Source organism: Phalangium opilio, unplaced genomic scaffold, assembly GCF_054372755.1.
Source record: "Phalangium opilio isolate 3A_F unplaced genomic scaffold, DU_Popi_V2 ptg001865l_1, whole genome shotgun sequence".
In the NCBI taxonomy this organism is placed as follows: Eukaryota; Metazoa; Arthropoda; class Arachnida; order Opiliones; family Phalangiidae; genus Phalangium; species Phalangium opilio.
In genome coordinates, this window is record NW_028324263.1 from 218089 (window position 1) to 290177 (window position 72089).

General features: G+C 46.5%; 13 non-coding genes across 13 annotated transcripts; all 13 read right to left on the reverse strand.

Annotated features, from left to right (window-relative positions):
* Positions 1-4405: 4405 nt before the first annotated feature.
* On the reverse strand, positions 4406-4478 carry TRNAK-CUU (transfer RNA lysine (anticodon CUU)). The gene has a single exon. It is a non-coding gene; the product is annotated as a tRNA-Lys (tRNA).
* Positions 4479-6312: 1834 nt separating this feature from the next.
* On the reverse strand, positions 6313-6385 carry TRNAK-CUU (transfer RNA lysine (anticodon CUU)). Its single transcript has one exon. It is a non-coding gene; the product is annotated as a tRNA-Lys (tRNA).
* A 1834-nt stretch (positions 6386-8219) lies between these two features.
* TRNAK-CUU (transfer RNA lysine (anticodon CUU)) lies at positions 8220-8292 on the reverse strand. The gene has a single exon. It is a non-coding gene; the product is annotated as a tRNA-Lys (tRNA).
* A 2275-nt stretch (positions 8293-10567) lies between these two features.
* Positions 10568-10640, reverse strand: TRNAK-CUU (transfer RNA lysine (anticodon CUU)). Its single transcript has one exon. It is a non-coding gene; the product is annotated as a tRNA-Lys (tRNA).
* A 2716-nt stretch (positions 10641-13356) lies between these two features.
* Positions 13357-13429, reverse strand: TRNAK-CUU (transfer RNA lysine (anticodon CUU)). The gene has a single exon. It is a non-coding gene; the product is annotated as a tRNA-Lys (tRNA).
* A 955-nt stretch (positions 13430-14384) lies between these two features.
* Positions 14385-14457, reverse strand: TRNAK-CUU (transfer RNA lysine (anticodon CUU)). The gene has a single exon. It is a non-coding gene; the product is annotated as a tRNA-Lys (tRNA).
* A 1834-nt stretch (positions 14458-16291) lies between these two features.
* On the reverse strand, positions 16292-16364 carry TRNAK-CUU (transfer RNA lysine (anticodon CUU)). Its single transcript has one exon. It is a non-coding gene; the product is annotated as a tRNA-Lys (tRNA).
* A 2275-nt stretch (positions 16365-18639) lies between these two features.
* On the reverse strand, positions 18640-18712 carry TRNAK-CUU (transfer RNA lysine (anticodon CUU)). The gene has a single exon. It is a non-coding gene; the product is annotated as a tRNA-Lys (tRNA).
* A 34773-nt stretch (positions 18713-53485) lies between these two features.
* Positions 53486-53558, reverse strand: TRNAK-CUU (transfer RNA lysine (anticodon CUU)). Its single transcript has one exon. It is a non-coding gene; the product is annotated as a tRNA-Lys (tRNA).
* A 1834-nt stretch (positions 53559-55392) lies between these two features.
* On the reverse strand, positions 55393-55465 carry TRNAK-CUU (transfer RNA lysine (anticodon CUU)). The gene has a single exon. It is a non-coding gene; the product is annotated as a tRNA-Lys (tRNA).
* Positions 55466-56420: 955 nt separating this feature from the next.
* Positions 56421-56493, reverse strand: TRNAK-CUU (transfer RNA lysine (anticodon CUU)). Its single transcript has one exon. It is a non-coding gene; the product is annotated as a tRNA-Lys (tRNA).
* A 1834-nt stretch (positions 56494-58327) lies between these two features.
* TRNAK-CUU (transfer RNA lysine (anticodon CUU)) lies at positions 58328-58400 on the reverse strand. The gene has a single exon. It is a non-coding gene; the product is annotated as a tRNA-Lys (tRNA).
* Positions 58401-60675: 2275 nt separating this feature from the next.
* TRNAK-CUU (transfer RNA lysine (anticodon CUU)) lies at positions 60676-60748 on the reverse strand. Its single transcript has one exon. It is a non-coding gene; the product is annotated as a tRNA-Lys (tRNA).
* Between the last annotated feature and the right edge of the window lie 11341 nt (positions 60749-72089).

Genomic DNA, 72089 nt, shown 5'->3' on the forward strand with positions numbered 1-72089 from the left:
ACACCGCTCCCGGGAGGGCTCAAACCACCAGTCTTTTTAATAGCAGCTGAACGCGCTAACCATTGCGCCACGGAAGCCCTAAAATTAAATGGTCGTCAGGTACTGTGGAAAAACCTTGACTTTTTACGTCACATCTGAGACGTCACAACACCGCTCCCGGATGGGCTCGAACCACCAACCTATTGGTTAACAACCGTACGCGCTAACCATTGAGCCACGGAAGCTCAGAAATTAAATGGTTGTCAGGTATTGTGGAAAAGTTATGACTTTTTACGTTACATCTGAGACCCTACAAAACCTCTCCAGGGTGTTCTCGAACCACCAACCTTTCGGTTAACAGCCGAACGCGCTAACAATTGCGCCACGGAAGCCCAAAAATTAAATTGTCGTCAGATATTGTGGAAAACCTTTGGCTTTCTACGTTACATTTGAGATCCCACAACACCGCTCCCGGGTAGGCTCGAACCACCAACCTATTGGTTAACAGCCGAACGCGCTAACCATTGAGCACGGAAGCTCAGAAATTAAATGATTGTCACGTATTGTGGAAAATGTTTGACTTTTTACGCTACATCTGAGACCCCACAACACCTCTCCCGCGTGGGCTCGAACCACCAACCTTTCGATTAACAGCTGAACGTGCTAACCATTGCGCCACGGAAGCCCAAAAATTAAACGTTCGTCAGGTATTGTGGAAAAACTCTGGCATTTTACGTTACATCTGAGACGTCACAACACCGCTTCCGGGAGGGCTCAAACCACCAGTCTTTGAATAGCAGCTGAACGCGCTAACCATTGCGCCACGGAATCCCAAAAATTAAATGTTCGTCAGGTATTGAGGAAAAACCTTGACTTTTTACGTAACATCTGAGACCTCACAACACCGCTCCCGGATGGGCTCGAGCCACCAACCTTTCGGTTAACAGCCGAACGCACTAACCTTTGCGCCACGGAAGCCCAAAAATTAAATGGTCGTCAGGTATTGTGGAAAAACTTTGACTTTTTACCTCACATCTGAGACCTCACAACACCGCTCCCGGATGGGCTCGAACCACCAAACTTTCGGTTAAAAGCCGAACGCGCTAACCATTGAGCCACGGAAGCTCTGAAATTAAATGGTCGTCAGGTATTGTGGAAAAACTTTGACTTTTTACGTAACATCTGAGACCTCATAGCACCGCTCTCGGGTGTGCTTGAACCACCAACCTTTCCGTTAACAGCCGAAGGCGCTAACCATTGCGCCACGGAAGCCCAAAAATTAAATGTTCACAGGTATTGTGGAAAAACTCGGACTTTTTACGTTACATTTCAGACCTCACAACACCGCTCCCGGATAGGCTCGAACCACCAACCTTTCGGTTAACACCCGAACGCGCTAACCATTGCGCCACGGAAGCCCAAAAATTAAATGTTCACAGGTATTGCGGAAAAACTCTGACTTTTTACGTTACATCTGAGACCTCACAAAACGCTCCCGGATGGGCTCGAACCACCAAACTTTCGGTTAAAAGCCGAACGCGCTAACCATTGCGCCACGGTAGCCCAGAAATTAAATGATCGTCAGGTATTGTGGAAAAACCTTGACTTATTACGTCACATCTGAGACCTCACAACACCGCTCCCGGGTGGGCTCGAACCACCAACTTTTTGAATGACAGCTGAGCGCGCTAACCCTTGAGCCACCGAAGCCCAAAATTTAAATGGTCGTCAGGTATTTCGGAAAAACTTTGACTTTTTACGTCACATCTGAGACCTCACAACAACGCTCCTGAGTGGGCTAGAACCACCAACCTTTTGAATAACAGCTAAGAGCGCTAACCATTTCGCCACGGAAGCCCAAAAAATACATTGTCGTCAGGTATTGTGGAAAAAACTTGACTTTTTACGTTACTTCTGAGAGATCACATAACGCTCCCGGATGGGCTCGAACCACCAACCTTTCTGTTAACAGCCGAACGCGCTAACCATTGAGCCACGGAAGCTCAGAAATTAAATGGTTGTCAGGTATTGTGGAAAAGTTATGACTTTATACGCTACATCTGAGACCCCACAACACCTCTCCCGGGTGGGCTCGAACCACCAACCTTTCGGTTAACAGCTGAAAGCGCTAACCATTGTGCCACGGAAGCCCAAAAATTAAATGTTCGTCAGGTATTGCGGAAAAACTCTGACATTTTACGTTACATCTGAGACGTCACGACACCGCTCCCGGGAGGGCTCAAACCAACAGTCCTTTGAATAGCAGCTGAACGCGCTAACCTTTGCGCCACGGAAGCCCAAAAATTAAATGGTCGTCAGGTATTGTGGAAAAACCTTGACTTTTTACTTCACATCTGAGACGTCACAACACCGCTCCCGGATGGGCTCGAACCACCAACCTATTCGTTAACAGCCGAACGTGCTAACCATTGAGCCACGGAAGCTCAGAAATTAAATGGTTGTCAGGTATTGTGGAAAGGTTATGACTTTTTACGCTACATCTGAGACCCCACAACACCTCTCCCGGGTGGGCTCGAACCACCAACCTTTCGATTAATAGCTGAACGTGCTAACCATTGCGCCACGGAAGCCCAAAAATTAAATGTTCGTCAGGTATTGTGGAAAAATCTGACATTTTACGTTACATCTGAGACGTCACAACACCGCTCCCGGGAGGGCTCAAAACACCAGTCTTTTGAATAGCAGCAGAACGCGCTAACCATTGCGCCACGGAAGCCAAAAAAATTAAATGGTCGTCAGGTATTGAGGAAAAACCTTGACTTTTTACGTAACATCTGAGACCTCACAACACCGCTCCCGGATGGGCTCGAGCCACCAACCTTTCGGTTAACAGCCGAACGCGCTAACCATTGCGCCACGGAAGCCCAAAAATTAAATGTTCACAGGTATTGCGGAAAAACTCTGACTTTTTACGTTACATCTGAGACCTCACAAAACGCTCCCGGATGGGCTCGAACCACCAAACTTTCGGTTAAAAGCCGAACGCGCTAACCATTGCGCCACGGTAGCCCAGAAATTAAATGATCGTCAGGTATTGTGGAAAAACCTTGACTTATTACGTCACATCTGAGACCTCACAACACCGCTCCCGGGTGGGCTCGAACCACCAACTTTTTGAATGACAGCTGAGCGCGCTAACCCTTGCGCCACCGAAGCCCAAAATTTAAATGGTCGTCAGGTATTTCGGAAAAACTTTGACTTTTTACGTCACATCTGAGACCTCACAACAACGCTCCTGAGTGGGCTAGAACCACCAACCTTTTGAATAACAGCTAAGAGCGCTAACCATTTCGCCACGGAAGCCCAAAAAATACATTGTTGTCAGGTATTGTGGAAAAAACTTGACTTTTTACGTTACTTCTGAGAGATCACATAACGCTCCCGGATGGGCTCGAACCACCAACCTTTCTGTTAACAGCCGAACGCGCTAACCATTGAGCCACGGAAGCTCAGAAATTAAATGGTTGTCAGGTATTGTGGAAAAGTTATGACTTTATACGCTACATCTGAGACCCCACAACACCTCTCCCGGGTGGGCTCGAACCACCAACCTTTCGGTTAACAGCTGAAAGCGCTAACCATTGCGCCACGGAAGCCCAAAAATTAAATGTTCGTCAGGTATTGCGGAAAAACTCTGACATTTTACGTTACATCTGAGACGTCACGACACCGCTCCCGGGAGGGTTCAAACCTCCAGTCCTTTGAATAGCAGCTGAACGCGCTAACCTTTGCGCCACGGAAGCCCAAAAATTAAATGGTCGTCAGGTATTGTGGAAAAACCTTGACTTTTTACTTCACATCTGAGACGTCACAACACCGCTCCCGGATGGGCTCGAACCACCAACCTATTCGTTAACAGCCGAACGTGCTAACCATTGAGCCACGGAAGCTCAGAAATTAAATGGTTGTCAGGTATTGTGGAAAAGTTATGACTTTTTACGCTACATCTGAGACCCCACAACACCTCTCCCGGGTGGGCTCGAACCACCAACCTTTCGATTAATAGCTGAACGTGCTAACCATTGCGCCACGGAAGCCCAAAAATTAAATGTTCGTCAGGTATTGTGGAAAAATCTGACATTTTACGTTACATCTGAGACGTCACAACACCGCTCCCGGGAGGGCTCAAAACACCAGTCTTTTGAATAGCAGCAGAACGCGCTAACCATTGCGCCACGGAAGCCAAAAAAATTAAATGGTCGTCAGGTATTGAGGAAAAACCTTGACTTTTTACGTAACATCTGAGACCTCACAACACCGCTCCCGGATGGGCTCGAGCCACCAACCTTTCGGTTAACAGCCGAACGCACTAACCTTTGCGCCACGGAAGCCCAAAAATTAAATGGTCGTCAGGTATTGTGGAAAAACTTTGACTTTTTACCTCACATCTGAGACCTCACAACACCGCTCCCGGATGGGCTCGAACCACCAAACTTTCGGTTAAGAGCCGAACGCGCTAACCATTGAGCCACGGAAGCTCTGAAATTAAATGGTCGTCAGGTATTGTGGAAAAACTTTGACTTTTTACGTAACATCTGAGACCTCATAGCACCGCTCTCGGGAGTGCTTGAACCACCAACCTTTCCGTTAACAGCCGAAGGCGCTAACCATTGCGCCACGGAAGCCCAAAAATTAAATGTTCACAGGTATTGTGGAAAAACTCGGACTTTTTACGTTACATTTCAGACCTCACAACACCGCTCCCGGATAGGCTCGAACCACCAACCTTTCGGTTAACAGCCGAACGCGCTAACCATTGCGCCACGGAAGCCCAAAAATTAAATGTTCACAGGTATTGCGGAAAAACTCTGACTTTTTACGTTACATCTGAGACCTCACAAAACGCTCCCGGATGGGCTCGAACCACCAAACTTTCGGTTAAAAGCCGAACGCGCTAACCATTGCGCCACGGTAGCCCAGAAATTAAATGATCGTCAGGTATTGTGGAAAAACCTTGACTTATTACGTCACATCTGAGACCTCACAACACCGCTCCCGGGTGGGCTCGAACCACCAACTTTTTGAATGACAGCTGAGCGCGCTAACCCTTGCGCCACCGAAGCCCAAAATTTAAATGGTCGTCAGGTATTTCGGAAAAACTTTGACTTTTTACGTCACATCTGAGACCTCACAACAACGCTCCTGAGTGGGCTAGAACCACCAACCTTTTGAATAACAGCTAAGAGCGCTAACCATTTCGCCACGGAAGCCCAAAAAATACATTGTCGTCAGGTATTGTGGAAAAAACTTGACTTTTTACGTTACTTCTGAGAGATCACATAACGCTCCCGGATGGGCTCGAACCACCAACCTTTCTGTTAACAGCCGAACGCGCTAACCATTGAGCCACGGAAGCTCAGAAATTAAATGGTTGTCAGGTATTGTGGAAAAGTTATGACTTTATACGCTACATCTGAGACCCCACAACACCTCTCCCGGGTGGGCTCGAACCACCAACCTTTCGGTTAACAGCTGAAAGCGCTAACCATTGCGCCACGGAAGCCCAAAAATTAAATGTTCGTCAGGTATTGCGGAAAAACTCTGACATTTTACGTTACATCTGAGACGTCACGACACCGCTCCCGGGAGGGCTCAAACCACCAGTCCTTTGAATAGCAGCTGAACGCGCTAACCTTTGCGCCACGGAAGCCCAAAAATTAAATGGTCGTCAGGTATTGTGGAAAAACCTTGACTTTTTACTTCACATCTGAGACGTCACAACACCGCTCCCGGATGGGCTCGAACCACCAACCTATTCGTTAACAGCCGAACGTGCTAACCATTGAGCCACGGAAGCTCAGAAATTAAATGGTTGTCAGGTATTGTGGAAAAGTTATGACTTTTTACGCTACATCTGAGACCCCACAACACCTCTCCCGGGTGGGCTCGAACCACCAACCTTTCGATTAATAGCTGAACGTGCTAACCATTGCGCCACGGAAGCCCAAATATTAAATGTTCGTCAGGTATTGTGGAAAAATCTGACATTTTACGTTACATCTGAGACGTCACAACACCGCTCCCGGGAGGGCTCAAAACACCAGTCTTTTGAATAGCAGCAGAACGCGCTAACCATTGCGCCACGGAAGCCAAAAAAATTAAATGGTCGTCAGGTATTGAGGAAAAACCTTGACTTTTTACGTAACATCTGAGACCTCACAACACCGCTCCCGGATGGGCTCGAGCCACCAACCTTTCGGTTAACAGCCGAACGCACTAACCTTTGCGCCACAGAAGCCCAAAAATTAAATGGTCGTCAGGTATTGTGGAAAAACTTTGACTTTTTACCTCACATCTGAGACCTCACAACACCGCTCCCGGATGGGCTCGAACCACCAAACTTTCGGTTAAGAGCCGAACGCGCTAACCATTGAGCCACGGAAGCTCTGAAATTAAATGGTCGTCAGGTATTGTGGAAAAACTTTGACTTTTTACGTAATATCTGAGACCTCATAGCACCGCTCTCGGGTGTGCTTGAACCACCAACCTTTCCGTTAACAGCCGAAGGCGCTAACCATTGCGCCACGGAAGCCCAAAAATTAAATGTTCACAGGTATTGTGGAAAAACTCGGACTTTTTACGTTACATTTCAGACCTCACAACACCGCTCCCGGATAGGCTCGAACCACCAACCTTTCGGTTAACAGCCGAACGCGCTAACCATTGCGCCACGGAAGCCCAAAAATTAAATGTTCACAGGTATTGCGGAAAAACTCTGACTTTTTACGTTACATCTGAGACCTCACAAAACGCTCCCGGATGGGCTCGAACCACCAAACTTTCGGTTAAAAGCCGAACGCGCTAACCATTGCGCTACGGTAGCCCAGAAATTAAATGATCGTCAGGTATTGTGGAAAAACCTTGACTTATTACGTCACATCTGAGACCTCACAACACCGCTCCCGGGTGGGCTCGAACCACCAACTTTTTGAATGACAGCTGAGCGCGCTAACCCTTGCGCCACCGAAGCCCAAAATTTAAATGGTCGTCAGGTATTTCGGAAAAACTTTGACTTTTTACGTCACATCTGAGACCTCACAACAACGCTCCTGAGTGGGCTAGAACCACCAACCTTTTGAATAACAGCTAAGAGCGCTAACCATTTCGCCACGGAAGCCCAAAAAATACATTGTCGTCAGGTATTGTGGAAAAAACTTGACTTTTTACGTTACTTCTGAGATATCACATAACGCTCCCGGATGGGCTCGAACCACCAACCTTTCTGTTAACAGCCGAACGCGCTAACCATTGAGCCACGGAAGCTCAGAAATTAAATGGTTGTCAGGTATTGTGGAAAAGTTATGACTTTATACGCTACATCTGAGACCCCACAACACCTCTCCCGGGTGGGCTCGAACCACCAACCTTTCGGTTAACAGCTGAAAGCGCTAACCATTGCGCCACGGAAGCCCAAAAATTAAATGTTCGTCAGGTATTGCGGAAAAACTCTGACATTTTACGTTACATCTGAGACGTCACGACACCGCTCCCGGGAGGGCTCAAACCACCAGTCCTTTGAATAGCAGCTGAACGCGCTAACCTTTGCGCCACGGAAGCCCAAAAATTAAATGGTCGTCAGGTATTGTGGAAAAACCTTGACTTTTTACTTCACATCTGAGACGTCACAACACCGCTCCCGGATGGGCTCGAACCACCAACCTATTCGTTAACAGCCGAACGTGCTAACCATTGAGCCACGGAAGCTCAGAAATTAAATGGTTGTCAGGTATTGTGGAAAAGTTATGACTTTTTACGCTACATCTGAGACCCCACAACACCTCTCCCGGGTGGGCTCGAACCACCAACCTTTCGATTAATAGCTGAACGTGCTAACCATTGCGCCACGGAAGCCCAAATATTAAATGTTCGTCAGGTATTGTGGAAAAATCTGACATTTTACGTTACATCTGAGACGTCACAACACCGCTCCCGGGAGGGCTCAAAACACCAGTCTTTTGAATAGCAGCAGAACGCGCTAACCATTGCGCCACGGAAGCCAAAAAAATTAAATGGTCGTCAGGTATTGAGGAAAAACCTTGACTTTTTACGTAACATCTGAGACCTCACAACACCGCTCCCGGATGGGCTCGAGCCACCAACCTTTCGGTTAACAGCCGAACGCACTAACCTTTGCGCCACGGAAGCCCAAAAATTAAATGGTCGTCAGGTATTGTGGAAAAACTTTGACTTTTTACCTCACATCTGAGACCTCACAACACCGCTCCCGGATGGGCTCGAACCACCAAACTTTCGGTTAAGAGCCGAACGCGCTAACCATTGAGCCACGGAAGCTCTGAAATTAAATGGTCGTCAGGTATTGTGGAAAAACTTTGATTTTTTACGTAATATCTGAGACCTCATAGCACCGCTCTCGGGTGTGCTTGAACCACCAACCTTTCCGTTAACAGCCGAAGGCGCTAACCATTGCGCCACGGAAGCCCAAAAATTAAATGTTCACAGGTATTGTGGAAAAACTCGGACTTTTTACGTTACATTTCAGACCTCACAACACCGCTCCCGGATAGGCTCGAACCACCAACCTTTCGGTTAACAGCCGAACGCGCTAACCATTGCGCCACGGAAGCCCAAAAATTAAATGTTCACAGGTATTGCGGAAAAACTCTGACTTTTTACGTTACATCTGAGACCTCACAAAACGCTCCCGGATGGGCTCGAACCACCAAACTTTCGGTTAAAAGCCGAACGCGCTAACCATTGCGCTACGGTAGCCCAGAAATTAAATGATCGTCAGGTATTGTGGAAAAACCTTGACTTATTACGTCACATCTGAGACCTCACAACACCGCTCCCGGGTGGGCTCGAACCACCAACTTTTTGAATGACAGCTGAGCGCGCTAACCCTTGCGCCACCGAAGCCCAAAATTTAAATGGTCGTCAGGTATTTCGGAAAAACTTTGACTTTTTACGTCACATCTGAGACCTCACAACAACGCTCCTGAGTGGGCTAGAACCACCAACCTTTTGAATAACAGCTAAGAGCGCTAACCATTTCGCCACGGAAGCCCAAAAAATACATTGTCGTCAGGTATTGTGGAAAAAACTTGACTTTTTACGTTACTTCTGAGAGATCACATAACGCTCCCGGATGGGCTCGAACCACCAACCTTTCTGTTAACAGCCGAACGCGCTAACCATTGAGCCACGGAAGCTCAGAAATTAAATGGTTGTCAGGTATTGTGGAAATGTTATGACTTTATACGCTACATCTGAGACCCCACAACACCTCTCCCGGGTGGGCTCGAACCACCAACCTTTCGGTTAACAGCTGAAAGCGCTAACCATTGCGCCACGGAAGCCCAAAAATTAAATGTACGTCAGGTATTGCGGAAAAACTCTGACATTTTACGTTACATCTGAGACGTCACGACACCGCTCCCGGGAGGGCTCAAACCACCAGTCCTTTGAATAGCAGCTGAACGCGCTAACCTTTGCGCCACGGAAGCCCAAAAATTAAATGGTCGTCAGGTATTGTGGAAAAACCTTGACTTTTTACTTCACATCTGAGACGTCACAACACCGCTCCCGGATGGGCTCGAACCACCAACCTATTCGTTAACAGCCGAACGTGCTAACCATTGAGCCACGGAAGCTCAGAAATTAAATGGTTGTCAGGTATTGTGGAAAAGTTATGACTTTTTACGCTACATCTGAGACCCCACAACACCTCTCCCGGGTGGGCTCGAACCACCAACCTTTCGATTAATAGCTGAACGTGCTAACCATTGCGCCACGGAAGCCCAAAAATTAAATGTTCGTCAGGTATTGTGGAAAAATCTGACATTTTACGTTACATCTGAGACGTCACAACACCGCTCCCGGGAGGGCTCAAAACACCAGTCTTTTGAATAGCAGCAGAACGCGCTAACCATTGCGCCACGGAAGCCAAAAAAATTAAATGGTCGTCAGTTATTGTGGAAAAACCTTCACTTTTTACTTCACATCTGAGACGTCACAACACCGCTCCCGGACGGGCTCGAACCACCAACCTATTCGTTAACAGCCGAACGCGCTAACCATTGATCCACGGAAGCTCAGAAATTAAATGGTTGTCAGGTATTGTGGAAAAGTTATGACTTTTTACGCTACATCTGAGACCCCACAACACCTCTCCCGGGTGGGCTCGAACCACCAACCTTTCGATTAATAGCTGAACGTGCTAACCATTGCGCCACGGAAGCCCAAATATTAAATGTTCGTCAGGTATTGTGGAAAAATCTGACATTTTACGTTACATCTGAGACGTCACAACACCGCTCCCGGGAGGGCTCAAAACACCAGTCTTTTGAATAGCAGCAGAACGCGCTAACCATTGCGCCACGGAAGCCAAAAAAATTAAATGGTCGTCAGGTATTGAGGAAAAACCTTGACTTTTTACGTAACATCTGAGACCTCACAACACCGCTCCCGGATGGGCTCGAGCCACCAACCTTTCGGTTAACAGCCGAACGCACTAACCTTTGCGCCACGGAAGCCCAAAAATTAAATGGTCGTCAGGTATTGTGGAAAAACTTTGACTTTTTACCTCACATCTGAGACCTCACAACACCGCTCCCGGATGGGCTCGAACCACCAAACTTTCGGTTAAGAGCCGAACGCGCTAACCATTGAGCCACGGAAGCTCTGAAATTAAATGGTCGTCAGGTATTGTGCAAAAACTTTGACTTTTTACGTAATATCTGAGACCTCATAGCACCGCTCTCGGGTGTGCTTGAACCACCAACCTTTCCGTTAACAGCCGAAGGCGCTAACCATTGCGCCACGGAAGCCCAAAAATTAAATGTTCACAGGTATTGTGGAAAAACTCGGACTTTTTACGTTACATTTCAGACCTCACAACACCGCTCCCGGATAGGCTCGAACCACCAACCTTTCGGTTAACAGCCGAACGCGCTAACCATTGCGCCACGGAAGCCCAAAAATTAAATGTTCACAGGTATTGCGGAAAAACTCTGACTTTTTACGTTACATCTGAGACCTCGCAAAACGCTCCCGGATGGGCTCGAACCACCAAACTTTCGGTTAAAAGCCGAACGCGCTAACCATTGCGCCACGGTAGCCCAGAAATTAAATGATCGTCAGGTATTGTGGAAAAACCTTGACTTATTACGTCACATCTGAGACCTCACAACACCGCTCCCGGGTGGGCTCGAACCACCAACTTTTTGAATGACAGCTGAGCGCGCTAACCCTTGCGCCACCGAAGCCCAAAATTTAAATGGTCGTCAGGTATTTCGGAAAAACTTTGACTTTTTACGTCACATCTGAGACCTCACAACAACGCTCCTGAGTGGGCTAGAACCACCAACCTTTTGAATAACAGCTAAGAGCGCTAACCATTTCGCCACGGAAGCCCAAAAAATACATTGTCGTCAGGTATTGTGGAAAAAACTTGACTTTTTACGTTACTTCTGAGAGATCACATAACGCTCCCGGATGGGCTCGAACCACCAACCTTTCTGTTAACAGCCGAACGCGCTAACCATTGAGCCACGGAAGCTCAGAAATTAAATGGTTGTCAGGTATTGTGGAAAAGTTATGACTTTATACGCTACATCTGAGACCCCACAACACCTCTCCCGGGTGGGCTCGAACCACCAACCTTTCGGTTAACAGCTGAAAGCGCTAACCATTGCGCCACGGAAGCCCAAAAATTAAATGTTCGTCAGGTATTGCGGAAAAACTCTGACATTTTACGTTACATCTGAGACGTCACGACACCGCTCCCGGGAGGGCTCAAACCACCAGTCCTTTGAATAGCAGCTGAACGCGCTAACCTTTGCGCCACGGAAGCCCAAAAATTAAATGGTCGTCAGGTATTGTGGAAAAACCTTGACTTTTTACTTCACATCTGAGACGTCACAACACCGCTCCCGGATGGGCTCGAACCACCAACCTATTCGTTAACAGCCGAACGTGCTAACCATTGAGCCACGGAAGCTCAGAAATTAAATGGTTGTCAGGTATTGTGGAAAAGTTATGACTTTTTACGCTACATCTGAGACCCCACAACACCTCTCCCGGGTGGGCTCGAACCACCAACCTTTCGATTAATAGCTGAACGTGCTAACCATTGCGCCACGGAAGCCCAAAAATTAAATGTTCGTCAGGTATTGTGGAAAAATCTGACATTTTACGTTACATCTGAGACGTCACAACACCGCTCCCGGGAGGGCTCAAAACACCAGTCTTTTGAATAGCAGCAGAACGCGCTAACCATTGCGCCACGGAAGCCAAAAAAATTAAATGGTCGTCAGTTATTGTGGAAAAACCTTCACTTTTTACTTCACATCTGAGACGTCACAACACCGCTCCCGGACGGGCTCGAACCACCAACCTATTCGTTAACAGCCGAACGCGCTAACCATTGATCCACGGAAGCTCAGAAACTAAATGGTTGTCAGGTATTGTGGAAAAGTTACGACTTTTTACGCTACATCTGAGACCCCCCAACACCTCTCCCGGGTGGGCTCGAACCACCAACCTTTTGATTAACAGCTGAACGTGCTAACCATTGCGCCACGGAAGCCCAAAAATTAAATGTTCGTCAGGTATTGTGGAAAAACTCAGACATTTTACGCTATATCTGAGACGTCACAACACCGCTCCCGGGAGGGCTCAAACCACCAGTCTTTTGAAAAGCAGCTGAACGCGCTAACCATTGCTCCACGGAAGCCCAAAAATTAAATGGTCGTCAGGTATTGTGGAAAAACCTTGACTTTTTACTTCACATCTGAGACCCTACAACACCTCTCCAGGATTGGCTCGAACCATCAACCTATTCGTTAACAGCCAAACGCGCTAACCATTGAGCCACGGAAGCTCAGAAATTAAATGGTTGTCAGGAATTGTGGAAAAGTTATGACTTTTTACGCTACATCTGAGACCCCACAACACCTCTCCCGGGTGGGCTCGAACCACCAACCTTTCGATTAATAGCTGAACGTGCTAACCATTGCGCCACGGAAGCCCAAATATTAAATGTTCGTCAGGTATTGTGGAAAAATCTGACATTTTACGTTACATCTGAGACGTCACAACACCGCTCCCGGGAGGGCTCAAAACACCAGTCTTTTGAATAGCAGCAGAACGCGCTAACCATTGCGCCACGGAAGCCAAAAAAATTAAATGGTCGTCAGGTATTGAGGAAAAACCTTGACTTTTTACGTAACATCTGAGACCTCACAACACCGCTCCCGGATGGGCTCGAGCCACCAACCTTTCGGTTAACAGCCGAACGCACTAACCTTTGCGCCACGGAAGCCCAAAAATTAAATGGTCGTCAGGTATTGTGGAAAAACTTTGACTTTTTACCTCACATCTGAGACCTCACAACACCGCTCCCGGATGGGCTCGAACCACCAAACTTTCGGTTAAGAGCCGAACGCGCTAACCATTGAGCCACGGAAGCTCTGAAATTAAATGGTCGTCAGGTATTGTGGAAAAACTTTGATTTTTTACGTAATATCTGAGACCTCATAGCACCGCTCTCGGGTGTGCTTGAACCACCAACCTTTCCGTTAACAGCCGAAGGCGCTAACCATTGCGCCACGGAAGCCCAAAAATTAAATGTTCACAGGTATTGTGGAAAAACTCGGACTTTTTACGTTACATTTCAGACCTCACAACACCGCTCCCGGATAGGCTCGAACCACCAACCTTTCGGTTAACAGCCGAACGCGCTAACCATTGCGCCACGGAAGCCCAAAAATTAAATGGTCCTCAGGTTTTGTGGAAAAAACTTAACTATTTACTTCACATCTGAGACGTCACAACACCGCTCCCGGATGGGCTCGAATCACCAACCTATTCGTTAACAGCCGAACGCGCTAACCATTGAGCCAAGGAAGCTCAGAAATTAAATGGTTGTCAGGTATTGTGGAAAAGTTATGACTTTTTACGCTACATCTGAGACCCCACAACACCTCTCCCGGGTGGGCTCGAACCACCAACCTTTCGATTAATAGCTGAACGTGCTAACCATTGCGCCACGGAAGCCCAAATATTAAATGTTCGTCAGGTATTGTGGAAAAATCTGACATTTTACGTTACATCTGAGACGTCACAACACCGCTCCCGGGAGGGCTCAAAACACCAGTCTTTTGAATAGCAGCAGAACGCGCTAACCATTGCGCCACGGAAGCCAAAAAAATTAAATGGTCGTCAGGTATTGAGGAAAAACCTTGACTTTTTACGTAACATCTGAGACCTCACAACACCGCTCCCGGATGGGCTCGAGCCACCAACCTTTCGGTTAACAGCCGAACGCACTAACCTTTGCGCCACGGAAGCCCAAAAATTAAATGGTCGTCAGGTATTGTGGAAAAACTTTGACTTTTTACCTCACATCTGAGACCTCACAACACCGCTCCCGGATGGGCTCGAACCACCAAACTTTCGGTTAAGAGCCGAACGCGCTAACCATTGAGCCACGGAAGCTCTGAAATTAAATGGTCGTCAGGTATTGTGGAAAAACTTTGACTTTTTACGTAATATCTGAGACCTCATAGCACCGCTCTCGGGTGTGCTTGAACCACCAACCTTTCCGTTAACAGCCGAAGGCGCTAACCATTGCGCCACGGAAGCCCAAAAATTAAATGTTCACAGGTATTGTGGAAAAACTCGGACTTTTTACGTTACATTTCAGACCTCACAACACCGCTCCCGGATAGGCTCGAACCACCAACCTTTCGGTTAACAGCCGAACGCGCTAACCATTGCGCCACGGAAGCCCAAAAATTAAATGTTCACAGGTATTGCGGAAAAACTCTGACTTTTTACGTTACATCTGAGACCTCACAAAACGCTCCCGGATGGGCTCGAACCACCAAACTTTCGGTTAAAAGCCGAACGCGCTAACCATTGCGCTACGGTAGCCCAGAAATTAAATGATCGTCAGGTATTGTGGAAAAACCTTGACTTATTACGTCACATCTGAGACCTCACAACACCGCTCCCGGGTGGGCTCGAACCACCAACTTTTTGAATGACAGCTGAGCGCGCTAACCCTTGCGCCACCGAAGCCCAAAATTTAAATGGTCGTCAGGTATTTCGGAAAAACTTTGACTTTTTACGTCACATCTGAGACCTCACAACAACGCTCCTGAGTGGGCTAGAACCACCAACCTTTTGAATAACAGCTAAGAGCGCTAACCATTTCGCCACGGAAGCCCAAAAAATACATTGTCGTCAGGTATTGTGGAAAAAACTTGACTTTTTACGTTACTTCTGAGATATCACATAACGCTCCCGGATGGGCTCGAACCACCAACCTTTCTGTTAACAGCCGAACGCGCTAACCATTGAGCCACGGAAGCTCAGAAATTAAATGGTTGTCAGGTATTGTGGAAAAGTTATGACTTTATACGCTACATCTGAGACCCCACAACACCTCTCCCGGGTGGGCTCGAACCACCAACCTTTCGGTTAACAGCTGAAAGCGCTAACCATTGCGCCACGGAAGCCCAAAAATTAAATGTTCGTCAGGTATTGCGGAAAAACTCTGACATTTTACGTTACATCTGAGACGTCACGACACCGCTCCCGGGAGGGCTCAAACCACCAGTCCTTTGAATAGCAGCTGAACGCGCTAACCTTTGCGCCACGGAAGCCCAAAAATTAAATGGTCGTCAGGTATTGTGGAAAAACCTTGACTTTTTACTTCACATCTGAGACGTCACAACACCGCTCCCGGATGGGCTCGAACCACCAACCTATTCGTTAACAGCCGAACGTGCTAACCATTGAGCCACGGAAGCTCAGAAATTAAATGGTTGTCAGGTATTGTGGAAAAGTTATGACTTTTTACGCTACATCTGAGACCCCACAACACCTCTCCCGGGTGGGCTCGAACCACCAACCTTTCGATTAATAGCTGAACGTGCTAACCATTGCGCCACGGAAGCCCAAATATTAAATGTTCGTCAGGTATTGTGGAAAAATCTGACATTTTACGTTACATCTGAGACGTCACAACACCGCTCCCGGGAGGGCTCAAAACACCAGTCTTTTGAATAGCAGCAGAACGCGCTAACCATTGCGCCACGGAAGCCAAAAAAATTAAATGGTCGTCAGGTATTGAGGAAAAACCTTGACTTTTTACGTAACATCTGAGACCTCACAACACCGCTCCCGGATGGGCTCGAGCCACCAACCTTTCGGTTAACAGCCGAACGCACTAACCTTTGCGCCACGGAAGCCCAAAAATTAAATGGTCGTCAGGTATTGTGGAAAAACTTTGACTTTTTACCTCACATCTGAGACCTCACAACACCGCTCCCGGATGGGCTCGAACCACCAAACTTTCGGTTAAGAGCCGAACGCGCTAACCATTGAGCCACGGAAGCTCTGAAATTAAATGGTCGTCAGGTATTGTGGAAAAACTTTGATTTTTTACGTAATATCTGAGACCTCATAGCACCGCTCTCGGGTGTGCTTGAACCACCAACCTTTCCGTTAACAGCCGAAGGCGCTAACCATTGCGCCACGGAAGCCCAAAAATTAAATGTTCACAGGTATTGTGGAAAAACTCGGACTTTTTACGTTACATTTCAGACCTCACAACACCGCTCCCGGATAGGCTCGAACCACCAACCTTTCGGTTAACAGCCGAACGCGCTAACCATTGCGCCACGGAAGCCCAAAAATTAAATGTTCACAGGTATTGCGGAAAAACTCTGACTTTTTACGTTACATCTGAGACCTCACAAAACGCTCCCGGATGGGCTCGAACCACCAAACTTTCGGTTAAAAGCCGAACGCGCTAACCATTGCGCTACGGTAGCCCAGAAATTAAATGATCGTCAGGTATTGTGGAAAAACCTTGACTTATTACGTCACATCTGAGACCTCACAACACCGCTCCCGGGTGGGCTCGAACCACCAACTTTTTGAATGACAGCTGAGCGCGCTAACCCTTGCGCCACCGAAGCCCAAAATTTAAATGGTCGTCAGGTATTTCGGAAAAACTTTGACTTTTTACGTCACATCTGAGACCTCACAACAACGCTCCTGAGTGGGCTAGAACCACCAACCTTTTGAATAACAGCTAAGAGCGCTAACCATTTCGCCACGGAAGCCCAAAAAATACATTGTCGTCAGGTATTGTGGAAAAAACTTGACTTTTTACGTTACTTCTGAGAGATCACATAACGCTCCCGGATGGGCTCGAACCACCAACCTTTCTGTTAACAGCCGAACGCGCTAACCATTGAGCCACGGAAGCTCAGAAATTAAATGGTTGTCAGGTATTGTGGAAATGTTATGACTTTATACGCTACATCTGAGACCCCACAACACCTCTCCCGGGTGGGCTCGAACCACCAACCTTTCGGTTAACAGCTGAAAGCGCTAACCATTGCGCCACGGAAGCCCAAAAATTAAATGTTCGTCAGGTATTGCGGAAAAACTCTGACATTTTACGTTACATCTGAGACGTCACGACACCGCTCCCGGGAGGGCTCAAACCACCAGTCCTTTGAATAGCAGCTGAACGCGCTAACCTTTGCGCCACGGAAGCCCAAAAATTAAATGGTCGTCAGGTATTGTGGAAAAACCTTGACTTTTTACTTCACATCTGAGACGTCACAACACCGCTCCCGGATGGGCTCGAACCACCAACCTATTCGTTAACAGCCGAACGTGCTAACCATTGAGCCACGGAAGCTCAGAAATTAAATGGTTGTCAGGTATTGTGGAAAAGTTATGACTTTTTACGCTACATCTGAGACCCCACAACACCTCTCCCGGGTGGGCTCGAACCACCAACCTTTCGATTAATAGCTGAACGTGCTAACCATTGCGCCACGGAAGCCCAAAAATTAAATGTTCGTCAGGTATTGTGGAAAAATCTGACATTTTACGTTACATCTGAGACGTCACAACACCGCTCCCGGGAGGGCTCAAAACACCAGTCTTTTGAATAGCAGCAGAACGCGCTAACCATTGCGCCACGGAAGCCAAAAAAATTAAATGGTCGTCAGTTATTGTGGAAAAACCTTCACTTTTTACTTCACATCTGAGACGTCACAACACCGCTCCCGGACGGGCTCGAACCACCAACCTATTCGTTAACAGCCGAACGCGCTAACCATTGATCCACGGAAGCTCAGAAATTAAATGGTTGTCAGGTATTGTGGAAAAGTTATGACTTTTTACGCTACATCTGAGACCCCACAACACCTCTCCCGGGTGGGCTCGAACCACCAACCTTTCGATTAATAGCTGAACGTGCTAACCATTGCGCCACGGAAGCCCAAATATTAAATGTTCGTCAGGTATTGTGGAAAAATCTGACATTTTACGTTACATCTGAGACGTCACAACACCGCTCCCGGGAGGGCTCAAAACACCAGTCTTTTGAATAGCAGCAGAACGCGCTAACCATTGCGCCACGGAAGCCAAAAAAATTAAATGGTCGTCAGGTATTGAGGAAAAACCTTGACTTTTTACGTAACATCTGAGACCTCACAACACCGCTCCCGGATGGGCTCGAGCCACCAACCTTTCGGTTAACAGCCGAACGCACTAACCTTTGCGCCACGGAAGCCCAAAAATTAAATGGTCGTCAGGTATTGTGGAAAAACTTTGACTTTTTACCTCACATCTGAGACCTCACAACACCGCTCCCGGATGGGCTCGAACCACCAAACTTTCGGTTAAGAGCCGAACGCGCTAACCATTGAGCCACGGAAGCTCTGAAATTAAATGGTCGTCAGGTATTGTGCAAAAACTTTGACTTTTTACGTAATATCTGAGACCTCATAGCACCGCTCTCGGGTGTGCTTGAACCACCAACCTTTCCGTTAACAGCCGAAGGCGCTAACCATTGCGCCACGGAAGCCCAAAAATTAAATGTTCACAGGTATTGTGGAAAAACTCGGACTTTTTACGTTACATTTCAGACCTCACAACACCGCTCCCGGATAGGCTCGAACCACCAACCTTTCGGTTAACAGCCGAACGCGCTAACCATTGCGCCACGGAAGCCCAAAAATTAAATGTTCACAGGTATTGCGGAAAAACTCTGACTTTTTACGTTACATCTGAGACCTCGCAAAACGCTCCCGGATGGGCTCGAACCACCAAACTTTCGGTTAAAAGCCGAACGCGCTAACCATTGCGCCACGGTAGCCCAGAAATTAAATGATCGTCAGGTATTGTGGAAAAACCTTGACTTATTACGTCACATCTGAGACCTCACAACACCGCTCCCGGGTGGGCTCGAACCACCAACTTTTTGAATGACAGCTGAGCGCGCTAACCCTTGCGCCACCGAAGCCCAAAATTTAAATGGTCGTCAGGTATTTCGGAAAAACTTTGACTTTTTACGTCACATCTGAGACCTCACAACAACGCTCCTGAGTGGGCTAGAACCACCAACCTTTTGAATAACAGCTAAGAGCGCTAACCATTTCGCCACGGAAGCCCAAAAAATACATTGTCGTCAGGTATTGTGGAAAAAACTTGACTTTTTACGTTACTTCTGAGAGATCACATAACGCTCCCGGATGGGCTCGAACCACCAACCTTTCTGTTAACAGCCGAACGCGCTAACCATTGAGCCACGGAAGCTCAGAAATTAAATGGTTGTCAGGTATTGTGGAAAAGTTATGACTTTATACGCTACATCTGAGACCCCACAACACCTCTCCCGGGTGGGCTCGAACCACCAACCTTTCGGTTAACAGCTGAAGGCGCTAACCATTGCGCCACGGAAGCCCAAAAATTAAATGTTCGTCAGGTATTGCGGAAAAACTCTGACATTTTACGTTACATCTGAGACGTCACGACACCGCTCCCGGGAGGGCTCAAACCACCAGTCCTTTGAATAGCAGCTGAACGCGCTAACCTTTGCGCCACGGAAGCCCAAAAATTAAATGGTCGTCAGGTATTGTGGAAAAACCTTGACTTTTTACTTCACATCTGAGACATCACAACACCGCTCCCGGATGGGCTCGAACCACCAACCTATTCGTTAACAGCCGAACGTGCTAACCATTGAGCCACGGAAGCTCAGAAATTAAATGGTTGTCAGGTATTGTGGAAAAGTTATGACTTTTTACGCTACATCTGAGACCCCACAACACCTCTCCCGGGTGGGCTCGAACCACCAACCTTTCGATTAATAGCTGAACGTGCTAACCATTGCGCCACGGAAGCCCAAAAATTAAATGTTCGTCAGGTATTGTGGAAAAATCTGACATTTTACGTTACATCTGAGACGTCACAACACCGCTCCCGGGAGGGCTCAAAACACCAGTCTTTTGAATAGCAGCAGAACGCGCTAACCATTGCGCCACGGAAGCCAAAAAAATTAAATGGTCGTCAGTTATTGTGGAAAAACCTTCACTTTTTACTTCACATCTGAGACGTCACAACACCGCTCCCGGACGGGCTCGAACCACCAACCTATTCGTTAACAGCCGAACGCGCTAACCATTGATCCACGGAAGCTCAGAAACTAAATGGTTGTCAGGTATTGTGGAAAAGTTACGACTTTTTACGCTACATCTGAGACCCCCCAACACCTCTCCCGGGTGGGCTCGAACCACCAACCTTTTGATTAACAGCTGAACGTGCTAACCATTGCGCCACGGAAGCCCAAAAATTAAATGTTCGTCAGGTATTGTGGAAAAACTCAGACATTTTACGCTATATCTGAGACGTCACAACACCGCTCCCGGGAGGGCTCAAACCACCAGTCTTTTGAAAAGCAGCTGAACGCGCTAACCATTGCTCCACGGAAGCCCAAAAATTAAATGGTCGTCAGGTATTGTGGAAAAACCTTGACTTTTTACTTCACATCTGAGACCCTACAACACCTCTCCAGGATTGGCTCGAACCATCAACCTATTCGTTAACAGCCAAACGCGCTAACCATTGAGCCACGGAAGCTCAGAAATTAAATGGTTGTCAGGAATTGTGGAAAAGTTATGACTTTTTACGCTACATCTGAGACCCAACAACACCTCTCCCGGGTGGGCTCGAACCACCAACCTTTCGGTTAACAGCTGAAAGCGCTAAACATTGCGCCACGGAAGCCCAAAAACTAAATGTTCGTCAGGTATTGTAGAAAAACTCTGACATTTTACGTTACATCTGAGACGTCACGACACCGCTCCCGGGAGGGCTCAAACCACCAGTCTTTTGAATAGCAGCTGAACGCGCTAACTATTGCGCCACGGAAGCCCAAAAATTAAATGGTCGTCAGGTTTTGTGGAAAAAACTTAACTATTTACTTCACATCTGAGACGTCACAACACCGCTCCCGGATGGGCTCGAACCACCAACCTATTCGTTAACTGCCGAACGCGCTAACCATTGAGCCACGGAAGCTCAGAAATTAAATGGTTGTCAGGTATTGTTGAAAAGTTATGACTTTTTACGCTACATCTGAGACCCCACAATTCCTCTCCCGGGTGGGCACGAACCACCAACCTTTCGATTAACAGCTGAACGTGCTAACCATTGCGCCACGGAAACCCAAAAATTATATGTTCGTCAGGTATTGTGGAAAAACTCTGACATTTTACGTTACATCTGAGACGTCACAACACCGCTCCCGGGAGGGTTCAAAACACCAGCCTTTTGAATAGCAGCTGAACGCGCTAACCATTGCGCCACGGAAGCCCAAAAATTAAATGGTCGTCAGGTATTGTGGAAAAACCTTGACTTATTACGTCACATCTGAGACCTCACAACACCGCTCCCGGGTGGGCTCGAACCACCAACTTTTTGAATGACAGCTGAGCGCGCTAACCCTTGCGCCACCGAACCCCAAAATTTAAATGGTCGTCAGGTATTTCGGAAAAACTTTGACTTTTTACGTCACATCTGAGACCTCACAACAACGGTCCTGAGTGGGCTAGAACCACCAACCTTTTGAATAACAGCTAAGAGCGCTAACCATTTCGCCACGGAAGCCCAAAAATTAAATGGTTGTCAGGTATTGTGGAAAAGTTATGACTTTATACGCTACATCTGAGACCCCACAACACCTCTTCCGGGTGGGCTCGAACCACCAACCTTTCGGTTAACAGCTGAATGCGCTAACCATTGCGCCACGGAAGCCCAAAAATTAAATGTTCGTCAGGTATTGTGGAAAAACTCTGACATTTTACGTTACATCTGAGACGTCACGACACCGCTCCCGGGAGGGCTCAAACCACCAGTCTTTTGAATAGCAGCTGAACGTGCTAACCTTTGCGCCACGGAAGCCCAAAAATTAAATGGTCGTCAGGTATTGTGGAAAAACCTTGACTTTTTACTTCACATCTGAGACGTCACAACACCGCTCCCGGATGGGCTCGAACCACCAACCTATTCGTTAACAGCCGAACGTGCTAACCATTGAGCCACGGAAGCTCAAAAATTAAATGGTTGTCAGGTATTGTGGAAAAGTTATGACTTTTTACGCTACATCTGAGACCCCACAACACCTCTCCCGGGTGGGCTCGAACCACCAACCTTTCGATTAATAGCTGAACGTGCTAACCATTGCGCCACGGAAGCCCAAAAATTAAATGTTCGTCAGGTATTGTGGAAAAATCTGACATTTTACGTTACATCTGAGACGTCACAACACCGCTCCCGGGAGGGCTCAAAACACCAGTCTTTTGAATAGCAGCAGAACGCGCTAACCATTGCGCCACGGAAGCCAAAAAAATTAAATGGTCGTCAGGTATTGTGGAAAAACCTTCACTTTTTACTTCACATCTGAGACGTCACATCACCGCTCCCGGACGGTCTCGAACCACCAACCTATTCGTTAACAGCCGAACGCGCTAACCATTGATCCACGGAAGCTCAGAAACTAAATGGTTGTCAGGTATTGTGGAAAAGTTACGACTTTTTACGCTACATCTGAGACCCCCCAACACCTCTCCCGGGTGGGCTCGAACCACCAACCTTTTGATTAACAGCTGAACGTGCTAACCATTGCGCCACGGAAGCCCAAAAATTAAATGTTCGTCAGGTATTGTGGAAAAACTCAGACATTTTACGCTACATCTGAGACGTCACAACACCGCTCCCGGGAGGGCTCAAACCACCAGTCTTTTGAAAAGCAGCTGAACGCGCTAACCATTGCTCCACGGAAGCCCAAAAATTAAATGGTCGTCAGGTATTGTGGAAAAACCTTGACTTTTTACTTCACATCTGAGACCCTACAACACCTCTCCAGGATTGGCTCGAACCACCAACCTATTCGTTAACAGCCAAACGCGCTAACCATTGAGCCACGGAAGCTCAGAAATTAAATGGTTGTCAGGAATTGTGGAAAAGTTATGACTTTTTACGCTACATCTGAGACCCCACAACACCTCTCCCGGGTGGGCTCGAACCACCAACCTTTCGGTTAACAGTTGAAAGCGCTAACCATTGCGCCACGGAAGCCCAAAAGCTAAATGTTCGTCAGGTATTGTAGAAAAACTCTGACATTTTACGTTACATCTGAGACGTCATGACACCGCTCCCGGGAGGGCTCAAACCACCAGTCTTTTGAATAGCAGCTGAACGCGCTAACTATTGCGCCACGGAAGCCCAAAAATTAAATGGTCGTCAGGTTTTGTGGAAAAAACTTGACTATTTACTTCACATCTGAGACGTCACAACACCGCTCCCGGATGGGCTCGAACCACCAACCTATTCGTTAACAGCCGAACGCGCTAACCATTGAGCCAAGGAAGCTCAGAAAATAAATGGTTGTCAGGTATTGTGGAAAAGTTATGACTTTTTACGCTACATCTGAGACCCCACAACACCTCTCCCGGGTGGGCTCGAACCACCAACCATTCGATTAACAGCTGAACGTGCTAACCATTGCGCCACGGAAACCCAAAAATTAAATGTTCGTCAGGTATTGTGGAAAAACTCTGACATTTTACGTTACATCTGAGACGTCACAACACCGCTCCCGGGAGGGTTCAAAACACCAGTCTTTTGAATAGCAGCTGAACGCGCTAACCATTGCGCCACGGAAGCCCAAAAATTAAATGGTCGTCAGGTATTGTGGAAAAACCTTGACTTATTACTTCACATCTGAGACGTCACAACACCGCTCCCGGATTTGCTCGAACCACCAACCTATTCGTTAACAGCCGAATGCGCTAACCATCGAGCCTCGGAAGCTCAGAAATTAAATGGTTGTCAGGTATTGTGGAAAAGTTATGACTTTTTACGCTACATCTGAGACCCCACAACACCTCTCCCGGGTGGGCTCGAACCACCAACCTTTCGATTAACAGCTGAACGTGCTAACCATTGCGCCACGGAAGCCCAAAAATTAAATGTTCGTCAGGTATTGTGGAAAAACTCTGACATTTTACGTTACATCTGAGACGTCACAACACCGCTCCCGGGAGGGTTCAAAACACCAGTCTTTTGAATAGCAGCTGAACGCGCTAACCATTGCGCCACGGAAGCCCAAAAATTAAATGGTCGTCAGGTATTGTGGAAAAACCTTGACTTATTACTTCACATCTGAGACGTCACAACACCGCTCCCGGATTTGCTCGAACCACCAACCTATTCGTTAACAGCCGAATGCGCTAACCATTGAGCCTCGGAAGCTCAGAAATTAAATGGTTGTCAGGTATTGTGGAAAAGTTATGACTTTTTACGCTACATCTGAGACCCCACAACACCTCTCCCGGGTGGGCTCGAACCACCAACCTTTCGATTAACAGCTGAACGTGCTAACCATTGCGCCACGGAAGCCCAAAATTAAATGTTCGTCAGGTATTGTGGAAAAACTCAGACATTTTACGTTACATCTGAGACGTCACAACACCGCTCCCGGGAGGGCTCAAACCACCAGTCTTTTAAATAGCAGCTGAACGCGCTAACCATTGCTCCACGGAAGCCCAAAAATTAAATGGTCGTCAGGTATTGTGGAAAAACCTTGACTTTTTACTTCACATCTGAGACCCTACAACACCTGTCCAGGGTGGGCTCGAACCACCAACCTATTCGTTAACAGCCAAACGCGCTAACCATTGAGCCACGGAAGCTCAGAAACTAAATGGTTGTCAGGTATTGTGGAAAAGTTACGACTTTTTACGCTACATCTGAGACCCCACAACACCTCTCCCGGGTGGGCTCGAACCACCAACCTTTCGATTAACAGCTGAACGTGCTAACCATTGCGCCACGGAAGCCCAAAAATTAAATTTTCGTCAGGTATTGTGGAAAAACTCTGACATTTTACGTTACATCTGAGACGTCACAACACCACTCCCGGGAGGGCTCAAACCACCAGTCTTTTGAATAGCAGCTGAATGCGCTAACCATTGCGCCACGGAAGCCCAAAAATTAAATGGTCGTCAGGTATTGTGGAAAAACCTTGACTTTTTACTTCGCATCTGAGACCCTACAACACCTCTCCAGGGTGGGCTCGAACCACCAACCTATTCGTTAACAGCCAAAAGCGCTAACCATTGAGCCACGGAAGCTCAGAAATTAAATGGTTGTCAGGTATTGTGGAAAACTTATGACTTTTTACGCTACATCTGAGACCCCACAACAACTCTCCCGGGTGGGCTCGAAATACCAACCTTTCGTTTAATAGCTGAACGTGCTAACCATTGCGCCACGGAAGCCCAAAAATTAAATGTTCGTCAGGTATTGTGGAAAAACTCAGACATTTTACGTTACATCTGAGACGTCACAACACCGCTCCCGGGAGGGCTCAAAACACCAGTCTTTTGAATAGCAGCAGAACGCTCTAACCATTACGCCACGGAAGCCCAAAAATTAAATGGTCGTCAGGTATTGTGGAAAATCCTTGACTTTTTACTTCACATCTGAGACGTCACAACACCGCTCCCGGATGGGCTCGAACCACCAACCTATTCGTTAACAGCCGAACGCGCTAACCATTGATCCACGGAAGCTCAGAAATTAAATGGTTGTCAGGTATTGCGGAAAAGTTACGACTTTTTACGCTACATCTGAGACCCCACAACACCTCTCCCGGGTGGGCTCGAACCACCAACCTTTCGATTAACAGCTGAACGTGCTAACCATCGCGCCACGGAAGCCCAAAAATTAAATGTTCGTCAGGTATTGTGGAAAAACTCAGACATTTTACGTTACATCTGAGACGTCACAACACCGCTCCCGGGAGGGCTCAAAACACCAGTCTTTTGAATAGCAGCAGAACGCTCTAACCATTACGCCACGGAAGCCCAAAAATTAAATGGTCGTCAGGTATTGTGGAAAATCCTTGACTTTTTACTTCACATCTGAGACGTCACAACACCGCTCCCGGATGGGCTCGAACCACCAACCTATTCGTTAACAGCCGAACGCGCTAACCATTGATCCACGGAAGCTCAGAAATTAAATGGTTGTCAGGTATTGTGGAAAAGTTACGACTTTTTACGCTACATCTGAGACCCCACAACACCTCTCCCGGGTGGGCTCGAACCACCAACCTTTCGATTAACAGCTGAACGTGCTAACCATCGCGCCACGGAAGCCCAAAAATTAAATGTTCGTCAGGTATTGTGGAAAAACTCAGACATTTTACGTTACATCTGAGACGTCACAACACCGCTCCCGGGAGGGCTCAAAACACCAGTCTTTTAAATAGCAGCTGAACGCGCTAACCATTGCTCCACGTAAGCCCAAAAATTAAATGGTCGTCAGGTATTGTGGAAAAACCTTGACTTTTTACTTCACATCTGAGACCCTACAACACCTGTCCAGGGTGGGCTCGAACCAGCAACCTATTCGTTAACAGGCAAACGCGCTAACCATTGAGCCACGGAAGCTCAGAACTTAAATGGTTGTCAGGTATTGTGGAAAAGTTATGACTTTTTACGCTACATCTGAGACCCCACAACACCTCTCCCGGGTGGGCTCGAAATACCAACCTTTCGATTAATAGCTGAACGTGCTAACCATTGCGCCACGGAAGCCCAAAAATTAAATGTTCGTCAGGTATTGTGGAAAAACTCTGACATTTTACGTTATATCTGAGACGTCACAACACCGCTCCCGGGAGGGCTCAAACCACCAGTCTTTTGAATAGCAGCTGAACGCGCTAACCATTGCGCCACGGAAGCCCAAAAATCAAATGGTCGTCAGGTATTGTGCAAAAACCTTGACTTTTTACTTCACATCTGAGACCCTACAACACCTCTCCAGGGTGGGCTCGAACCACCAACATATTCGTTAACAGCCAAACGCGCTAACCATTGAGCCACGGAAGCTCAGAAATTAAATGGTTGTCAGGTATGGTGGAAAAGTTATGACTTTTTACGCTACATCTGAGACCCCACAACACCTCTCCCGGGTGGCTCGAACCACCAACCTTTCGATTAACACCTGAACGTGCTAACCATTGCGCCACGGAAGCCCAAAAATTAAATGTTCGTCAGGTATTGTGGAAAAACTCTGACATTTTACGTTACATCTGAGACGTCACGACACCGCTCCCGGGAGGGCTCAAACCACCAGTCTTTTGAATAGCAGCTGAACGCGCTAACCATTGCGCCACGGAAGCCCAAAAATTAAATGGTCGTCAGGTTTTGTGGAAAAAACTTGACTATTTACTTCACATCTGAGACGTCACAACACCGATCCCGGATGGGCTCGAACCACCAACCTATTCGTTAACAGCCGAACGCGCTAACCATTGAGCCAAGGAAGCTCAGAAATTAAATGGTTGTCAGGTATTGTGGAAAAGTTATGACTTTTTACGCTACATCTGAGACCCCACAACACCTCTCCCGGGTGGGCTCGAACCACCAACCATTCGATTAACAGCTGAACGTGCTAACCATTGCGCCACGGAAACCCAAAAATTAAATGTTCGTCAGGTATTGTGGAAAAACTCTGACATTTTACGTTACATCTGAGACGTCACAACACCGCTCCCGGGAGGGTTCAAAACACCAGTCTTTTGAATAGCAGCTGAACGCGCTAACCATTGCGCCACGGAAGCCCAAAAATTAAATGGTCGTCAGGTATTGTGGAAAAACCTTGACTTATTACTTCACATCTGAGACGTCACAACACCGCTCCCGGATTTGCTCGAACCACCAACCTATTCGTTAACAGCCGAATGCGCTAACCATTGAGCCTCGGAAGCTCAGAAATTAAATGGTTGTCAGGTATTGTGGAAAAGTTATGACTTTTTACGCTACATCTGAGACCCCACAACACCTCTCCCGGGTGGGCTCGAACCACCAACCTTTCGATTAACAGCTGAACGTGCTAACCATTGCGCCACGGAAGCCCAAAAATTAAATGTTCGTCAGGTATTGTGGAAAAACTCTGACATTTTACGTTACATCTGAGACGTCACGACACCGCTCCCGGGAGGGCTCAAACCACCAGTCTTTTGAATAGCAGCTGAACGCGCTAACTATTGCGCCACGGAAGCCCAAAAATTAAATGGTCGTCAGGTTTTGTGGAAAAAACTTGACTATTTACTTCACATCTGAGACGTCACAACACCGCTCCCGGATGGGCTCGAACCACCAACCTATTCGTTAACAGCCGAACGCGCTAACCATTGAGCCAAGGAAGCTCAGAAATTAAATGGTTGTCAGGTATTGTGGAAAAGTTATGACTTTTTACGCTACATCTGAGACCCCACAACACCTCTCCCGGGTGGGCTCGAACCACCAACCTTTCGATTAACAGCTGAACGTGCTAACCATTGCGCCACGGAAGCCCAAAAATTAAATGTTCGTCAGGTATTGTGGAAAAACTCTGACATTTTACGTTACATCTGAGACGTCACAACACCGCTCCCGGGAGGGTTCAAAACACCAGTCTTTTGAATAGCAGCTGAACGCGCTAACCATTGCGCCACGGAAGCCCAAAAATTAAATGGTCGTCAGGTATTGTGGAAAAACCTTGACTTATTACTTCACATCTGAGACGTCACAACACCGCTCCCGGATTTGCTCGAACCACCAACCTATTCGTTAACAGCCGAATGCGCTAACCATCGAGCCTCGGAAGCTCAGAAATTAAATGGTTGTCAGGTATTGTGGAAAAGTTATGACTTTTTACGCTACATCTGAGACCCCACAACACCTCTCCCGGGTGGGCTCGAACCACCAACCTTTCGATTAACAGCTGAACGTGCTAACCATTGCGCCACGGAAGCCCAAAAATTAAATGTTCGTCAGGTATTGTGGAAAAACTCTGACATTTTACGTTACATCTGAGACGTCACAACACCGCTCCCGGGAGGGTTCAAAACACCAGTCTTTTGAATAGCAGCTGAACGCGCTAACCATTGCGCCACGGAAGCCCAAAAATTAAATGGTCGTCAGGTATTGTGGAAAAACCTTGACTTATTACTTCACATCTGAGACGTCACAACACCGCTCCCGGATTTGCTCGAACCACCAACCTATTCGTTAACAGCCGAATGCGCTAACCATTGAGCCTCGGAAGCTCAGGAATTAAATGGTTGTCAGGTATTGTGGAAAAGTTATGACTTTTTACGCTACATCTGAGACCCCACAATTCCTCTCCCGGGTGGGCACGAACCACCAACCTTTCGATTAACAGCTGAACGTGCTAACCATTGCGCCACGGAAGCCCAAAAATTAAATGTTCGTCAGGTATTGTGGAAAAACTCAGACATTTTACGTTACATCTGAGACGTCACAACACCGCTCCCGGGAGGGCTCAAACCACCAGTCTTTTAAATAGCAGCTGAACGCGCTAACCATTGCTCCACGGAAGCCCAAAAATTAAATGGTCGTCAGGTATTGTGGAAAAACCTTGACTTTTTACTTCACATCTGAGACCCTACAACACCTGACCAGGGTGGGCTCGAACCACCAACCTATTCGTTGACAGCCAAACGCGCTAACCATTGAGCCACGGAAGCTCAGAAATTAAATGGTTGTCAGGTATTGTGGAAAAGTTACGACTTTTTACGCTACATCTGAGACCCCACAACACCTCTCCCGGGTGGGCTCGAACCACCAACCTTTCGATTAACAGCTGAACGTGCTAACCATTGCGCCACGGAAGCCCAAAAATTAAATTTTCGTCAGGTATTGTGGAAAAACTCTGACATTTTACGTTACATCTGAGACGTCACAACACCGCTCCCGGGAGGGCTCAAACCACCAGTCTTTTGAATAGCAGCTGAATGCGCTAACCATTGCGCCACGGAAGCCCAAAAATTAAATGGTCGTCAGGTATTGTGGAAAAACCTTGACTTTTTACTTCGCATCTGAGACCCTACAACACCTCTCCAGGGTGGGCTCGAACCACCAACCTATTCGTTAACAGCCAAAAGCGCTAACCATTGAGCCACGGAAGCTCAGAAATTAAATGGTTGTCAGGTATTGTGGAAAACTTATGACTTTTTACGCTACATCTGAGACCCCACAACAGCTCTCCCGGGTGGGCTCGAAATACCAACCTTTCGTTTAATAGCTGAACGTGCTAACCATTGCGCCACGGAAGCCCAAAAATTAAATGTTCGTCAGGTATTGTGGAAAAACTCAGACATTTTACGTTACATCTGAGACGTCACAACACCGCTCCCGGGAGGGCTCAAAACACCAGTCTTTTGAATAGCAGCAGAACGCTCTAACCATTGCGCCACGGAAGCCCAAAAATTAAATGGTCGTCAGGTATTGTGGAAAATCCTTGACTTTTTACTTCACATCTGAGACGTCACAACACCGCTTCCGGATGGGCTCGAACCACCAACCTATTCGTTAACAGCCGAACGCGCTAACCATTGATCCACGGAAGCTCAGAAATTAAATGGTTGTCAGGTATTGCGGAAAAGTTACGACTTTTTACGCTACATCTGAGACCCCACAACACCTCTCCCGGGTGGGCTCGAACCACCAACCTTTCGATTAACAGCTGAACGTGCTAACCATCGCGCCACGGAAGCCCAAAAATTAAATGTTCGTCAGGTATTGTGGAAAAACTCAGACATTTTACGTTACATCTGAGACGTCACAACACCGCTCCCGGGAGGGCTCAAACCACCAGTCTTTTAAATAGCAGCTGAACGCGCTAACCATTGCTCCAAGGAAGCCCAAAAATTAAATGGTCGTCAGGTATTGTGGAAAAACCTTGACTTTTTACTTCACATCTGAGACCCTACAACACCTCTCCAGGGTGGGCTCGAACCACCAACATATTCGTTAACAGCCAAACGCGCTAACCATTGAGCCACGGAAGCTCAGAAATTAAATGGTTGTCAGGTATGGTGGAAAAGTTATGACTTTTTACGCTACATCTGAGACCCCACAACACCTCTCCCGGGTGGCTCGAACCACCAACCTTTCGATTAACACCTGAACGTGCTAACCATTGCGCCACGGAAGCCCAAAAATTAAATGTTCGTCAGGTATTGTGGAAAAACTCTGACATTTTCCGTTACATCTGAGACGTCACGACACCGCTCCCGGGAGGGCTCAAACCACCAGTCTTTTGAATAGCAGCTGAACGCGCTAACCTTTGCGCCACGGAAGCCCAAAAATTAAATGGTCGTCAGGTATTGTGGAAAAACCTTGACTTTTTACTTCACATCTGAGACGTCACAACACCTCTGCCGGATGGGCTCGAACCACCAACCTATTCGTTAACATCCGAACGCGCTAACCATTGAGCCACGGAAGCTCAGAAATTAAATGGTTGTCACGTATTGTGGAAAAGTTTTGACTTTTTACGCTACATTTGAGATCCCACAACACCACTCCCGGGTGGTCTCGAACCACCAACCTTTCGGTTAACAGCTGAACGCGCTATTCATTGCGCCACGGAAGCCCAAAAATTAAATGTTCGTCAGGTTTTGTGTAAAAACTCTTACTTTTTTTCGTTACATCTGAGACTTCACAACACCGCTCCCGGGTGGGCTCGAACTACCAACCTATTGGTTAACAGCCGAACGCGCTAACCATTGAGCCACGAAAGCTCAGAAATTAAATAGTTGTCAGGTATTGTGAAAAAGTTATGACTTTTCACGCTACATCTGAGACCCCACAACACCTCTCTAGGGTGGGCTCGAACGACCAATCTTTCGGTTAACAGCTGAACGCGCTAACCATTGCGCCACGGAAGCCCAAAAATTAAATGGTCGTCAGGTATTGTGGAAAAACTCTTACTTTTTTTCGTTACATCTGAGACTTCACAACACCGCTCCCGGGTGGGCTCGAACCACCAACCTATTGGTTAACAGCCGAACGCGCTAACCATTGAGCCACGAAAGCTCAGAAATTAAATAGTTGTCAGGTATTGTGAAAAAGTTATGACTTTTCACGCTACATCTGAGACCCCACAACACCTCTCTAGGGTGGGCTCGAACGACCAATCTTTCGGTTAACAGCTGAACGCGCTAACCATTGCGCCACGGAAGCCCAAAAATTAAATGGTCGTCAGGTATTGTGGAAAAACTCTTACTTTTTTCGTTATATCTGAGACCTCACAACACCGCTCTCGGGTGGGCTCGAACCACCAACCTTTTGAATAACAGCTGAGCGCGCTAACTATTGCGCCACGGAAGCCCAAAAATTAAATGATCGTCAGGTATTGTGGTAACTTTCGCTTTGTACGTTACATTTGAGATCCCACAACACCGCTCCTGGGTGGGCTAGAACCACCAACCTTTCGGTTAACAGCTGAACGCGCTAACCATAGCGCCACGGATGCCCAATAATTAAATGTTCGTCAGAATTTGTGGAAAAACTCTTACTTTTTTCGTTACATCTGAGACCCCACAACACCTCTCTAGGGTGTGCTCGAACGACCAATCTTTCGGTCAACAGCTGAACGCGCTAACCATTGCGCCACGGAAGCCCAATAATTAAATGTTCGTCAGAATTTGTGGAAAAACTCTTACTTTTTTCGTTGCATCTGAGACCTCACAACACCGCTCTCGGGTGGGCTCGAACCACCAACCTTGTGAATAACAGCTGAGCGCGCTAACCATTGCCCCACGAAAGCCCAAAAATTAAATGGTCGTCAGGTATTGTGGAAAAACTTTGGCTTTGTACGTTACATTTGAGATCCCACAACACCGCTCCCGGGTGGGCTCGAACCACCAACCTATTGGTTAACAGCCGAACGCGCTAAACATTGTGCCACGAAAGCTCAGAAATTAAATGGTTGTCACGTATTGTGGAAAAGTTTTGACTTTTTACGCTACATCTGAGATCCCACAACACCTCTCCCGGGTGGTCTCGAACCACCAACCTTTCGGTTAACAGCTGAACGCGCTAACCATTGCGCCACGGAAGCCCAAAAATTAAATGTTCGTCAGGTTTTGTGTAAAAACTCTTACTTTTTTTCGTTACATCTGAGACCTCACAACACCGCTCCCGGGTGGGCTCGAACCACCAACCTATTGGTTAACAGCCGAACGCGCTAACCATTGAGCCACGAAAGCTCAGAAATTAAATGGTTGTCAGGTATTGTGAAAAAGTTATGACTTTTCACGCTACATCTGAGACCCCACAACACCTCTCTAGGGTGTGCTCGAACGACCAATCTTTCGGTTAACAGCTGAACGCGCTAACCATTGCGCCACGGAAGCCCAATAATTAAATGTTCGTCAGAATTTGTGGAAAAACTCTTACTTTTTTCGTTGCATCTGAGACCTCACAACACCGCTCTCGGGTGGGCTCGAACCACCAACCTTGTGAATAACAGCTGAGGGCGCTAACCATTGCCCCACGAAAGCCCAAAAATTAAATGTTCGTCAGATATTGTGGAAAAACTTTGGCTTTGTACGTTACATTTGAGATCCCACAACACCGCTCCCGGGTGGGCTCGAACCACCAACCTATTGGTTAACAGCCGAACGCGCTAAACATTGAGCCACGAAAGCTCAGAAATTAAATGGTTGTCACGTATTGTGGAAAAGTTTTGACTTTTTACGCTACATTTGAGATCCCACAACACCACTCCCGGGTGGTCTCGAACCACCAACCTTTCGGTTAACAGCTGAACGCGCTATTCATTGCGCCACGGAAGCCCAAAAATTAAATGTTCGTCAGGTTTTGTGTAAAAACTCTTACTTTTTTCGTTACATCTGAGACTTCACAACACCGCTCCCGGGTGGGCTCGAACTACCAACCTATTGGTTAACAGCCGAACGCGCTAACCATTGAGCCACGAAAGCTCAGAAATTAAATAGTTGTCAGGTATTGTGAAAAAGTTATGACTTTTCACGCTACATCTGAGACCCCACAACACCTCTCTAGGGTGGGCTCGAACGACCAATCTTTCGGTTAACAGCTGAACGCGCTAACCATTGCGCCACGGAAGCCCAAAAATTAAATGGTCGTCAGGTATTGTGGAAAAACTCTTACTTTTTTTCGTTACATCTGAGACTTCACAACACCGCTCCCGGGTGGGCTCGAACCACCAACCTATTGGTTAACAGCCGAACGCGCTAACCATTGAGCCACGAAAGCTCAGAAATTAAATAGTTGTCAGGTATTGTGAAAAAGTTATGACTTTTCACGCTACATCTGAGACCCCACAACACCTCTCTAGGGTGGGCTCGAACGACCAATCTTTCGGTTAACAGCTGAACGCGCTAACCATTGCGCCACGGAAGCCCAAAAATTAAATGGTCGTCAGGTATTGTGGAAAAACTCTTACTTTTTTCGTTATATCTGAGACCTCACAACACCGCTCTCGGGTGGGCTCGAACCATCAACCTTTTGAATAACAGCTGAGCGCGCTAACTATTGCGCCACGGAAGCCCAAAAATTAAATGATCGTCAGGTATTGTGGTAACTTTCGCTTTGTACGTTACATTTGAGATCCCACAACACCGCTCCTGGGTGGGCTAGAACCACCAACCTTTCGGTTAACAGCTGAACGCGCTAACCATAGCGCCACGGATGCCCAATAATTAAATGTTCGTCAGAATTTGTGGAAAAACTCTTACTTTTTTCGTTACATCTGAGACCCCACAACACCTCTCTAACGTGTGCTCGAACGACCAATCTTTCGGTCAACAGCTGAACGCGCTAACCATTGCGCCACGGAAGCCCAATAATTAAATGTTCGTCAGAATTTGTGGAAAAACTCTTACTTTTTTCGTTGCATCTGAGACCTCACAACACCGCTCTCGGGTGGGCTCGAACCACCAACCTTGTGAATAACAGCTGAGCGCGCTAACCATTGCCCCACGAAAGCCCAAAAATTAAATGGTCGTCAGGTATTGTGGAAAAACTTTGGCTTTGTACGTTACATTTGAGATCCCACAACACCGCTCCCGGGTGGGCTCGAACCACCAACCTATTGGTTAACAGCCGAACGCGCTAAACATTGTGCCACGAAAGCTCAGAAATTAAATGGTTGTCACGTATTGTGGAAAAGTTTTGACTTTTTACGCTACATCTGAGATCCCACAACACCTCTCCCGGGTGGTCTCGAACCACCAACCTTTCGGTTAACAGCTGAACGCGCTAACCATTGCGCCACGGAAGCCCAAAAATTAAATGTTCGTCAGGTTTTGTGTAAAAACTCTTACTTTTTTTCGTTACATCTGAGACCTCACAACACCGCTCCCGGGTGGGCTCGAACCACCAACCTATTGGTTAACAGCCGAACGCGCTAACCATTGAGCCACGAAAGCTCAGAAATTAAATGGTTGTCAGGTATTGTGAAAAAGTTATGACTTTTCACGCTACATCTGAGACCCCACAACACCTCTCTAGGGTGTGCTCGAACGACCAATCTTTCGGTTAACAGCTGAACGCGCTAACCATTGCGCCACGGAAGCCCAATAATTAAATGTTCGTCAGAATTTGTGGAAAAACTCTTACTTTTTTCGTTGCATCTGAGACCTCACAACACCGCTCTCGGGTGGGCTCGAACCACCAACCTTGTGAATAACAGCTGAGGGCGCTAACCATTGCCCCACGAAAGCCCAAAAATTAAATGTTCGTCAGATATTGTGGAAAAACTTTGGCTTTGTACGTTACATTTGAGATCCCACAACACCGCTCCCGGGTGGGCTCGAACCACCAACCTATTGGTTAACAGCCGAACGCGCTAAACATTGAGCCACGAAAGCTCAGAAATTAAATGGTTGTCACGTATTGTGGAAAAGTTTTGACTTTTTACGCTACATTTGAGATCCCACAACACCACTCCCGGGTGGTCTCGAACCACCAACCTTTCGGTTAACAGCTGAACGCGCTATTCATTGCGCCACGGAAGCCCAAAAATTAAATGTTCGTCAGGTTTTGTGTAAAAACTCTTACTTTTTTTCGTTACATCTGAGACCTCACAACACCGCTCCCGGGTGGGCTCGAACCACCAACCTATTGGTTAACAGCCGAACGCGCTAACCATTGAGCCACGAAAGCTCAGAAATTAAATAGTTGTCAGGTATTGTGAAAAAGTTATGACTTTTCACGCTACATCTGAGACCCCACAACACCTCTCTAGGGTGGGCTCGAACGACCAATCTTTCGGTTAAAAGCTGAACGCGCTAACCATTGCGCCACGGAAGCCCAAAAATTAAATGGTCGTCAGGTATTGTGGAAAAACTCTTACTTTTTTCGTTATATCTGAGACCTCACAACACCGCTCTCGGGTGGGCTCGAACCACCAACCTTTTGAATAACAGCTGAGCGCGCTAACTATTGCGCCACGGAAGCCCAAAAATTAAATGATCGTCAGGTATTGTGGTAACTTTCGCTTTGTACGTTACATTTGAGATCCCACAACACCGCTCCCGGGTGGGCTAGAACCACCAACCTTTCGGTTAACAGCTGAACGCGCTAACCATAGCGCCACGGAAGCCCAATAATTAAATGTTCGTCAGAATTTGTGGAAAAACTCTTACTTTTTTCGTTACATCTGAGACCCCACAACACCTCTCTAGGGTGTGCTCGAACGACCAATCTTTCGGTCAACAGCTGAACGCGCTAACCATTGCGCCACGGAAGCCCAATAATTAAATGTTCGTCAGAATTTGTGGAAAAACTCTTACTTTTTTCGTTGCATCTGAGACCTCACAACACCGCTCTCGGGTGGGCTCGAACCACCAACCTTGTGAATAACAGCTGAGCGCGCTAACCATTGCCCCACGAAAGCCCAAAAATTAAATGGTCGTCAGGTATTGTGGAAAAACTTTGGCTTTGTACGTTACATTTGAGATCCCACAACACCGCTCCCGGGTGGGCTCGAACCACCAACCTATTGGTTAACAGCCGAACGCGCTAAACATTGTGCGACGAAAGCTCAGAAATTAAATGGTTGTCACGTATTGTGGAAAAGTTTTGACTTTTTACGCTACATCTGAGATCCCACAACACCTCTCCCGGGTGGTCTCGAACCACCAACCTTTCGGTTAACAGCTGAACGCGCTAACCATTGCGCCACGGAAGCCCAAAAATTAAATGTTCGTCAGGTTTTGTGTAAAAACTCTTACTTTTTTTCGTTACATCTGAGACCTCACAACACCGCTCCCGGGTGGGCTCGAACCACCAACCTATTGGTTAACAGCCGAACGCGCTAACCATTGAGCCACGAAAGCTCAGAAATTAAATGGTTGTCAGGTATTGTGAAAAAGTTATGACTTTTCACGCTACATCTGAGACCCCACAACACCTCTCTAGGGTGGGCTCGAACGACCAATCTTTCGGTTAACAGCTGAACGCGCTAACCATTGCGCCACGGAAGCCCAAAAATTAAATGGTCGTCAGGTATTGTGGAAAAACTCTTACTTTTTTCGTTATATCTGAGACCTCACAACACCGCTCTCGGGTGGGCTCGAACCACCAACCTTTTGAATAACAGCTGAGCGCGCTAACTATTGCGCCACGGAAGCCCAAAAATTAAATGATCTTCAGGTATTGTGGTAACTTTCGCTTTGTACGTTACATTTGAGATCCCACAACACCGCTCCCGGGTGGGCTAGAACCACCAACCTTTCGGTTAACAGCTGAACGCGCTAACCATAGCGCCACGGAAGCCCAATAATTAAATGTTCGTCAGAATTTGTGGAAAAACTCTTACTTTTTTCGTTACATCTGAGACCCCACAACACCTCTCTAGGGTGTGCTCGAACGACCAATCTTTCGGTTAACAGCTGAACGCGCTAACCATTGCGCCACGGAAGCCCAATAATTAAATGTTCGTCAGAATTTGTGGAAAAACTCTTACTTTTTTCGTTGCATCTGAGACCTCACAACACCGCTCTCGGGTGGGCTCGAACCACCAACCTTGTGAATAACAGCTGAGCGCGCTAACCATTGCCCCACGAAAGCCCAAAAATTAAATGGTCGTCAGGTATTGTGGAAAAACTTTGGCTTTGTACGATACATTTGAGATCCCACAACACCGCTCCCGGGTGGGCTCGAACCACCAACCTATTGGTTAACAGCCGAACGCGCTAAACATTGTGCCACGAAAGCTCAGAAATTAAATGGTTGTCACGTATTGTGGAAAAGTTTTGACTTTTTACGCTACATCTGAGATCCCACAGCACCTCTCCCGGGTGGTCTCGAACCACCAACCTTTCGGTTAACAGCTGAACGCGCTAACCATTGCGCCACGGAAGCCCAAAAATTAAATGTTCGTCACAATTTGTGTAAAAACTCTTACTTTTTTTCGTTACATCTGAGACCTCACAACACCGCTCCCGGGTGGGCTCGAACCACCAACCTATTGGTTAACATCCGAACGCGCTAACCATTGAGCCACGAAAGCTCAGAAATTAAATGGTTGTCAGGTATTGTGAAAAAGTTATGACTTTTCACGCTACATCTGAGACCCCACAACACCTCTCTAGGGTGGGCTCGAACGACCAATCTTTCGGTTAACAGCTGAACGCGCTAACCATTGCGCCACGGAAGCCCAAAAATTAAATGGTCGTCAGGTATTGTGGAAAAACTCTTACTTTTTTCGTTATATCTGAGACCTCACAACACCGCTCTCGGGTGGGCTCGAACCACCAACCTTTTGAATAACAGCTGAGCGCGCTAACTATTGCGCCACGGAAGCCCAAAAATTAAATGATCGTCAGGTATTGTGGTAACTTTCGCTTTGTACGTTACATTTGAGATCCCACAACACCGCTCCCGGGTGGGCTAGAACCACCAACCTTTCGGTTAACAGCTGAACGCGCTAACCATAGCGCCACGGAAGCCCAATAATTAAATGTTCGTCAGAATTTGTGGAAAAACTCTTACTTTTTTCGTTACATCTGAGACACCACAACACCTCTCTAGGGTGTGCTCGAACGACCAATCTTTCGGTCAACAGCTGAACGCGCTAACCATTGCGCCACGGAAGCCCAATAATTAAATGTTCGTCAGAATTTGTGGAAAAACTCTTATTTTTTTCGTTGCATCTGAGACCTCACAACACCGCTCTCGGGTGGGCTCGAACCACCAACCTTGTGAATAACAGCTGAGCGCGCTAACCATTGCCCCACGAAAGCCCAAAAATTAAATGGTCGTCAGGTATTGTGGAAAAACTTTGGCTTTGTACGTTACAGTTGAGATCCCACAACACCGCTCCCGGGTGGGCTCGAACCACCAACCTATTGGTTAACAGCCGAACGCGCTAAACATTGTGCCACGAAAGCTCAGAAATTAAATGGTTATCACGTATTGTGGAAAAGCTTTGAATTTTTACGCTACATCTGAGACCCCGAAACACCTCTCCCGGGTGGGCTCGAACCACCAACCTTTCGGTTAACAGCCGAACGCGCTAACCAATGCGCCACGGAAGCCCAAAAATGAAATGGTCGTCATGTATTGTGGAAAAACTTTGACTTTTTACGTCACATCTGAGACCTCACAACACCGCTCGCGGGTGGGCTCGAACCACCAGTCTTTTGAATAGCAGTTGAGCACGCTAACCATTGCGCCACGGAAGCCCAAAAATAATATTGTCGTCAGGTATTGTGGAAAAGCCTTGACTTTTTACGTCACATCTGAGACCTCACAACACCGCTCCCGGGTGGGCTCAAACCACCAACCTTATGAATAACAGCTGAGCACGCTAACCACTGCGCCACGGAAGCCCAAAAATAATATTGTCGTCAGGTATTGTGGAAAAACCTTGACTTTTTACGTCACATCTGAGACCTCACAACACCGCTCCCGGATAGGCTCGAACCACCAACCTTTCGGTTAACAGCCGAACGCGCTAACCTTTGCGCCACGGAAGCCCAAAAATGAAATGGCCGTCAGGTATTGTGGAAAAACTTTGAATTTTTACGTCACATCTGAGACCACACAACACCGCTCCCGGGTGGGCTCGAATCACCAACCTTTTGAATAACAGCTGAACGGGCTAACCATTGCGCCACGGAAGCCCAAAATTTATATGGTCGTCAGGTATTGTGGAAAAACTTTGACTTTTTACGTCACATCTGAGAAATCACAACACCGCTCCCGGATGGGCTCGTACCACCAACCTTTCGGTTAACAGCCGAACGCGCTAACCTTTGCGCCACGGAAGCCCAAAAATGAAATGGTCGTCAGGTATTGTGGAAAAACCTTGACTTTTTTCGTCACATCTGAGACCTCACAACACCGCTCCCGGGTGGGCTCGAATCACCAACCTTTAGAATAACAGCTGAACGCGCTAACCATTGCGCCACGGAAGCCCAAAATTTATATGGTCGTCAGGTATTGTGGAAAAACTTTGACTTTTTACGTCACATCTGAGACCTCACAACACCGCTCCCGGATGGGCTCGTACCACCAACCTTTCGGTTAACAGCCGAACGCGCTAACCATTGCGCTACGGAAGCCCAAAAATTAAATGGTCGTCAGGTATTTCAAAGTTCATTTCAAAGTTTCAAAGTTTATTTTGGCATAGTTAATACAAAAGCTCATTGTGGAATAACTTTGCTTTTTACGTTACATTTGAGATCCCACAACACCGCTCCCAGGTGAGCTCGAACCACCAACCTATTGGTTAACAGCCGAAAGCGCTAACCATTGAGCCACGGAAGCTCAGAAATACAAGTTGGGAAAGCCAAAATATTACCTCTCCGAGTGGAGATGACTATCACTACCCCTTAAACAACCTAAATATATGCATCTATCGCTTTTTTTAATTCTTTGCAAGTGCAGGAATTCAATTTTAAAATAGTCAATTGTTCAAGCCTTTTCAATATCTCTCAATTGCTGGGGAAACTCTACTCTCTTGCTATACCTCAACCGTATTCTTAGTCTACCAGTATGATTTGTAACATTTGTCCATATCAAAGCTGAATCATACATCGCCACACAAAAAGCAAATGTCCCCAAAACATGGAAGCCACAACCCAATCACACATAAGCTAGGCTCGTACTTGTTCATCGCTTTCGATGATTTCACTAATATTAGCATTAACATTTTGTACATTATTGGGTTCCTTATTAATAGATATGCCTACGCCTACAATACTTTCAATAGAACATTTATTTAATGCATTATCTTTTGTACGATCATGGCCAACTGGCCTCGTGGTAGGACCAACATTTTGCGTGCTAGAACCTGTTCCAGAAACAGCCTTTTTTCCGCGGCTAACGCTCTTCTCCTTTCATTTTCTCGTTTCCTAAATTCAGGATCTGACCTTTTTGCCCTCATTCTTTCCCTTGCCTTTCGTTTTCTGATTTCCTCTTTACTTAAATTATTATCTTCCTCCATTTACTTATTAATCAGTTAAATACTCACAAAGGTTAGCAAAATCAATCTCCTTAAATACTCACACAGGTTGGCAAAATCAATCTCCTTCAGTAATACGTAAGGCTTAATTATATTATTTGCCGAACAAAATTAATCGAGCAAATTTAACACCTAACTTCTTCCTTCGAAATTCTATCAAAGAATGAATCAACTATTTAAAAAAAGGTTTTTTTCGCGAATAGGGCGCTATCATACCAACAGCAATTCCGTCATATTTAAAAAATATACATTGCCAACACTTTTTTCAAATAAAGAATGATAAAAGTGCGTAAAAAAAGGTCTTTCACAAATAGGCCTAGGGGGCGTATAAACTAAACAGCAACAACGCTCTACAGCTACACTAATCTTACACAAACAAGGAGTACTATAAACCCACTACTGGAAGCGGTATTTTTATTCAAACGTAAAACAATTTCGCTTAAGCTTAACATCTCTAGACATCGGTAAAAATGTCTCTATCACTCCTCGACATTATAACTCAAATTCATCTGATTATGTTTTAACAAGGTTAAATCTAACTGGGAGTAAGATGAAAGGAGTAGAAGCTTATCTGTCTAAGGAAATATGAAATTTTATCTTAACAGTTCGTTAAATCATAAGTTTATAACGAAAAAACGCGGAAGGGGAAAACGAGCAGACAACTGCGATTTTTGGGGGTAGAAGGTTAAGAGCGCCATCTGTCGTCCGTGCCAAAGTTGAACTTCCACTCGAAACGCAATGAGAAAGTGGATAAAATAATGCCATCAGCTATTTAACTGCGTCGATATATTTAACGACTTGACCCATGACATGCCCATAACACTGGCTTCTATGAATCCTATTTATTCTTGGATGCTAGGAAACTTGGTAGACGTAACAGTCTGTACCAAGTACCCAAGCATCCTTCAATAAACGCCTGGCAACATTGTGGTACGCATGGTACAACTAAAAAATAGGATGTGTATCTATCTTTCCAGTCACTCCAAGTCGTTAAGCCCTCATTACAGAGGATTTGAAACACTATCGTAATTCCAAGTGTCTCGAATCTCTAAGTTCCTGTCCATTATGAACAGTGCTGAGACAATGATACATCAGAAAGAGCCATTCAAATCGAATTGCCGAAAATATTATCCATATTTTCATTTCATATAACAGAGAGAGAGGAGCTTCCCATTTTGGTTGTTGTTCTCAAAAATATATCGCAATGCACGGGCCTAGATAGATACAGGAGGCAATGTAGGAAATATAACGCAATGCACGGGCCTAAAAAGATATAAGAGACAATGTACGAAATATAACGCAATGCACGGGCCTTGATAGATATAGGAGGCAAGGATTTAACGACTTCGGTACTTGGGTTTATCTTTAATATTTAAATAAATATAATTATTTTTAATTATTTTAATCGCCAGTAAATAACTTTAAAAATAGTTAAATCGTTTAAAATAAAGTTGTTCCTATTATCTTTCGAAACTTTGCTAATATTGACGTTTAAAGTGAAGGGTACCCCCTCTTGCCCGCTTTTTTCAAATTTTGGGGTATATATACGTTTCGTTTCCATTATAATAATAGATAAAAACGCATTCACGTGAACCTTTGGTGGAAGCCCTGCCATTGGGAGACTAGACGTTTCTCGTAACCCTAGCCGATCGCCGCGTATATCTTAAAACCAAATAATAGATAAAAACGCATTTGCGTGAACCGATGGTGGAAGCCCTGCCATTGGGAGGCTAGACGTTTCTCGTAACACTAGCCGATCGCCGCGTATATCTTGGAACCAAACGATGACGGAGGAAAAGAAGCCAGAATGTACTGACTGGCGTCCATGTGGAATGGACAAAAGACCTGAGGATGGTGGTGCATTGAAGCTGGTGTCAATGTGGAATTGACGAAGAACAGAAGATGGTGGTGCATAGAACCTGGTGTCAATGTGGAATTGACGAAGAACAGAAGATGGTGGTGCATAGAAGCTGGTGTCAAGGTGAAATTGACGAAGAACAGAAGATGGTGGTGCTTAGAAGCTAGCAAGTACAGACTAGTGTCCATGTGGGATGGACAAAGACTAGCAGATTGTGGTCCTTAGAAGCCAGTTAGTAAAGACTTGTGTTGGTAGATGAATGGCCAAATTTCCGTGAACCGCGAACGCGTTCCGGAAATCGGGTATTTGTTTGCTCCAATACGCAAACTGCGAACGCGGTCACGTGGGGTCTGACAGACACACAGACACACAGACACGGCCGGTGTAATACCTCTCCGTGACATACGTCACTCGGAGAGGTAAAAATGGTTATCACGTATTGTGGAAAAGTTTTGAATTTTTACGCTACATCTGAGACCCCACAACACCTCTCCCGGGTGGGCTCGAACCACCAACCTTTCGGTTAACAGCCGAACGCACTAACCAATGCGCCACGGAAGCCCAAAAATTAAATGATCGTCAGGTATTGTGGAAAAACTTTGACTTTTTACGTCACATCTGAGACCTCACTACACCGCTCCCGGGTGGGCTCGAACCACCAACCTTTTGAATAACAGCTGAGCACGCTAACCATTGCGCCACGGAAGCCCAAAATTTATATGGTCGTCAGGTATTGTGGAAAAACTTTGACTTTTTACGTCACATCTGAGACCTCACAACACCGCTCCCGGATGGGCTCGTACCACCAACCTTTCGGTTAACAGCCGAACGCGCTAACCATTGCGCTACGGAAGCCCAAAAATTAAATGGTCGTCAGGTATTTCAAAGTTCATTTCAAAGTTTCAAAGTTTATTTTGGCATAGTTAATACAAAAGCTCATTGTGGAATAACTTTGCTTTTTACGTTACATTTGAGATCCCACAACACCGCTCCCAGGTGAGCTCGAACCACCAACCTATTGGTTAACAGCCGAAAGCGCTAACCATTGAGCCACGGAAGCTCAGAAATAAAATGGTTATCACGTATTGTGGAAAAGTTTTGAATTTTTACGCTACATCTGAGACCCCACAACACCTCTCCCGGGTGGGCTCGAACCACCAACCTTTCGGTTAACAGCCGAACGCGCTAACCTTTGCGCCACGGAAGCCCAAAAATGAAATGGCCGTCAGGTATTGTGGAAAAACTTTGAATTTTTACGTCACATCTGAGACCACACAACACCGCTCCCGGGTGGGCTCGAATCACCAACCTTTTGAATAACAGCTGAACGGGCTAACCATTGCGCCACGGAAGCCCAAAATTTATATGGTCGTCAGGTATTGTGGAAAAACTTTGACTTTTTACGTCACATCTGAGAAATCACAACACCGCTCCCGGATGGGCTCGTACCACCAACCTTTCGGTTAACAGCCGAACGCGCTAACCTTTGCGCCACGGAAGCCCAAAAATGAAATGGTCGTCAGGTATTGTGGAAAAACCTTGACTTTTTTCGTCACATCTGAGACCTCACAACACCGCTCCCGGGTGGGCTCGAATCACCAACCTTTAGAATAACAGCTGAACGCGCTAACCATTGCGCCACGGAAGCCCAAAATTTATATGGTCGTCAGGTATTGTGGAAAAACTTTGACTATTTACGTCACATCTGAGACCTCACAACACCGCTCCCGGATGGGCTCGTACCACCAACCTTTCGGTTAACAGCCGAACGCGCTAACCATTGCGCTACGGAAGCCCAAAAATTAAATGGTCGTCAGGTATTTCAAAGTTCATTTCAAAGTTTCAAAGTTTATTTTGGCATAGTTAATACAAAAGCTCATTGTGGAATAACTTTGCTTTTTACGTTACATTTGAGATCCCACAACACCGCTCCCAGGTGAGCTCGAACCACCAACCTATTGGTTAACAGCCGAAAGCGCTAACCATTGAGCCACGGAAGCTCAGAAATAAAATGGTTATCACGTATTGTGGAAAAGTTTTGAATTTTTACGCTACATCTGAGACCCCACAACACCTCTCCCGGGTGGGCTCGAACCACCAACCTTTCGGTTAACAGCCGAACGCGCTAACCAATGCGCCACGGAAGCCCAAAAATTAAATGATCGTCAGGTATTGTGGAAAAACTTTGACTTTTTACGTCACATCTGAGACCTCACAACACCGCTCCCGGATAGGCTCGAACCACCAACCTTTCGGTTAACAGCCGAACGCGCTAACCTTTGCGTCACGGAAGCCCAAAAATGAAATGGTCGTCAGGTATTGTGGAAAAACTTTGAATTTTTACGTCACATCTGAGACCTCACAACACCGCTCCCGGGTGGGCTCGAATCACCAGCCTTTTGAATAACAGCTGAACGGGCTAACCATTGCGCCACGGAAGCTCAAAATTTATATGGTCGTCAGGTATTGTGGAAAAACTATGACTTTTTACGTCACATCTGAGACCTCACAACACCGCTCCCGGATGGGCTCGTACCACCAACCTTTCGGTTAACAGCCGAACGCGCTAACCTTTGCGCCACGGAAGCCCAAAAATGAAATGGTCGTCAGGTATTGTGGAAAAACCTTGACTTTTTTCGTCACATCTGAGACCTCACAACACCGCTCCCGGGTGGGCTCGAACCACCAACCTTTTGAATAACAGCTGAGCACGCTAACCACTGCGCCACGGAAGCCCAAAAATAATATTGTCGTCAGGTATTGTGGAAAAACCTTGACTTTTTACGTCACATCTGAGACCTCACAACACCGCTCCCGGATAGGCTCGAACCACCAACCTTTCGGTTAACAGCCTAACGCGCTAACCTTTGCGCCACGGAAGCTCAGAAATAAAATGGTTATCACGTATTGTGGAAAAGCTTTGAATTTTTACGCTACATCTGAGACCCCGAAACACCTCTCCCGGGTGGGCTCGAACCACCAACCTTTCGGTTAACAGCCGAACGCGCTAACCAATGCGCCACGGAAGCCCAAAAATGAAATGGTCGTCATGTATTGTGGAAAAACTTTGACTTTTTACGTCACATCTGAGACCTCACAACACCGCTCGCGGGTGGGCTCGAACCACCAGTCTTTTGAATAACAGTTGAGCACGCTAACCATTGCGCCACGGAAGCCCAAAAATAATATTGTCGTCAGGTATTGTGGAAAAGCCTTGACTTTTTACGTCACATCTGAGACCTCACAACACCGCTCCCGGGTGGGCTCAAACCACCAACCTTATGAATAACAGCTGAGCACGCTAACCACTGCGCCACGGAAGCCCAAAAATAATATTGTCGTCAGGTATTGTGGAAAAACCTTGACTTTTTACGTCACATCTGAGACCTCACAACACCGCTCCCGGATAGGCTCGAACCACCAACCTTTCGGTTAACAGCCGAACGCGCTAACCTTTGCGCCACGGAAGCCCAAAAATGAAATGGCCGTCAGGTATTGTGGAAAAACTTTGAATTTTTACGTCACATCTGAGACCACACAACACCGCTCCCGGGTGGGCTCGAATCACCAACCTTTTGAATAACAGCTGAACGGGCTAACCATTGCGCCACGGAAGCCCAAAATTTATATGGTCGTCAGGTATTGTGGAAAAACTTTGACTTTTTACGTCACATCTGAGAAATCACAACACCGCTCCCGGATGGGCTCGTACCACCAACCTTTCGGTTAACAGCCGAACGAGCTAACCTTTGCGCCACGGAAGCCCAAAAATGAAATGGTCGTCAGGTATTGTGGAAAAACCTTGACTTTTTTCGTCACATCTGAGACCTCACAACACCGCTCCCGGGTGGGCTCGAATCACCAACCTTTAGAATAACAGCTGAACGCGCTAACCATTGCGCCACGGAAGCCCAAAATTTATATGGTCGTCAGGTATTGTGGAAAAACTTTGACTTTTTACGTCACATCTGAGACCTCACAACACCGCTCCCGGATGGGCTCGTACCACCAACCTTTCGGTTAACAGCCGAACGCGCTAACCTTTGCGCCACGGAAGCCCAAAAATGAAATGGTCGTCAGGTATTGTGGAAAAACCTTGACTTTTTTCGTCACATCTGAGACCTCACAACACCGCTCCCGGGTGGGCTCGAATCACCAACCTTTAGAATAACAGCTGAACGCGCTAACCATTGCGCCACGGAAGCCCAAAATTTATATGGTCGTCAGGTATTGTGGAAAAACTTTGACTTTTTACGTCACATCTGAGACCTCACAACACCGCTCCCGGATGGGCTCGTACCACCAACCTTTCGGTTAACAGCCGAACGCGCTAACCATTGCGCTACGGAAGCCCAAAAATTAAATGGTCGTCAGGTATTTCAAAGTTCATTTCAAAGTTTCAAAGTTTATTTTGGCATAGTTAATACAAAAGCTCATTGTGGAATAACTTTGCTTTTTACGTTACATTTGAGATCCCACAACACCGCTCCCAGGTGAGCTCGAACCACCAACCTATTGGTTAACAGCCGAAAGCGCTAACCATTGAGCCACGGAAGCTCAGAAATACAAGTTGGGAAAGCCAAAATATTACCTCTCCGAGTGGAGATGACTATCACTACCCCTTAAACAACCTAAATATATGCATCTATCGCTTTTTTTAATTCTTTGCAAGTGCAGGAATTCAATTTTAAAATAGTCAATTGTTCAAGCCTTTTCAATATCTCTCAATTGCTGGGGAAACTCTACTCTCTTGCTATACCTCAACCGTATTCTTAGTCTACCAGTATGATTTGTAACATTTGTCCATATCAAAGCTGAATCATACATCGCCACACAAAAAGCAAATGTCCCCAAAACATGGAAGCCACAACCCAATCACACATAAGCTAGGCTCGTACTTGTTCATCGCTTTCGATGATTTCACTAATATTAGCATTAACATTTTGTACATTATTGGGTTCCTTATTAATAGATATGCCTACGCCTACAATACTTTCAATAGAACATTTATTTAATGCATTATCTTTCGTACGATCATGGCCAACTGGCCTCGTGGTAGGACCAACATTTTGCGTGCTAGAACCTGTTCCAGAAACAGCCTTTTTTCCGCGGCTAACGCTCTTCTCCTTTCATTTTCTCGTTTCCTAAATTCAGGATCTGACCTTTTTGCCCTCATTCTTTCCCTTGCCTTTCGTTTTCTGATTTCCTCTTTACTTAAATTATTATCTTCCTCCATTTACTTATTAATCAGTTAAATACTCACAAAGGTTAGCAAAATCAATCTCCTTAAATACTCACACAGGTTGGCAAAATCAATCTCCTTCAGTAATACGTAAGGCTTAATTATATTATTTGCCGAACAAAATTAATCGAGCAAATTTAACACTTAACTTCTTCCTTCGAAATTCTATCAAAGAATGAATCAACTATTTAAAAAAAGGTTTTTTTCGCGAATAGGGCGCTATCATACCAACAGCAATGCCATCATATTTAAAAAATATACATTGCCAACACTTTTTTCAAATAAAGAATGATAAAAGTGCGTAAAAAAAGGTCTTTCACAAATAGGCCTAGGGGGCGTATAAACTAAACAGCAACAACGCTCTACAGCTACACTAATCTTACACAAACAAGGAGTACTATAAACCCACTACTGGAAGCGGTATTTTTATTCAAACGTAAAACAATTTCGCTTAAGCTTAACATCTCTAGACATCGGTAAAAATGTCTCTATCACTCCTCGACATTATAACTCAAATTCATCTGATTATGTTTTAACAAGGTTAAATCTAACTGGGAGTAAGATGAAAGGAGTAGAAGCTTATCTGTCTAAGGAAATATGAAATTTTATCTTAACAGTTCGTTAAATCATAAGTTTATAACGAAAAAACGCGGAAGGGGAAAACGAGCAGACAACTGCGATTTTTGGGGGTAGAAGGTTAAGAGCGCCATCTGTCGTCCGTGCCAAAGTTGAACTTCCACTCGAAACGCAATGAGAAAGTGGATAAAATAATGCCATCAGCTATTTAACTGCGTCGATATATTTAACGACTTGACCCATGACATGCCCATAACACTGGCTTCTATGAATCCTATTTATTCTTGGATGCTAGGAAACTTGGTAGACGTAACAGTCTGTACCAAGTACCCAAGCATCCTTCAATAAACGCCTGGCAACATTGTGGTATGCATGGTACAACTAAAAAATAGGATGTGTATCTATCTTTCCAGTCACTCCAAGTCGTTAAGCCCTCATTACAGAGGATTTGAAACACTATCGTAATTCCAAGTGTCTCGAATCTCTAAGTTCCTGTCCATTATGAACAGTGCTGAGAGAATGATACATCAGAAAGAGCCATTCAAATCGAATTGCCGAAAATATTATCCATATTTTCATTTCATATAACAGAGAGAGAGGAGCTTCCCATTTTGGTTGTTGTTCTCAAAAATATATCGCAATGCACGGGCCTAGATAGATACAGGAGGCAATGTAGGAAATATAACGCAATGCACGGGCCTAAAAAGATATAAGAGACAATGTACGAAATATAACGCAATGCACGGGCCTTGATAGATATAGGAGGCAAGGATTTAACGACTTCGGTACTTGGGTTTATCTTTAATATTTAAATAAATATAATTATTTTTAATTATTTTAATCGCCAGTAAATAACTTTAAAAATAGTTAAATCGTTTAAAATAAAGTTGTTCCTATTATCTTTCGAAACTTTGCTAATATTGACGTTTAAAGTGAAGGGTACCCCCTCTTGCCCGCTTTTTTCAAATTTTGGGGTATATATACGTTTCGTTTCCATTATAATAATAGATAAAAACGCATTCGCGTGAACCTTTGGTGGAAGCCCTGCCATTGGGAGGCTAGACGTTTCTCGTAACCCTAGCCGATCGCCGCGTATATCTTAAAACCAAATAATAGATAAAAACGCATTTGCGTGAACCGATGGTGGAAGCCCTGCCATTGGGAGGCTAGACGTTTCTCGTAACCCTAGCCGATCGCCGCGTATATCTTGGAACCAAACGATGACGGAGGAAAAGAAGCCAGAATGTACTGACTGGCGTCCATGTGGAATGGACAAAAGACCTGAAGATGGTGGTGCATTGAAGCTGGTGTCAATGTGGAATTGACGAAGAACAGAAGATGGTGGTGCATAGAACCTGGTGTCAATGTGGAATGGACGAAGAACAGAAGATGGTGGTGCATAGAAGCTGGTGTCAAGGTGAAATTGACGAAGAACAGAAGATGGTGGTGCTTAGAAGCTAGCAAGTACAGACTAGTGTCCATGTGGGATGGACAAAGACTAGCAGATTGTGGTCCTTAGAAGCCAGTTAGTAAAGACTTGTGTTGGTAGATGAATGGCCAAATTTCCGTGAACCGCGAACGCGTTCCGGAAATCGGGTATTTGTTTGCTCCAATACGCAAACTGCGAACGCGGTCACGTGGGGTCTGACAGACACACAGACACACAGACAGACACACAGACACACAGACACGGCCGGTGTAATACCTCTCCGTGACATACGTCACTCGGAGAGGTAAAAATGGTTATCACGTATTGTGGAAAAGTTTTGAATTTTTACGCTACATCTGAGACCCCACAACACCTCTCCCGGGTGGGCTCGAACCACCAACCTTTCGGTTAACAGCCGAACGCGCTAACCAATGCGCCACGGAAGCCCAAAAATTAAAAGATCGTCAGGTATTGTGGAAAAACTTTGACTTTTTACGTCACATCTGAGACCTCACTACACCGCTCCCGGGTGGGCTCGAACCACCAACCTTTTGAATAACAGCTGAGCACGCTAACCATTGCGCCACGGAAGCCCAAAAATTAAATGTTCGTCAGGTATTGCGGAAAAACTCTGACATTTTACGTTACATCTGAGACGTCACGACACCGCTCCCGGGAGGGCTCAAACCACCAGTCCTTTGAATAGCAGCTGAACGCGCTAACCTTTGCGCCACGGAAGCCCAAAAATTAAATGGTCGTCAGGTATTGTGGAAAAACCTTGACTTTTTACTTCACATCTGAGACGTCACAACACCGCTCCCGGATGGGCTCGAACCACCAACCTATTCGTTAACAGCCGAACGTGCTAACCATTGAGCCACGGAAGCTCAGAAATTAAATGGTTGTCAGGTATTGTGGAAAAGTTATGACTTTTTACGCTACATCTGAGACCCCACAACACCTCTCCCGGGTGGGCTCGAACCACCAACCTTTCGATTAATAGCTGAACGTGCTAACCATTGCGCCACGGAAGCCCAAAAATTAAATGTTCGTCAGGTATTGTGGAAAAATCTGACATTTTACGTTACATCTGAGACGTCACAACACCGCTCCCGGGAGGGCTCAAAACACCAGTCTTTTGAATAGCAGCAGAACGCGCTAACCATTGCGCCACGGAAGCCAAAAAAATTAAATGGTCGTCAGTTATTGTGGAAAAACCTTCACTTTTTACTTCACATCTGAGACGTCACAACACCGCTCCCGGACGGGCTCGAACCACCAACCTATTCGTTAACAGCCGAACGCGCTAACCATTGATCCACGGAAGCTCAGAAACTAAATGGTTGTCAGGTATTGTGGAAAAGTTACGACTTTTTACGCTACATCTGAGACCCCCCAACACCTCTCCCGGGTGGGCTCGAACCACCAACCTTTTGATTAACAGCTGAACGTGCTAACCATTGCGCCACGGAAGCCCAAAAATTAAATGTTCGTCAGGTATTGTGGAAAAACTCAGACATTTTACGCTATATCTGAGACGTCACAACACCGCTCCCGGGAGGGCTCAAACCACCAGTCTTTTGAAAAGCAGCTGAACGCGCTAACCATTGCTCCACGGAAGCCCAAAAATTAAATGGTCGTCAGGTATTGTGGAAAAACCTTGACTTTTTACTTCACATCTGAGACCCTACAACACCTCTCCAGGATTGGCTCGAACCATCAACCTATTCGTTAACAGCCAAACGCGCTAACCATTGAGCCACGGAAGCTCAGAAATTAAATGGTTGTCAGGAATTGTGGAAAAGTTATGACTTTTTACGCTACATCTGAGACCCCACAACACCTCTCCCGGGTGGGCTCGAACCACCAACCTTTCGGTTAACAGCTGAAAGCGCTAAACATTGCGCCACGGAAGCCCAAAAACTAAATGTTCGTCAGGTATTGTAGAAAAACTCTGACATTTTACGTTACATCTGAGACGTCACGACACCGCTCCCGGGAGGGCTCAAACCACCAGTCTTTTGAATAGCAGCTGAACGCGCTAACTATTGCGCCACGGAAGCCCAAAAATTAAATGGTCCTCAGGTTTTGTGGAAAAAACTTAACTATTTACTTCACATCTGAGACGTCACAACACCGCTCCCGGATGGGCTCGAATCACCAACCTATTCGTTAACAGCCGAACGCGCTAACCATTGAGCCAAGGAAGCTCAGAAATTAAATGGTTGTCAGGTATTGTGGAAAAGTTATGACTTTTTACGCTACATCTGAGACCCCACAACACCTCTCCCGGGTGGGCTCGAACCACCAACCTTTCGATTAATAGCTGAACGTGCTAACCATTGCGCCACGGAAGCCCAAATATTAAATGTTCGTCAGGTATTGTGGAAAAATCTGACATTTTACGTTACATCTGAGACGTCACAACACCGCTCCCGGGAGGGCTCAAAACACCAGTCTTTTGAATAGCAGCAGAACGCGCTAACCATTGCGCCACGGAAGCCAAAAAAATTAAATGGTCGTCAGGTATTGAGGAAAAACCTTGACTTTTTACGTAACATCTGAGACCTCACAACACCGCTCCCGGATGGGCTCGAGCCACCAACCTTTCGGTTAACAGCCGAACGCAGTAACCTTTGCGCCACGGAAGCCCAAAAATTAAATGGTCGTCAGGTATTGTGGAAAAACTTTGACTTTTTACCTCACATCTGAGACCTCACAACACCGCTCCCGGATGGGCTCGAACCACCAAACTTTCGGTTAAGAGCCGAACGCGCTAACCATTGAGCCACGGAAGCTCTGAAATTAAATGGTCGTCAGGTATTGTGGAAAAACTTTGACTTTTTACGTAATATCTGAGACCTCATAGCACCGCTCTCGGGTGTGCTTGAACCACCAACCTTTCCGTTAACAGCCGAAGGCGCTAACCATTGCGCCACGGAAGCCCAAAAATTAAATGTTCACAGGTATTGTGGAAAAACTCGGACTTTTTACGTTACATTTCAGACCTCACAACACCGCTCCCGGATAGGCTCGAACCACCAACCTTTCGGTTAACAGCCGAACGCGCTAACCATTGCGCCACGGAAGCCCAAAAATTAAATGTTCACAGGTATTGCGGAAAAACTCTGACTTTTTACGTTACATCTGAGACCTCACAAAACGCTCCCGGATGGGCTCGAACCACCAAACTTTCGGTTAAAAGCCGAACGCGCTAACCATTGCGCTACGGTAGCCCAGAAATTAAATGATCGTCAGGTATTGTGGAAAAACCTTGACTTATTACGTCACATCTGAGACCTCACAACACCGCTCCCGGGTGGGCTCGAACCACCAACTTTTTGAATGACAGCTGAGCGCGCTAACCCTTGCGCCACCGAAGCCCAAAATTTAAATGGTCGTCAGGTATTTCGGAAAAACTTTGACTTTTTACGTCACATCTGAGACCTCACAACAACGCTCCTGAGTGGGCTAGAACCACCAACCTTTTGAATAACAGCTAAGAGCGCTAACCATTTCGCCACGGAAGCCCAAAAAATACATTGTCGTCAGGTATTGTGGAAAAAACTTGACTTTTTACGTTACTTCTGAGATATCACATAACGCTCCCGGATGGGCTCGAACCACCAACCTTTCTGTTAACAGCCGAACGCGCTAACCATTGAGCCACGGAAGCTCAGAAATTAAATGGTTGTCAGGTATTGTGGAAAAGTTATGACTTTATACGCTACATCTGAGACCCCACAACACCTCTCCCGGGTGGGCTCGAACCACCAACCTTTCGGTTAACAGCTGAAAGCGCTAACCATTGCGCCACGGAAGCCCAAAAATTAAATGTTCGTCAGGTATTGCGGAAAAACTCTGACATTTTACGTTACATCTGAGACGTCACGACACCGCTCCCGGGAGGGCTCAAACCACCAGTCCTTTGAATAGCAGCTGAACGCGCTAACCTTTGCGCCACGGAAGCCCAAAAATTAAATGGTCGTCAGGTATTGTGGAAAAACCTTGACTTTTTACTTCACATCTGAGACGTCACAACACCGCTCCCGGATGGGCTCGAACCACCAACCTATTCGTTAACAGCCGAACGTGCTAACCATTGAGCCACGGAAGCTCAGAAATTAAATGGTTGTCAGGTATTGTGGAAAAGTTATGACTTTTTACGCTACATCTGAGACCCCACAACACCTCTCCCGGGTGGGCTCGAACCACCAACCTTTCGATTAATAGCTGAACGTGCTAACCATTGCGCCACGGAAGCCCAAATATTAAATGTTCGTCAGGTATTGTGGAAAAATCTGACATTTTACGTTACATCTGAGACGTCACAACACCGCTCCCGGGAGGGCTCAAAACACCAGTCTTTTGAATAGCAGCAGAACGCGCTAACCATTGCGCCACGGAAGCCAAAAAAATTAAATGGTCGTCAGGTATTGAGGAAAAACCTTGACTTTTTACGTAACATCTGAGACCTCACAACACCGCTCCCGGATGGGCTCGAGCCACCAACCTTTCGGTTAACAGCCGAACGCACTAACCTTTGCGCCACGGAAGCCCAAAAATTAAATGGTCGTCAGGTATTGTGGAAAAACTTTGACTTTTTACCTCACATCTGAGACCTCACAACACCGCTCCCGGATGGGCTCGAACCACCAAACTTTCGGTTAAGAGCCGAACGCGCTAACCATTGAGCCACGGAAGCTCTGAAATTAAATGGTCGTCAGGTATTGTGGAAAAACTTTGATTTTTTACGTAATATCTGAGACCTCATAGCACCGCTCTCGGGTGTGCTTGAACCACCAACCTTTCCGTTAACAGCCGAAGGCGCTAACCATTGCGCCACGGAAGCCCAAAAATTAAATGTTCACAGGTATTGTGGAAAAACTCGGACTTTTTACGTTACATTTCAGACCTCACAACACCGCTCCCGGATAGGCTCGAACCACCAACCTTTCGGTTAACAGCCGAACGCGCTAACCATTGCGCCACGGAAGCCCAAAAATTAAATGGTCCTCAGGTTTTGTGGAAAAAACTTAACTATTTACTTCACATCTGAGACGTCACAACACCGCTCCCGGATGGGCTCGAATCACCAACCTATTCGTTAACAGCCGAACGCGCTAACCATTGAGCCAAGGAAGCTCAGAAATTAAATGGTTGTCAGGTATTGTGGAAAAGTTATGACTTTTTACGCTACATCTGAGACCCCACAACACCTCTCCCGGGTGGGCTCGAACCACCAACCTTTCGATTAATAGCTGAACGTGCTAACCATTGCGCCACGGAAGCCCAAATATTAAATGTTCGTCAGGTATTGTGGAAAAATCTGACATTTTACGTTACATCTGAGACGTCACAACACCGCTCCCGGGAGGGCTCAAAACACCAGTCTTTTGAATAGCAGCAGAACGCGCTAACCATTGCGCCACGGAAGCCAAAAAAATTAAATGGTCGTCAGGTATTGAGGAAAAACCTTGACTTTTTACGTAACATCTGAGACCTCACAACACCGCTCCCGGATGGGCTCGAGCCACCAACCTTTCGGTTAACAGCCGAACGCACTAACCTTTGCGCCACGGAAGCCCAAAAATTAAATGGTCGTCAGGTATTGTGGAAAAACTTTGACTTTTTACCTCACATCTGAGACCTCACAACACCGCTCCCGGATGGGCTCGAACCACCAAACTTTCGGTTAAGAGCCGAACGCGCTAACCATTGAGCCACGGAAGCTCTGAAATTAAATGGTCGTCAGGTATTGTGGAAAAACTTTGACTTTTTACGTAATATCTGAGACCTCATAGCACCGCTCTCGGGTGTGCTTGAACCACCAACCTTTCCGTTAACAGCCGAAGGCGCTAACCATTGCGCCACGGAAGCCCAAAAATTAAATGTTCACAGGTATTGTGGAAAAACTCGGACTTTTTACGTTACATTTCAGACCTCACAACACCGCTCCCGGATAGGCTCGAACCACCAACCTTTCGGTTAACAGCCGAACGCGCTAACCATTGCGCCACGGAAGCCCAAAAATTAAATGTTCACAGGTATTGCGGAAAAACTCTGACTTTTTACGTTACATCTGAGACCTCACAAAACGCTCCCGGATGGGCTCGAACCACCAAACTTTCGGTTAAAAGCCGAACGCGCTAACCATTGCGCTACGGTAGCCCAGAAATTAAATGATCGTCAGGTATTGTGGAAAAACCTTGACTTATTACGTCACATCTGAGACCTCACAACACCGCTCCCGGGTGGGCTCGAACCACCAACTTTTTGAATGACAGCTGAGCGCGCTAACCCTTGCGCCACCGAAGCCCAAAATTTAAATGGTCGTCAGGTATTTCGGAAAAACTTTGACTTTTTACGTCACATCTGAGACCTCACAACAACGCTCCTGAGTGGGCTAGAACCACCAACCTTTTGAATAACAGCTAAGAGCGCTAACCATTTCGCCACGGAAGCCCAAAAAATACATTGTCGTCAGGTATTGTGGAAAAAACTTGACTTTTTACGTTACTTCTGAGATATCACATAACGCTCCCGGATGGGCTCGAACCACCAACCTTTCTGTTAACAGCCGAACGCGCTAACCATTGAGCCACGGAAGCTCAGAAATTAAATGGTTGTCAGGTATTGTGGAAAAGTTATGACTTTATACGCTACATCTGAGACCCCACAACACCTCTCCCGGGTGGGCTCGAACCACCAACCTTTCGGTTAACAGCTGAAAGCGCTAACCATTGCGCCACGGAAGCCCAAAAATTAAATGTTCGTCAGGTATTGCGGAAAAACTCTGACATTTTACGTTACATCTGAGACGTCACGACACCGCTCCCGGGAGGGCTCAAACCACCAGTCCTTTGAATAGCAGCTGAACGCGCTAACCTTTGCGCCACGGAAGCCCAAAAATTAAATGGTCGTCAGGTATTGTGGAAAAACCTTGACTTTTTACTTCACATCTGAGACGTCACAACACCGCTCCCGGATGGGCTCGAACCACCAACCTATTCGTTAACAGCCGAACGTGCTAACCATTGAGCCACGGAAGCTCAGAAATTAAATGGTTGTCAGGTATTGTGGAAAAGTTATGACTTTTTACGCTACATCTGAGACCCCACAACACCTCTCCCGGGTGGGCTCGAACCACCAACCTTTCGATTAATAGCTGAACGTGCTAACCATTGCGCCACGGAAGCCCAAATATTAAATGTTCGTCAGGTATTGTGGAAAAATCTGACATTTTACGTTACATCTGAGACGTCACAACACCGCTCCCGGGAGGGCTCAAAACACCAGTCTTTTGAATAGCAGCAGAACGCGCTAACCATTGCGCCACGGAAGCCAAAAAAATTAAATGGTCGTCAGGTATTGAGGAAAAACCTTGACTTTTTACGTAACATCTGAGACCTCACAACACCGCTCCCGGATGGGCTCGAGCCACCAACCTTTCGGTTAACAGCCGAACGCACTAACCTTTGCGCCACGGAAGCCCAAAAATTAAATGGTCGTCAGGTATTGTGGAAAAACTTTGACTTTTTACCTCACATCTGAGACCTCACAACACCGCTCCCGGATGGGCTCGAACCACCAAACTTTCGGTTAAGAGCCGAACGCGCTAACCATTGAGCCACGGAAGCTCTGAAATTAAATGGTCGTCAGGTATTGTGGAAAAACTTTGATTTTTTACGTAATATCTGAGACCTCATAGCACCGCTCTCGGGTGTGCTTGAACCACCAACCTTTCCGTTAACAGCCGAAGGCGCTAACCATTGCGCCACGGAAGCCCAAAAATTAAATGTTCACAGGTATTGTGGAAAAACTCGGACTTTTTACGTTACATTTCAGACCTCACAACACCGCTCCCGGATAGGCTCGAACCACCAACCTTTCGGTTAACAGCCGAACGCGCTAACCATTGCGCCACGGAAGCCCAAAAATTAAATGTTCACAGGTATTGCGGAAAAACTCTGACTTTTTACGTTACATCTGAGACCTCACAAAACGCTCCCGGATGGGCTCGAACCACCAAACTTTCGGTTAAAAGCCGAACGCGCTAACCATTGCGCTACGGTAGCCCAGAAATTAAATGATCGTCAGGTATTGTGGAAAAACCTTGACTTATTACGTCACATCTGAGACCTCACAACACCGCTACCGGGTGGGCTCGAACCACCAACTTTTTGAATGACAGCTGAGCGCGCTAACCCTTGCGCCACCGAAGCCCAAAATTTAAATGGTCGTCAGGTATTTCGGAAAAACTTTGACTTTTTACGTCACATCTGAGACCTCACAACAACGCTCCTGAGTGGGCTAGAACCACCAACCTTTTGAATAACAGCTAAGAGCGCTAACCATTTCGCCACGGAAGCCCAAAAAATACATTGTCGTCAGGTATTGTGGAAAAAACTTGACTTTTTACGTTACTTCTGAGAGATCACATAACGCTCCCGGATGGGCTCGAACCACCAACCTTTCTGTTAACAGCCGAACGCGCTAACCATTGAGCCACGGAAGCTCAGAAATTAAATGGTTGTCAGGTATTGTGGAAATGTTATGACTTTATACGCTACATCTGAGACCCCACAACACCTCTCCCGGGTGGGCTCGAACCACCAACCTTTCGGTTAACAGCTGAAAGCGCTAACCATTGCGCCACGGAAGCCCAAAAATTAAATGTTCGTCAGGTATTGCGGAAAAACTCTGACATTTTACGTTACATCTGAGACGTCACGACACCGCTCCCGGGAGGGCTCAAACCACCAGTCCTTTGAATAGCAGCTGAACGCGCTAACCTTTGCGCCACGGAAGCCCAAAAATTAAATGGTCGTCAGGTATTGTGGAAAAACCTTGACTTTTTACTTCACATCTGAGACGTCACAACACCGCTCCCGGATGGGCTCGAACCACCAACCTATTCGTTAACAGCCGAACGTGCTAACCATTGAGCCACGGAAGCTCAGAAATTAAATGGTTGTCAGGTATTGTGGAAAAGTTATGACTTTTTACGCTACATCTGAGACCCCACAACACCTCTCCCGGGTGGGCTCGAACCACCAACCTTTCGATTAATAGCTGAACGTGCTAACCATTGCGCCACGGAAGCCCAAAAATTAAATGTTCGTCAGGTATTGTGGAAAAATCTGACATTTTACGTTACATCTGAGACGTCACAACACCGCTCCCGGGAGGGCTCAAAACACCAGTCTTTTGAATAGCAGCAGAACGCGCTAACCATTGCGCCACGGAAGCCAAAAAAATTAAATGGTCGTCAGTTATTGTGGAAAAACCTTCACTTTTTACTTCACATCTGAGACGTCACAACACCGCTCCCGGACGGGCTCGAACCACCAACCTATTCGTTAACAGCCGAACGCGCTAACCATTGATCCACGGAAGCTCAGAAATTAAATGGTTGTCAGGTATTGTGGAAAAGTTATGACTTTTTACGCTACATCTGAGACCCCACAACACCTCTCCCGGGTGGGCTCGAACCACCAACCTTTCGATTAATAGCTGAACGTGCTAACCATTGCGCCACGGAAGCCCAAATATTAAATGTTCGTCAGGTATTGTGGAAAAATCTGACATTTTACGTTACATCTGAGACGTCACAACACCGCTCCCGGGAGGGCTCAAAACACCAGTCTTTTGAATAGCAGCAGAACGCGCTAACCATTGCGCCACGGAAGCCAAAAAAATTAAATGGTCGTCAGGTATTGAGGAAAAACCTTGACTTTTTACGTAACATCTGAGACCTCACAACACCGCTCCCGGATGGGCTCGAGCCACCAACCTTTCGGTTAACAGCCGAACGCACTAACCTTTGCGCCACGGAAGCCCAAAAATTAAATGGTCGTCAGGTATTGTGGAAAAACTTTGACTTTTTACCTCACATCTGAGACCTCACAACACCGCTCCCGGATGGGCTCGAACCACCAAACTTTCGGTTAAGAGCCGAACGCGCTAACCATTGAGCCACGGAAGCTCTGAAATTAAATGGTCGTCAGGTATTGTGCAAAAACTTTGACTTTTTACGTAATATCTGAGACCTCATAGCACCGCTCTCGGGTGTGCTTGAACCACCAACCTTTCCGTTAACAGCCGAAGGCGCTAACCATTGCGCCACGGAAGCCCAAAAATTAAATGTTCACAGGTATTGTGGAAAAACTCGGACTTTTTACGTTACATTTCAGACCTCACAACACCGCTCCCGGATAGGCTCGAACCACCAACCTTTCGGTTAACAGCCGAACGCGCTAACCATTGCGCCACGGAAGCCCAAAAATTAAATGTTCACAGGTATTGCGGAAAAACTCTGACTTTTTACGTTACATCTGAGACCTCGCAAAACGCTCCCGGATGGGCTCGAACCACCAAACTTTCGGTTAAAAGCCGAACGCGCTAACCATTGCGCCACGGTAGCCCAGAAATTAAATGATCGTCAGGTATTGTGGAAAAACCTTGACTTATTACGTCACATCTGAGACCTCACAACACCGCTCCCGGGTGGGCTCGAACCACCAACTTTTTGAATGACAGCTGAGCGCGCTAACCCTTGCGCCACCGAAGCCCAAAATTTAAATGGTCGTCAGGTATTTCGGAAAAACTTTGACTTTTTACGTCACATCTGAGACCTCACAACAACGCTCCTGAGTGGGCTAGAACCACCAACCTTTTGAATAACAGCTAAGAGCGCTAACCATTTCGCCACGGAAGCCCAAAAAATACATTGTCGTCAGGTATTGTGGAAAAAACTTGACTTTTTACGTTACTTCTGAGAGATCACATAACGCTCCCGGATGGGCTCGAACCACCAACCTTTCTGTTAACAGCCGAACGCGCTAACCATTGAGCCACGGAAGCTCAGAAATTAAATGGTTGTCAGGTATTGTGGAAAAGTTATGACTTTATACGCTACATCTGAGACCCCACAACACCTCTCCCGGGTGGGCTCGAACCACCAACCTTTCGGTTAACAGCTGAAGGCGCTAACCATTGCGCCACGGAAGCCCAAAAATTAAATGTTCGTCAGGTATTGCGGAAAAACTCTGACATTTTACGTTACATCTGAGACGTCACGACACCGCTCCCGGGAGGGCTCAAACCACCAGTCCTTTGAATAGCAGCTGAACGCGCTAACCTTTGCGCCACGGAAGCCCAAAAATTAAATGGTCGTCAGGTATTGTGGAAAAACCTTGACTTTTTACTTCACATCTGAGACATCACAACACCGCTCCCGGATGGGCTCGAACCACCAACCTATTCGTTAACAGCCGAACGTGCTAACCATTGAGCCACGGAAGCTCAGAAATTAAATGGTTGTCAGGTATTGTGGAAAAGTTATGACTTTTTACGCTACATCTGAGACCCCACAACACCTCTCCCGGGTGGGCTCGAACCACCAACCTTTCGATTAATAGCTGAACGTGCTAACCATTGCGCCACGGAAGCCCAAAAATTAAATGTTCGTCAGGTATTGTGGAAAAATCTGACATTTTACGTTACATCTGAGACGTCACAACACCGCTCCCGGGAGGGCTCAAAACACCAGTCTTTTGAATAGCAGCAGAACGCGCTAACCATTGCGCCACGGAAGCCAAAAAAATTAAATGGTCGTCAGTTATTGTGGAAAAACCTTCACTTTTTACTTCACATCTGAGACGTCACAACACCGCTCCCGGACGGGCTCGAACCACCAACCTATTCGTTAACAGCCGAACGCGCTAACCATTGATCCACGGAAGCTCAGAAACTAAATGGTTGTCAGGTATTGTGGAAAAGTTACGACTTTTTACGCTACATCTGAGACCCCCCAACACCTCTCCCGGGTGGGCTCGAACCACCAACCTTTTGATTAACAGCTGAACGTGCTAACCATTGCGCCACGGAAGCCCAAAAATTAAATGTTCGTCAGGTATTGTGGAAAAACTCAGACATTTTACGCTATATCTGAGACGTCACAACACCGCTCCCGGGAGGGCTCAAACCACCAGTCTTTTGAAAAGCAGCTGAACGCGCTAACCATTGCTCCACGGAAGCCCAAAAATTAAATGGTCGTCAGGTATTGTGGAAAAACCTTGACTTTTTACTTCACATCTGAGACCCTACAACACCTCTCCAGGATTGGCTCGAACCATCAACCTATTCGTTAACAGCCAAACGCGCTAACCATTGAGCCACGGAAGCTCAGAAATTAAATGGTTGTCAGGAATTGTGGAAAAGTTATGACTTTTTACGCTACATCTGAGACCCAACAACACCTCTCCCGGGTGGGCTCGAACCACCAACCTTTCGGTTAACAGCTGAAAGCGCTAAACATTGCGCCACGGAAGCCCAAAAACTAAATGTTCGTCAGGTATTGTAGAAAAACTCTGACATTTTACGTTACATCTGAGACGTCACGACACCGCTCCCGGGAGGGCTCAAACCACCAGTCTTTTGAATAGCAGCTGAACGCGCTAACTATTGCGCCACGGAAGCCCAAAAATTAAATGGTCGTCAGGTTTTGTGGAAAAAACTTAACTATTTACTTCACATCTGAGACGTCACAACACCGCTCCCGGATGGGCTCGAACCACCAACCTATTCGTTAACTGCCGAACGCGCTAACCATTGAGCCACGGAAGCTCAGAAATTAAATGGTTGTCAGGTATTGTTGAAAAGTTATGACTTTTTACGCTACATCTGAGACCCCACAATTCCTCTCCCGGGTGGGCACGAACCACCAACCTTTCGATTAACAGCTGAACGTGCTAACCATTGCGCCACGGAAACCCAAAAATTATATGTTCGTCAGGTATTGTGGAAAAACTCTGACATTTTACGTTACATCTGAGACGTCACAACACCGCTCCCGGGAGGGTTCAAAACACCAGCCTTTTGAATAGCAGCTGAACGCGCTAACCATTGCGCCACGGAAGCCCAAAAATTAAATGGTCGTCAGGTATTGTGGAAAAACCTTGACTTATTACGTCACATCTGAGACCTCACAACACCGCTCCCGGGTGGGCTCGAACCACCAACTTTTTGAATGACAGCTGAGCGCGCTAACCCTTGCGCCACCGAACCCCAAAATTTAAATGGTCGTCAGGTATTTCGGAAAAACTTTGACTTTTTACGTCACATCTGAGACCTCACAACAACGGTCCTGAGTGGGCTAGAACCACCAACCTTTTGAATAACAGCTAAGAGCGCTAACCATTTCGCCACGGAAGCCCAAAAATTAAATGGTTGTCAGGTATTGTGGAAAAGTTATGACTTTATACGCTACATCTGAGACCCCACAACACCTCTTCCGGGTGGGCTCGAACCACCAACCTTTCGGTTAACAGCTGAATGCGCTAACCATTGCGCCACGGAAGCCCAAAAATTAAATGTTCGTCAGGTATTGTGGAAAAACTCTGACATTTTACGTTACATCTGAGACGTCACGACACCGCTCCCGGGAGGGCTCAAACCACCAGTCTTTTGAATAGCAGCTGAACGTGCTAACCTTTGCGCCACGGAAGCCCAAAAATTAAATGGTCGTCAGGTATTGTGGAAAAACCTTGACTTTTTACTTCACATCTGAGACGTCACAACACCGCTCCCGGATGGGCTCGAACCACCAACCTATTCGTTAACAGCCGAACGTGCTAACCATTGAGCCACGGAAGCTCAAAAATTAAATGGTTGTCAGGTATTGTGGAAAAGTTATGACTTTTTACGCTACATCTGAGACCCCACAACACCTCTCCCGGGTGGGCTCGAACCACCAACCTTTCGATTAATAGCTGAACGTGCTAACCATTGCGCCACGGAAGCCCAAAAATTAAATGTTCGTCAGGTATTGTGGAAAAATCTGACATTTTACGTTACATCTGAGACGTCACAACACCGCTCCCGGGAGGGCTCAAAACACCAGTCTTTTGAATAGCAGCAGAACGCGCTAACCATTGCGCCACGGAAGCCAAAAAAATTAAATGGTCGTCAGGTATTGTGGAAAAACCTTCACTTTTTACTTCACATCTGAGACGTCACATCACCGCTCCCGGACGGTCTCGAACCACCAACCTATTCGTTAACAGCCGAACGCGCTAACCATTGATCCACGGAAGCTCAGAAACTAAATGGTTGTCAGGTATTGTGGAAAAGTTACGACTTTTTACGCTACATCTGAGACCCCCCAACACCTCTCCCGGGTGGGCTCGAACCACCAACCTTTTGATTAACAGCTGAACGTGCTAACCATTGCGCCACGGAAGCCCAAAAATTAAATGTTCGTCAGGTATTGTGGAAAAACTCAGACATTTTACGCTACATCTGAGACGTCACAACACCGCTCCCGGGAGGGCTCAAACCACCAGTCTTTTGAAAAGCAGCTGAACGCGCTAACCATTGCTCCACGGAAGCCCAAAAATTAAATGGTCGTCAGGTATTGTGGAAAAACCTTGACTTTTTACTTCACATCTGAGACCCTACAACACCTCTCCAGGATTGGCTCGAACCACCAACCTATTCGTTAACAGCCAAACGCGCTAACCATTGAGCCACGGAAGCTCAGAAATTAAATGGTTGTCAGGAATTGTGGAAAAGTTATGACTTTTTACGCTACATCTGAGACCCCACAACACCTCTCCCGGGTGGGCTCGAACCACCAACCTTTCGGTTAACAGTTGAAAGCGCTAACCATTGCGCCACGGAAGCCCAAAAGCTAAATGTTCGTCAGGTATTGTAGAAAAACTCTGACATTTTACGTTACATCTGAGACGTCATGACACCGCTCCCGGGAGGGCTCAAACCACCAGTCTTTTGAATAGCAGCTGAACGCGCTAACTATTGCGCCACGGAAGCCCAAAAATTAAATGGTCGTCAGGTTTTGTGGAAAAAACTTGACTATTTACTTCACATCTGAGACGTCACAACACCGCTCCCGGATGGGCTCGAACCACCAACCTATTCGTTAACAGCCGAACGCGCTAACCATTGAGCCAAGGAAGCTCAGAAAATAAATGGTTGTCAGGTATTGTGGAAAAGTTATGACTTTTTACGCTACATCTGAGACCCCACAACACCTCTCCCGGGTGGGCTCGAACCACCAACCATTCGATTAACAGCTGAACGTGCTAACCATTGCGCCACGGAAACCCAAAAATTAAATGTTCGTCAGGTATTGTGGAAAAACTCTGACATTTTACGTTACATCTGAGACGTCACAACACCGCTCCCGGGAGGGTTCAAAACACCAGTCTTTTGAATAGCAGCTGAACGCGCTAACCATTGCGCCACGGAAGCCCAAAAATTAAATGGTCGTCAGGTATTGTGGAAAAACCTTGACTTATTACTTCACATCTGAGACGTCACAACACCGCTCCCGGATTTGCTCGAACCACCAACCTATTCGTTAACAGCCGAATGCGCTAACCATCGAGCCTCGGAAGCTCAGAAATTAAATGGTTGTCAGGTATTGTGGAAAAGTTATGACTTTTTACGCTACATCTGAGACCCCACAACACCTCTCCCGGGTGGGCTCGAACCACCAACCTTTCGATTAACAGCTGAACGTGCTAACCATTGCGCCACGGAAGCCCAAAAATTAAATGTTCGTCAGGTATTGTGGAAAAACTCTGACATTTTACGTTACATCTGAGACGTCACAACACCGCTCCCGGGAGGGTTCAAAACACCAGTCTTTTGAATAGCAGCTGAACGCGCTAACCATTGCGCCACGGAAGCCCAAAAATTAAATGGTCGTCAGGTATTGTGGAAAAACCTTGACTTATTACTTCACATCTGAGACGTCACAACACCGCTCCCGGATTTGCTCGAACCACCAACCTATTCGTTAACAGCCGAATGCGCTAACCATTGAGCCTCGGAAGCTCAGAAATTAAATGGTTGTCAGGTATTGTGGAAAAGTTATGACTTTTTACGCTACATCTGAGACCCCACAACACCTCTCCCGGGTGGGCTCGAACCACCAACCTTTCGATTAACAGCTGAACGTGCTAACCATTGCGCCACGGAAGCCCAAAATTAAATGTTCGTCAGGTATTGTGGAAAAACTCAGACATTTTACGTTACATCTGAGACGTCACAACACCGCTCCCGGGAGGGCTCAAACCACCAGTCTTTTAAATAGCAGCTGAACGCGCTAACCATTGCTCCACGGAAGCCCAAAAATTAAATGGTCGTCAGGTATTGTGGAAAAACCTTGACTTTTTACTTCACATCTGAGACCCTACAACACCTGTCCAGGGTGGGCTCGAACCACCAACCTATTCGTTAACAGCCAAACGCGCTAACCATTGAGCCACGGAAGCTCAGAAACTAAATGGTTGTCAGGTATTGTGGAAAAGTTACGACTTTTTACGCTACATCTGAGACCCCACAACACCTCTCCCGGGTGGGCTCGAACCACCAACCTTTCGATTAACAGCTGAACGTGCTAACCATTGCGCCACGGAAGCCCAAAAATTAAATTTTCGTCAGGTATTGTGGAAAAACTCTGACATTTTACGTTACATCTGAGACGTCACAACACCACTCCCGGGAGGGCTCAAACCACCAGTCTTTTGAATAGCAGCTGAATGCGCTAACCATTGCGCCACGGAAGCCCAAAAATTAAATGGTCGTCAGGTATTGTGGAAAAACCTTGACTTTTTACTTCGCATCTGAGACCCTACAACACCTCTCCAGGGTGGGCTCGAACCACCAACCTATTCGTTAACAGCCAAAAGCGCTAACCATTGAGCCACGGAAGCTCAGAAATTAAATGGTTGTCAGGTATTGTGGAAAACTTATGACTTTTTACGCTACATCTGAGACCCCACAACAACTCTCCCGGGTGGGCTCGAAATACCAACCTTTCGTTTAATAGCTGAACGTGCTAACCATTGCGCCACGGAAGCCCAAAAATTAAATGTTCGTCAGGTATTGTGGAAAAACTCAGACATTTTACGTTACATCTGAGACGTCACAACACCGCTCCCGGGAGGGCTCAAAACACCAGTCTTTTGAATAGCAGCAGAACGCTCTAACCATTACGCCACGGAAGCCCAAAAATTAAATGGTCGTCAGGTATTGTGGAAAATCCTTGACTTTTTACTTCACATCTGAGACGTCACAACACCGCTCCCGGATGGGCTCGAACCACCAACCTATTCGTTAACAGCCGAACGCGCTAACCATTGATCCACGGAAGCTCAGAAATTAAATGGTTGTCAGGTATTGCGGAAAAGTTACGACTTTTTACGCTACATCTGAGACCCCACAACACCTCTCCCGGGTGGGCTCGAACCACCAACCTTTCGATTAACAGCTGAACGTGCTAACCATCGCGCCACGGAAGCCCAAAAATTAAATGTTCGTCAGGTATTGTGGAAAAACTCAGACATTTTACGTTACATCTGAGACGTCACAACACCGCTCCCGGGAGGGCTCAAAACACCAGTCTTTTGAATAGCAGCAGAACGCTCTAACCATTACGCCACGGAAGCCCAAAAATTAAATGGTCGTCAGGTATTGTGGAAAATCCTTGACTTTTTACTTCACATCTGAGACGTCACAACACCGCTCCCGGATGGGCTCGAACCACCAACCTATTCGTTAACAGCCGAACGCGCTAACCATTGATCCACGGAAGCTCAGAAATTAAATGGTTGTCAGGTATTGTGGAAAAGTTACGACTTTTTACGCTACATCTGAGACCCCACAACACCTCTCCCGGGTGGGCTCGAACCACCAACCTTTCGATTAACAGCTGAACGTGCTAACCATCGCGCCACGGAAGCCCAAAAATTAAATGTTCGTCAGGTATTGTGGAAAAACTCAGACATTTTACGTTACATCTGAGACGTCACAACACCGCTCCCGGGAGGGCTCAAAACACCAGTCTTTTAAATAGCAGCTGAACGCGCTAACCATTGCTCCACGTAAGCCCAAAAATTAAATGGTCGTCAGGTATTGTGGAAAAACCTTGACTTTTTACTTCACATCTGAGACCCTACAACACCTGTCCAGGGTGGGCTCGAACCAGCAACCTATTCGTTAACAGGCAAACGCGCTAACCATTGAGCCACGGAAGCTCAGAACTTAAATGGTTGTCAGGTATTGTGGAAAAGTTATGACTTTTTACGCTACATCTGAGACCCCACAACACCTCTCCCGGGTGGGCTCGAAATACCAACCTTTCGATTAATAGCTGAACGTGCTAACCATTGCGCCACGGAAGCCCAAAAATTAAATGTTCGTCAGGTATTGTGGAAAAACTCTGACATTTTACGTTATATCTGAGACGTCACAACACCGCTCCCGGGAGGGCTCAAACCACCAGTCTTTTGAATAGCAGCTGAACGCGCTAACCATTGCGCCACGGAAGCCCAAAAATCAAATGGTCGTCAGGTATTGTGCAAAAACCTTGACTTTTTACTTCACATCTGAGACCCTACAACACCTCTCCAGGGTGGGCTCGAACCACCAACATATTCGTTAACAGCCAAACGCGCTAACCATTGAGCCACGGAAGCTCAGAAATTAAATGGTTGTCAGGTATGGTGGAAAAGTTATGACTTTTTACGCTACATCTGAGACCCCACAACACCTCTCCCGGGTGGCTCGAACCACCAACCTTTCGATTAACACCTGAACGTGCTAACCATTGCGCCACGGAAGCCCAAAAATTAAATGTTCGTCAGGTATTGTGGAAAAACTCTGACATTTTACGTTACATCTGAGACGTCACGACACCGCTCCCGGGAGGGCTCAAACCACCAGTCTTTTGAATAGCAGCTGAACGCGCTAACCATTGCGCCACGGAAGCCCAAAAATTAAATGGTCGTCAGGTTTTGTGGAAAAAACTTGACTATTTACTTCACATCTGAGACGTCACAACACCGATCCCGGATGGGCTCGAACCACCAACCTATTCGTTAACAGCCGAACGCGCTAACCATTGAGCCAAGGAAGCTCAGAAATTAAATGGTTGTCAGGTATTGTGGAAAAGTTATGACTTTTTACGCTACATCTGAGACCCCACAACACCTCTCCCGGGTGGGCTCGAACCACCAACCATTCGATTAACAGCTGAACGTGCTAACCATTGCGCCACGGAAACCCAAAAATTAAATGTTCGTCAGGTATTGTGGAAAAACTCTGACATTTTACGTTACATCTGAGACGTCACAACACCGCTCCCGGGAGGGTTCAAAACACCAGTCTTTTGAATAGCAGCTGAACGCGCTAACCATTGCGCCACGGAAGCCCAAAAATTAAATGGTCGTCAGGTATTGTGGAAAAACCTTGACTTATTACTTCACATCTGAGACGTCACAACACCGCTCCCGGATTTGCTCGAACCACCAACCTATTCGTTAACAGCCGAATGCGCTAACCATTGAGCCTCGGAAGCTCAGAAATTAAATGGTTGTCAGGTATTGTGGAAAAGTTATGACTTTTTACGCTACATCTGAGACCCCACAACACCTCTCCCGGGTGGGCTCGAACCACCAACCTTTCGATTAACAGCTGAACGTGCTAACCATTGCGCCACGGAAGCCCAAAAATTAAATGTTCGTCAGGTATTGTGGAAAAACTCTGACATTTTACGTTACATCTGAGACGTCACGACACCGCTCCCGGGAGGGCTCAAACCACCAGTCTTTTGAATAGCAGCTGAACGCGCTAACTATTGCGCCACGGAAGCCCAAAAATTAAATGGTCGTCAGGTTTTGTGGAAAAAACTTGACTATTTACTTCACATCTGAGACGTCACAACACCGCTCCCGGATGGGCTCGAACCACCAACCTATTCGTTAACAGCCGAACGCGCTAACCATTGAGCCAAGGAAGCTCAGAAATTAAATGGTTGTCAGGTATTGTGGAAAAGTTATGACTTTTTACGCTACATCTGAGACCCCACAACACCTCTCCCGGGTGGGCTCGAACCACCAACCTTTCGATTAACAGCTGAACGTGCTAACCATTGCGCCACGGAAGCCCAAAAATTAAATGTTCGTCAGGTATTGTGGAAAAACTCTGACATTTTACGTTACATCTGAGACGTCACAACACCGCTCCCGGGAGGGTTCAAAACACCAGTCTTTTGAATAGCAGCTGAACGCGCTAACCATTGCGCCACGGAAGCCCAAAAATTAAATGGTCGTCAGGTATTGTGGAAAAACCTTGACTTATTACTTCACATCTGAGACGTCACAACACCGCTCCCGGATTTGCTCGAACCACCAACCTATTCGTTAACAGCCGAATGCGCTAACCATCGAGCCTCGGAAGCTCAGAAATTAAATGGTTGTCAGGTATTGTGGAAAAGTTATGACTTTTTACGCTACATCTGAGACCCCACAACACCTCTCCCGGGTGGGCTCGAACCACCAACCTTTCGATTAACAGCTGAACGTGCTAACCATTGCGCCACGGAAGCCCAAAAATTAAATGTTCGTCAGGTATTGTGGAAAAACTCTGACATTTTACGTTACATCTGAGACGTCACGACACCGCTCCCGGGAGGGCTCAAACCACCAGTCTTTTGAATAGCAGCTGAACGCGCTAACTATTGCGCCACGGAAGCCCAAAAATTAAATGGTCGTCAGGTTTTGTGGAAAAAACTTGACTATTTACTTCACATCTGAGACGTCACAACACCGCTCCCGGATGGGCTCGAACCACCAACCTATTCGTTAACAGCCGAACGCGCTAACCATTGAGCCAAGGAAGCTCAGAAATTAAATGGTTGTCAGGTATTGTGGAAAAGTTATGACTTTTTACGCTACATCTGAGACCCCACAACACCTCTCCCGGGTGGGCTCGAACCACCAACCTTTCGATTAACAGCTGAACGTGCTAACCATTGCGCCACGGAAGCCCAAAAATTAAATGTTCGTCAGGTATTGTGGAAAAACTCTGACATTTTACGTTACATCTGAGACGTCACAACACCGCTCCCGGGAGGGTTCAAAACACCAGTCTTTTGAATAGCAGCTGAACGCGCTAACCATTGCGCCACGGAAGCCCAAAAATTAAATGGTCGTCAGGTATTGTGGAAAAACCTTGACTTATTACTTCACATCTGAGACGTCACAACACCGCTCCCGGATTTGCTCGAACCACCAACCTATTCGTTAACAGCCGAATGCGCTAACCATCGAGCCTCGGAAGCTCAGAAATTAAATGGTTGTCAGGTATTGTGGAAAAGTTATGACTTTTTACGCTACATCTGAGACCCCACAACACCTCTCCCGGGTGGGCTCGAACCACCAACCTTTCGATTAACAGCTGAACGTGCTAACCATTGCGCCACGGAAGCCCAAAAATTAAATGTTCGTCAGGTATTG